This window comes from Ammospiza caudacuta, chromosome 11 (genome assembly GCF_027887145.1).
Source record: "Ammospiza caudacuta isolate bAmmCau1 chromosome 11, bAmmCau1.pri, whole genome shotgun sequence".
Lineage (NCBI taxonomy): Eukaryota > Metazoa > Chordata > Aves > Passeriformes > Passerellidae > Ammospiza > Ammospiza caudacuta.
In genome coordinates, this window is record NC_080603.1 from 1,976,911 (window position 1) to 2,048,999 (window position 72,089).

A 72,089-nucleotide genomic window follows, 5' to 3' on the forward strand; every position below is an offset into this window, starting at 1 on the left:
CTCTTCATTGGCTCTACTTCTGGGGACATGGGCATCTACATGGCGAACCTTCACAGGTAACTTCTCTAACCGAGTAGCGATATCTTTCCACTCTTCCGCAGCCCAAATTGGTTTTCCTCTGTGCTGCCAGTTGGCCTCTTTCCATCTCTTCAGCCATCCCCATAGAGCGCTGGCTGCCATCCAAGAATCGGTATACAAATAGAGCCTTGGCCACTTCTCTCTCTCTGCAATACCTAGGGCCAGTTGAATAGCTTTGATTTCAGCAAATTGACTTGATTCACCCTCTCCTTCAGTAGCCTCTGCAATCCGTCAAGTGGGACTCCATACAGCTGCTTTCCACCTCCGTTTCATCCCTATGACGCGACAAGAACCATCAGTGAATAGAGCATAACGTGTTTCTTCTACTGGCAACTGATTGTATGGAGGAGCTTCCTCAACCCGGGTCACTGGCTCTTGTTCCTCATCCGCGACACTAAAGCTTTCACCTTCAGGCCAATTTGTAATTATTTCCAGAATCCCAGGGCGATTTAACTGCCCAATTCGAGCGCGCTGCGTAATGAGGGCAATCCACTTACTCCATTTAGCACTGGTGGCATGGTGGGTAGAGGGAACCTTTCCTCTGAACATCCATCCCAGCACCGGTAGTCGGGGTGCCAGAAGGAGTTGTGCCTCTGTACCAATTACCTCCGAGGCGGCTTGGACTCCTTCATAGGCGGCCAAGATTTCCTTTTCTGTTGGAGTATAGTTATCTTCAGACCCCCTGTAGCTCCGACTCCAAAATCCCAATGGTCGGCCTCGGGTCTCGCCAGGTACCTTCTGCCAAAGGCTCCAGGACAGACCATGGCTCCCGGCTGCAGAGTAGAGCACGTTCTTCACATCTGGTCACGTCCTGACTGGACCAAGGGCTACAGCATGAGCGATCTCCTGCTTGATCTGGACGAAAGCTTGCTGCTGCTCAGGGCCCCAATGGAAGTTGTTCTTCTTGCAGGTAACCAGATAAAGGGGTCTCACAATCTGACTATACTCAGGGATGTGCATCCTCCAGAAACATATAGCACCTAAGAAAGGTTGTGTTTCCTTCTTATCAGTTGGTGGGGACATAGCAGTGATTTTGTTAATAACATCCGCAGGAATCTGACGCCGTCCATCTTGCCACTTCACCCCCAAGAACTGAATTTCTCGGGCAGGTCCCTTGACTTTGCTCTTCTTAATGGGAAATCTGGCTTCCAGGAGAATATGAATTACCTTCTCTCCTTTCTCGAACACTTCTATTGCCGTGTTCCCCCACACAATGATATCATCAATATATTGTAAATGTTCTGGAGCCTCACCCTCTTCTAGTGCAGCCTGGACCAGTCCATGACAGATGGTAGGACTGTGTTTCCACCCCTGGGGCAGTCGGTTCCAGGTATACTGCACTCCCCTCCATGTAAAAGCAAACTGAGGCCTGCATTCTGCTGCCAGAGGGATGGAGAAAAACGCGTTAGCAATATCGATGGTCACGTGCCACTTTGCTGCCTTGGACTCCAGCTCGTACTGCAGTTCCAGTATGTCCGGTACAGCCGCACTCAGTGGTGGAGTCACTTCATTCAAGGCACGATAGTCCACAGTCAGTCTCCATTCTCCGTCAGATTTTCGCACGGGCCAGATAGGGCTGTTAACGGGTGAGTGGGTTTTACTGACCACCCCTTGGCTCTCCAGCTCTCGGATCATCTTGTGGATGGGGATCACCGCATCTCGATTTGTCCGGTACTGCCTGTTGTGCACTGTTGAGGTGGCAATTGGCACTCGTTGCTCCTCTACTTTCAAGAGTCCTACTGCAGATGGGTTCTCTGATAGTCCAGACAAGGTATTCAATTGTTTAATACCCTCTATCTCCACTGCAGCTATTCCAAAAGCCCACCTGAATCCCTTGGGATCTTTGTAACAGCTATTCCGGAGGAAGTCTATGCCCAAAATTCACGGAGCCTCTGGACCAGTCACAATTGGATGTTCCTGCCACTCCTTCCCAGTCAAGCTCACCTCAGCTTCCAACAAAGTCAACTGTTGTGATCCCCCCGTCACTCCAGCAATGGAAACAGGTTCTGTCCCCACGTGTTCCGATGGCATTAAAGTACACTGTGATCCAGTGTCAATCAATGCTTCATAGTCTTGTGGCTCTGATGTGCCAGGCCACCTGATCCACACCTTCCAGAAAACCCGGTTTTCCCGTGCCTCTTCCTGGCTGGAGGCAGGGCCCCTCTAAGCCAGATTGTCCTTCTTTCCTTGGGCATATGCCTTAGAAGTTCCTTCAAGGGGATCGGACATGTCATCATCATCATCATACTTAACATCTCGGCTACGAGCGACCGGAGCTGCTATCTTTTTGGTGATACTTCCTCTTTTCTTCAAATCACGCACCCGTTGTGCCAAACAGCGGTGGGTTTTCCATCCCATCTCCTCATGTCTTCTCCAGACTCACGCAGAAAAACCCATAACTCAGCCTGTGGGATGTACCTTCTCTCCCCATCAAAGGAGCACCAGCGTTGGACACCAGGGCCTCTAATTTGTACAGCTGAGATTTGAATAAGGTCCTCCTTAATCTCTTCTTGGAGTTTCTTATGATTCTCCTCTATTTTGTCCTCTAGTTTCTGCAGTCGGGTTTCCACTGCTGCAATTCTGGCATGAGTTGGGCCATGCACAGCATCTGCATACGCTCGAAGCTTCTTTGCCATATCGAGCACAGTCTCATATGTATCATCCCACTTCATTATTGCTAGGGCAGAAGCGTATTCAGGTGGCCCAAGTCGCACAAGTTTCCTCCACATTACAGGTGTGCATGGTACCAGGTCCGGATTTCTAGTTGTTGTGTCATCTGAGAAAATGAGCTCTGCCACCGCCATCTCTCTCAGGCGTTGGATCCCCTGTTCTATGGTCTTCCACCATGTCTGCTGTATATAGAGATCATCCGCACACAGGTATCGTTCTGCTACGCTTCTTAGGACCCGTTCCCAGAGGCTGTGAGGGTTAGCCCCCCTCATCATACCTTGATTGATGACAGGATCATGTGACAGGGATCCCAAATGCCTCGCTTCGGTACCATCCAAAATCGTAACCTCCCCTGCAGCATCCCAAAGGCGGACTAACCAACTAATTATAGATTCGTCAGGTTGTCGTCTGTAATCCTTTCTTAGGCCTCTGAGGTCCTTCAGAGAAAAGGAGTCAATATTAGCTCCAGATTCTGTGCCCCTTGATGTGGCCTCTGATTTTGGTGAGGGTACTTCTCCTGCATCATCATCATCATCATCCTCCACCTTTCGATCGGTCTTGCCTTTACACTTTCCACCTCTTGTATTAGCTGCAACAGCCATGGTTTGGGGCCTACTGTCTGATTCAGCTGCTAGCCTGGAGCCTGGGATGTTAGCTGCAGCCTGGGTCACTGGGGTAGTAACTAACTTATCTCCCTGTTCCCTTTCTGCTATCTGCTGCTCCACAGTATCTAGCAGAGTACGGTAAACAAACGCCAAGGCCCAGCTCACTGCAGTAATCCTTTCTTCCTTAGTGTTACCATGGCACTTCTCCCTCAAATACTTTGCCACCTCGACTGGATTCTGAATTTGATCAGATGGAAAGTCCCAGTCTATAGGATCAGAAAATCCCTTTAAAGTCTGGCCCATATCCTCCCATTTCCCACTCCAGTCAAGATTTTTCCTGCTTTGTTTTACTCCTGAGTCAGGAGTCTCTCTAACCCCTCTAGAAATTTCAGCTTTCATTTTATACACACTCCAGACAGTATAGAAAAGGCTTAATAAATTAAATGCCAGAAAGATGGTTTCTTTCAAACTCAGGGGAAATTCAGTATTTTCTAATAGAGATGTCAACAGTTTGGAGGAGAAGAAGGAAGACACAGGCTGAAAAACCCCTTCCCCTTCTTCTCCCCAAACAAACTGAGTACACAGCCATAACAACAATCCATACATTCCTGACCAACACATCATCACACATAAGACCAGTACAATGACTATTCTGGTTAGTGCCCCCCGCTTACAAAAGCTACTTATTAGGGACAACACCAGAGCTATTTTTGAGTAAGGAAATAACCCCAGGGACCATAAGGGTAGCAAAACTTCAAAAACCCCTAGAGACCAGAAATACCGGCAAACTTCCACTCCAAATGACATTATGAATCACCAATATGCCCACAAAATAACCAAAACCAAAATATTATTGTTATAGGGTTTTTTTCCACTGTTTTTTTTTTTTTGGCCTCGATTTCCCGGCCAACGCACCAAAAAATATACTGTCCTGGTTTAGGACAAATTAGGGGAAATCTCCAAAAGGGAGCCCCCCCAAAACAAAACAAACCTCCAACCACCCCTCCCCCAATACCGGGTTCGGGAAGGAATTTCTCAGAGGAGCAAAGTGGAAAACAAAACCTATTTATTTACAAGTAACAAAAGAACACTCCCCAACACAAGAAAAGAAAACCAAAACAGACTGTGTTGAGAGGGCGCCACTCTTCTTTGCAAGCTTCGGGTGTCCTGGAGCTCTCAGGTCAGGTCCGGAGCCGGTCCAGTATCTTCAGGGGAGGGTAAGAAAGAGGGAACAAGAGAAAAGAAAAAAAACAGCGGAAAAAGCAGAAAGCAAGCAAGCAAAGCTGCTAGCCAAGCCAAGCAGCAAAAGCAAAAAGCCAAAGAGGCCTGGTCAAACCCTCCCTCCTCTCTTCCCCGCCCCGCCGCAGCAAGAGGGCCGCCGGGGGGGGGGGGGGGAAGAGAGAAAAGGCACAGCTGCCAGACACAACACACGATATTGGGATAAAGGCTGTCAACCCACGACACTTGTGTTTCGCTGTCTTTTGGAATTCGTGCCGGAGCGGGAGTGCTCTCTGCCCTTCCCCTCCGGCTCTGCAGCGCAGCCTGCTCGGCTCTCTCCACGTGGTCAAGGGATATCTCTCTCTCTCTCTGTGCGGGGGAGGGGGGTTCTCTGCACACGCGGCGCGGGGGGCCCCGGTTTCAGCTTGCCACGTGGCGTGGCTGCTCTCTCTGCCCCGCGGGGAGGCTGCATTCCATGGCAGGGGAGGCTTTGTTTCTGCCTTGGCTTGGCAGGGCGTGCCCTGCTGCTGCTGCCCGGGAATTTTAAAAGCAGTATATACAGCTGCCTTGTGAAGCTTTAGTCTGTTTCCTATCTGTGGTTTTTTTTAGAAATTGGTAGCTGATTTTGGCTTTGTTTTTGGTCAGGTGGTATTTAGTACTTTGCCTTTTACATCTAACATGGGTTTGAAACTCAGCATTGTACAAAAAGGGATGTATTATAATATTGTTAGCATTTTAGACAGTGGTAATGTTAAGTTCTCAAAGGGAAAATTGAAACAGTTTATAAGATGGCTTTTTCTGCACTTTCCACGAGCAACAGCGTCTGCAGTGGGACAGGAAACTCCCAGCTGATGGGAACAAACTTTCTGGCTGACTGCAGAGGCCAGGACAAAGCTGAGTGGTTTCCCTGCTGTCCCCCAGCCCTTGCTGGCCGCAGGGGCTGATGGCATTTGTGCTCCCTCAGGTTCATGTCCCCACACCAACAGCATGTGGGGTGCTCCAGCCTGCAGTGTGCAATGCAAACAGGGGCTGCTGAGCCAGTGCTGCCGTGTCTGTGCCTGCAATGATGGGGCACCTGTGTGAGCTGGGGCAGAGGCCAGGGCTGCAGAGGGAGGATGTTCTTGGCAGCTCCATGAGGATGTTCTGGGACGCTGCCCTGGCCTGTCCAGTGCACTGGGGATGGATCAGCCCCTGCTCTGCTGCTCTTTCCCATCTCCCCCAGGGCCCTTGCAGAGCCCCAGCCATGCTGTTTGCCCCCAGCCTGCCCACGGCCAGCCTGGGGCTGCTCACGGATGTTTTCTGTGCTGAACATTGGCCTGGCCGTGTTCTTGAGAGAGCCTGGGCAAGGAGCCTGGAGCCCCCAGGGCCTGGCCTGAGGCGTCAGCGCTGCCCCAGCAGTGCCCATGGCCTGTCCCTGCTGCAGCCCCGGCACTGCCACCCCCAGGACTGTGCCCGGCCCCGAGAGCACTCAGGCCCTACAGCAACACCAGGGCCACCAGGGCAGCGGAGCAGGGCCACGGCAGCAGCACTGGCAACACCAAGGGCTGCTGCTGCTGGGCACAGCTCCTGTGCCAGCACTGATCTGCCCCAGCTCTGCACACAGACATTGCTGCTGCAGCTCCAGAGAAAGCAACAAAAGGGCATCTCTGCAGAAAACTTTGCTTGGAGATCCTTTAGTTCCTTTAAATCCACCAAGAGCGCAGCCCCTCATTGACACAGTCCATGGCCACAGGCAAGGTAGAGAGAAACAAAATGAAAAATGGCACAGAAAATATAATTTTTTTGTGGACAATATGAAAAAAAGAAAACAAAGTAAAAGAATCCCCAAAATGAAGCCAGTAAGAAGTATTAAAGATGATTTTTATTACAAGTTATTTGTGATTTTTACTACAAATGATTTGTAATAAAAGAGAAGATTAATGTTTTTTAAACCATCCAGTCATCAGTCTCCACACTGCAGCCTTGAGCTCCTGGTTCCTCAGGCTGTAGATGAGGGGGTTCAGGGCTGGAGGCACCACCAAGTACAGAACTGACAGGGCCAGATCCTGGGATGGGGAGGACATGGAGGGGGCTTCAGGTAGGCAAATGTGCCAGTGCTGAGGAACAGGGAAACCACAGCCAGGTGAGGGAGGCAGGTGGAAAAGGCTTTGTGCCGTCCCTACTCAGAGGGGATCCTCAGCACAGCTCTGAAGATCTGCACATAAGAGAAAACAATGAACAGAAAACAACCAAATACCAAAGACACACTGACAGCAACAAGTCCCAGTTCCCTGAGGTAGGATCTGGAGCAGGAGAGCTTGAGGATCTGGGGGATATCACAGAAGAACTGGCCCAGGGCATTGCCGTGGCACAGGGGCAGGGAAAATGTATTGGCTGTGTGTAGCAGAGCATTGAGAAAGGCACTGGCCCAGGCAGCTGCTGCCATGTGGGCACAAGCTCTGCTGCCCAGGAGGGTCCCGTAGTGCAGGGGTTTGCAGATGGACACATAGCGGTCATAGCACATGATGGTCAGGAGATAAAACTCTGATCCAAGAAAGAAGAAAACCAGAAAGAGCTGTGAAGCACATCCTGTGTAGGAGATATTCCTGGTGTCCCAGAGGGAATTGTGCATGGCTTTGGGGACAGTGGTGCAGATGGAGCCCAGGTCACTGAGGGCCAGGTTGAGCAGGAAGAAGAACATGGGCGTGTGCAGGTGGTGGCCGCAGGCTACGGCGCTGATGATGAGGCCGTTGCCCAGGAGGGCAGCCAGGGAGATGCCCAGCAAGAGGCAGAAGTGCAGGAGCTGCAGCTGCCGCGTGTCTGCCAATGCCAGCAGGAGGAAGTGCCTGATGGAGCTGCTGTTGGACATTTGCTGGGGATGCACAGGGGACCTGTTAATGGAGAAAAGGACAGTGACAAGTCAGCAGAGGCTGCTTTGGGCCAAACCTGGGCCATCTCGTACAAACAACCCTGCTGGGACTCACCCACCCTTGTTTGGGAAAACCTTCACCCAGGTCCCTGCCTGAGCTCCAGTTTTGCTAGCTGAGTGTGCCAGGGGCAGCCAGGTCTGTGTGTGGGGGCTCTCAAGGAGCTATCCCTGCCCTACTGCCCTGGGTTTGTGGCCACGTGGCAGAGGGACAAGCCTGGATAGTCAGGATTTGTCAGGGGAATCACTACTAATGGAGATAGGCTTTGTAGCATCTGCAGTCTCAAGACCAAATGATGGCAGGAGTTGGTTTTAGGAATTGTTCCTATCCACAGATCATTCCTGGCTCTCTGAGGTCAGAAATCCCCAGCATTTCTGCTGCACTCAGAGTTTGCCACTGACAGATGTGAGAGGCAAAGGATTCCCTGTGGCTGAGGGAAGGTGAGGGGCTTGATGGGCTTGTTACCAGCTGCTCTGGCTTTGCACCTTTGGCTGCAATCAGAGCACAGTCACACTCCTGGGTCACCCTGGGACAAACCAGACCCTGCCCAGAGCAGAGGGATCCCTGAATGTCTCACCCTCCCTAAAGGTCTCAGCAAGGTCTCAGCACCCCCTTGTGCCAAGGACACTCACGGCTCCCTGGGCAAACCCAGCAGCATTTCCTCAGCTGTGGCAGCTCTGCCCTTCCCCGTGGGACAGTCAGGGAACTTCCAGAGGCTCTGGCACAGATTTGCACCAGGAGGGCAGCTCAGAGCTTGGAAGGGCACAGCAAGGAGATCCCTGGCTGTGCCCATGATGGGATCCAAGGGAGGGGGCTCAGCTCATTCCCCTTTCCCATGGACTGCTTTGCCCACAGCCCCACAGGTGCCAGGCAAGCTTGGACACCCCATTCCCATGGACACCCCTGCCTGGCAGGAATGCCAAGGACAGAGCCTGACTCAGCTGCTGCAAATGCCAGAGCCTCCCTGAGAGCAGCAGATAACAGTGACAATATCAGGGCAGGGCAGAACCAAGAGAAGATGTTGTGGTGCTGTGCCTGAGAGGGCAGGGCAGAGACAGCTGGGCACTGAGGACAGTGTTCCCATGCCCAGCTGTGCCCGGCACCTCCCACACACCCACAGTGCCCTCATCCTGCCCCCAGCACTGCTCTCTTCAGCCCCCTGTCCTTCCCTGAGCATCTCCCTGGGCCTGGACATTCCCTCCTGAGAGGAGCCTTGTCCCTGCCAGTGCTCACAGAGCCCATCCCAGCCTGTGTGCCCTGGCTGGGCCCTACAGAAACCTGCCTGTGTGCAGGGCCCTGGCTGGGGCAGGCTCTGTGTGCAGCTGCCAAGGGCAGCTCAGGAGAGCCCTGCTGGGCCCTGCAGAGGTGATGCTGCTGCTGTCCAGGGCTGAGGAGTGGCTGAGGGCCCTTTGGGAGGCTCCCAGCAGAGAGACTGACCACCCAAAGTTACAGTTCTGGAGTCTCTGTAAATGTTCAACCATTCCTTTGGTGATCCTGTGTGTCCCTTTCAACTCAGAATGTTCTGTGATTCTGGGATTACAATTCCTGTTCTGCTTCTCTTATCCTCCTGTTGTCTAAAACCCAAAGAGGAAAAAAAACCCCACTTGCAACAGTGTTAGAACAGTAAAGTAAAAACCACACATTTATTGGAAGCTTCCAGGTGTCCCAGTGGGGATGAGGCACAGCCGGGGCCTGATTTCAACGCTTTATTAAGGATGATTAATTAGGATATTTAACAGGAAAATCCAATGGGAGGTTCAGTTTCCCTAGTTACACACCCCTGGCAAAACCTGTTGGATTAGGTCCAAGGGCTTGTTTGCCAAAAATTTTTGTTATTACTGCTCACATTCTGGTCAATCCAAAAAATGTTCCTATAGGTCCTCTTCCTGATAATAAGACTACACAGTATATCAGAAATATATTTAGACTGTCTAAACTGTCTATTGTTCTAAAATCTAAGAGAAAGGTTAGGAAACATACTAGAGCTAATTAAGGATTGTGGTTATATAAGCGTATAATAATAGTTTAAGAGTTGTTAAGAGTTTAATAGAGTAAAGATTATAGTTTTATAACTATATAATAGTAATTTACAGAACTATGAATATATTAAAAAAAATATAAAAAGCTAAAATCTTTCTGTCATCACCCCAAATTTCCCATCCTTCTCCAAATAGGAAATTGAAACACTCTCAGGAAAGCTCCTGATCTTTACAGCAATCCCTGGCTTACCTTCTTTGGGAAGTGCTCTCTGGAGCTGTGCCCAGGCTGGTCTGGAGCTGGGAGCAGCCCTGCCCCACCCAGCCCCTCTCAGCAGCTGCCCCTGCCCTGCTCAGGGTGGCTCCTTCCCCCCAGAGCTTCTCCCCAGCACTGAGAGCAGCTCCCCGGGCCGGCTGAGAGCTGTCCCTGGCAGGCAGCAGAGTCCGTGGCCCAGCACAGCGCCCTGGGCTGCAGGACCCTGCTCTGCACGACAGCCCTGGGCACCCCTGGCTGCAGCCCCGGCTGCTCAGCCCTGCAGCAGAGCCTGGCAACAGGAGCTGCCTTGGGCTGTGCCTGGGCTGGGGCAGCAGGGAAAGCCAGCCCTGCCCTAGGGCCACAGCCCTGCCCTGGAGCAGCTCTGAGTCCTCCTGAAAGGTCCTCAAAGCTGTGGGATGTGCCAGCTCCAGGAGATCCCTGCAGGAACTGCAGCTTCTCTTCCCACAAACCTGGGACGATTTCTGCTCTAGTGAGCCCTGAGTGAGCTCTGCTCTGTGCTCCCAGCCCAGGCTGAGTTTAACCCCTCTGTGCCCCTGTGCTGTGCCCGGGGTGGCTGCAGGCAGTGCCCCAGCCCTGCTGGGCTGTGCACAGGAGCTGCTCCTGGCCAGAGCTGTCTCTCTGCAGCGCTGCCCTTGCCAGGAGCTGCCTTTGGGCCAGGAGCCTCTGTGCAGGTTTTTCAAAGGACTTTTTGTTTGGCTTTTGCCTTGAAGTCTGTGACAGGTTTGTGCAATCCTGGCCTCCAATTATCTGCTGTAATTAGTCCCTGGAGAGGCTTTGTCAGTAACAACACTCAGTGGCCTCATTAATCCTTCAAGGTACTCAGATATTTTAAGGTATTTGGTGTTTCCCTTTTGATAAAGACTCTGTGAGATGTTTGTGCAATCATGGCCCCAATTATCTGCTTGAATGAGTCCCTTGAGAGCTTTTCATTAACACTCAGTGGGGCTCATTAATACTTTGAGATATTCAAGTGTTTTAAGGTACTTTAGGATTTAAGAGTACTTTTAGATACTTTAAGGAATTTTCCTTCCCACACTTAGTCTCTAAGAGGTTTTTGTGCCATCCTGGCCTCCAATTCTCTCCTCCAAGAAGTCCCTGAGGAGGCTGTTTTGGGTATCTTTCCCGTTTCTGTTTTACAACAAAGATGAAACTGAAAGAATTTTGTAAGACTTTCTAAAAGCATCCAAACAAACATGGGACAATTAACAATACAACAACAACCACTAAGAGAATTATTAGTCCTGTTTTAGCTAGACATCATCCAACCCTTTAGTCCCTTGGATTGGAAGAGTTTATTGAATCAGTCTTTGTTTTCCACTTGAAGATTCTTGAACCCTTCCTTCAGTACCTGAATGCTCTTGTGGATTGACTCACTGTGGCTGCAGAGGTTCATGCAACACACGCCCTCAGAGTCTACACTGCCATGCCCATGTGCCCAGAGTAAAAACTCTATCACTGTTCTGCAAGGTGGCATGTCTGATGGTCTCTATGTCTGAGAGCACGCCACTCAATGTGAGGGAGGTAGCATTGGTTTGCTTACTTAAGAGGCACCCTAGATGGTCTAATTGTCCTAAAGCTTTAGCTGCAGCCACCCAAGGTAGTTCAAATTGGGGGTTCTACCATCCAATACCTGGATTAAAGCTTTCAAAGCCATCTCTTTGATATCATCCAATACTTCTCTGGAGATACCTGCTTCTTGATCATCTGGTAGGCTGTGTTGTCCTTCTCCAGCTAGGTGGTTGATTGTCAATTCGGCCCTTGCCTCATTATTAGCATAGTCTGCTATTAATTGATTTAGTAAACATTTCCATCCCCCTTCCCACAGAGGTGACAACATTCTGGTCATATTCTGTATTCTGTAGGTGACAACAACATGGTCATAATACATTTTAAATCATAGGGGGTTCAGACGTGCTGTAAACATGGCCCTCATTAGGTCATTAAAACAAGATAAGTCCTTTCTATGTTTTTTAGCTGCCCTACACAGCTCCTTGATTTCCCCATAAACCAGTGGCTGATACCTGGGATGCTGCCCCCTTCTTTCATACAGGGGCAATGAGTATTTTCGAGACTATTTGCCACTCTCCTTCCTTAACAGCTTCTTTCTGGATCCTTTCCTAGGAATCTTCTGGTGTTGATGGGCAAGGTGGCTCTGGGGAATCCAAACTGTCTTCTGGGGAGGAAGAAGAACTTGGAGCAGAAATATTTGGATTAGAAATAGTGTGACAGTTGGGCTTAGTATATGTGACCACAGGGTTATATTGTTGCTGGAGGGTGAGGTAAAGGGCACTGCCATTTTGTCAGGTGTTGGGAAGGAAGGGCCTTGATTTAGGATGGCAGACTTCCAGACTGGCCTTCTGGAGGCATGCCCCAGGGTGAAGGTGGAATGATTGACAGTGGGGCATGACCCGCAGTTGTGGGGGTGGAGTCTGGAGGTTCATTCAGGGCAGAATAGAAGGTTGTGGTAGCAGGAAGTGGAGGAGCCAAGATGGAGGGAGGATGGTTGGGCTCTCAAGTGACATATGGTCTCCTTCCATTTTAACTCTCAGAGGCGTGATACTCGAAGACAGCATGGCCATTGCCATCTTGGACCAGTGTGGAAGGTCTGAAAAAGGCAGGTTTGAGGGGAGGTCCCGAGTTAGGTGTGACCAATGGATTGAGTTTTCAACACACTGCTTGCTGGTGAAGGGTCTCAAGGATGGTGTGGAAGATGGGGAGCATGTGGTGTGCAATGGGGTCCCTTTTGATCAAAAGGTTGTACAATTTAACTCCCAATGAGTCCCAAAACTGGTGTGGATTTGAGTGGTATTGATTTTGTCAGCAGTGGTGTCTGGAAAATTTTTAATGATCCACCCCTGATTGATTTTAATTCATTCTTTGAAGATATTATGTCATGATCAGCGAGAATAAAAGCATCCATATATGCTCCTTTCTACTTTTAACATCTGGCTGCCCATTTTTCTCTTTCTCTGCCTTACGGGGAAAAGCCACTGGAACACCCCAAATCAGTTATTGAACGTGGTTGCATATTGTAAAAACACAGTGGCAAAATGGGAAATAAATGTCTTGCATTTCCCCAAACCCACCTGCAATCCTATGCAGGTGAAACTGTCGTTGTCCCTGCTGATCCTGGGCAAGGTCCCTTGAAGCAACGATGTATCCAATCGGCCAAGCACAATGCAAAATCCTGGGGAGCACTGGCGTATCCATCAGCTAACCCCAGCTGACGTGACTGACACAGGGAGCTCTGAATGTCATGGTCCCTATTCGGGCGCCAAATGCGACAATGAAGGTGGCTGCAACAAAGCTCTCTGGGTCCATGACTTCAGGGCAAGGGTGCCAAAAATTAAAAGGGGCAGGATGAATGGAGTGGCTTGAAAGGAACTTTAATAACAGGGTGAAAAACAATAAACATGGAGAAGTCAAGAACAGTACGAGGGGCAGGATCCAAAAACCCGAGACAAAGGGGAAGCAACAACATGTACACTTAGAAGTAGAACACTCTAGAACAATAATATAGGGGAAACAAGTAACCAATAGGGGAGTAGAACTTGAACAAGTTAGCGTAACAACACGAAAGGCTTATTGAGTAACTGTCAAGTTCACCCTAAGTTAAACAAATGATTCCCAGGGCTTGAAACTCAGGCCAACTTCTTCTGGGGTAAAATCAGACTGACTCTGAGTTACAGCTGGGCTAAGTCCCACGCCACTGCTTTGCGCTGGCCCCTTGAGTCCATGTGGCCTACAGGGCCGCAATGATGTCCTTGGTTCCATGAGACTCCACAATGTCACAATGGTCCCTTGGATCCATGGTGCTCCGCAGTGTCACAATGGCCCCTTCATTTCACAAGGCTCCCAATCTGACATTGGTCTCCATAGGAAGGAAACCATGGAGCCCCCAGTTTCAGGACCTGATGAATGGCTGCCACCAGAGGCCAAGGCAAGCCTGACCTGTCTGTCCTGGCAGGTTTGCTTAGAGCAACCCTTAGATATTTGAAATTATGAATGTGAAGTCCTAATTTCAGACATTTGTGCTTGGAGAAGAGGGATGTTTTTCTTCCATTAAAAAAAAAAAGCAGAGAGCCCTTTCCAGTGTTTGGAAAACAGGTGAGTGCTGCCCCTAAAGAGGCAAAGACCAGCCAGACCTGTCTTTCCTGGCAGCTTTTTTCTGGCAGTAATCCTTGGATACACAGAAATTTGGAGGTGGAATCCTAATTTTGGCAATGGATACCTGGAAAAGATTGACATTTGTTTTCCATACAAAGGAAAGCCCAGACCCCCAGTGTTTAAGAGGCAGATGGGAGTGGCCTTCCACATTCCAAGGTCAGTCACACCTGTCAGGTGACCCCTGGGAGGCCAAGGCAGCCACACTTATAGCATGTTCCCTTGGTTCCACAGGACCCTGCAGTGCCACAGTGGTTCTCTTGATTCCATGATGTCCTCAGGGGTCATAATGGCCCCTTGGTTAGACAAGTCCTTAAGGATCCTAATGGTCTCCATGGTTCCACAAGGCTTCACAGTGTCATAATGGTCTATTGGTTCCATGAACCCCCCTCTGTGTCTCTATGGCCTCTTGGTTCCATTGGGGCCAGTAATGCAACAATGATCCCCTTGTTTCTGCAACTCCCCACAGTGTCACAATGGCCCCTTCCTTCCATGAGACCCTGCAGGGTGACAATGTTCCTTTGGTTCCATGGGGTGCCACAGTGTTACAATGGTCTCCATGATTCCATGGGGCCTTGCAATGTCACAATGGTCTCCATGGATCCAAGGTGCCCTGCAGGATCACCACGGCTCTTTGGCTCCACAAGGCCCTGAAATGCAGCAATGGCCTCTTGGTTCCACAAAGCCCCGCTGCTTCACACTGGTCCCTTGGGACCATGCAGCCCAACAGAGACAGAAAGATGTTCTTGGTTCCACAAGGCCCCACAGTGTCACAGTAGCCCCTGGGATCCATGGTACCCACAGGGTCACAATGTTCCTCTTGGTTCCTTAAGGGCCTAGAGTGTAACAGGTTCCACAAGGGCCTGCAGTGTCACCATGGCCAATTGGTTCCACAATGCTCCGCAGTGTCACAATGGTCTCCATAGGAAGGAAGCAATTGAGCCCCAGTGGTGCAGGGGCAGTCACCAGAGAGGCAGTCACCAGAGGCCAAGTCTAGCCAGACTTGTGTCACCCTGATTTTTTAAGATTTTCTAAGCCTTCTGATGTTGACATTTTTGTAGTGAACTTTCTTATACACTTTCTGTAAATAATTTATTGTTTTGCATTCCTTTATGAAGGAGGAGAGAGTTGAAGGGCTGTTGGTTTGACCAGTGTCATTGGGGAGGTGGCACTGTCACCTTCCAATCCACTGTCACTATTGGAAAACTATAAATGTTGGAGTCAGAAAATAAACTTCCCTTTATTCCTTCACCTTGGGAACAGCAGTGTGTGCTTCTGTTCTTTCTTGTCCTCTAGTGACATCTGGTGACTGCCGGCATGTACTGCAGCCCGGGCTGAGACACAGAGTCGGGATTGCCGGTGAGGTTTTATTGTCACCCCTCTTTGGTGCTTTGCCTGCCATTCTTGGGGTAATGGCAACTGCTGTGGGTTTCAAGGAGGATTCCCTCATTTTAGATCTCTGGAGGGAGGTCCTGGAGTGGAAACAGGTTTCTATTTCCTGGAATGATTTTGCGAGATTGTTCCTGTGGACCCGTGAGCGAGGGCCCTTTTTGGTCCCTGGGAAGGCGTTCTCCAGGGAGGAGTGGTGTCTCATGGGGCTCTGCTTCATGGAGGCCCTCTTTGATGGTTGCACTGTAGACGTGGGATCGCTGCTGGGGCAGTGGAAAAAGTGTGAGGAGCTTTGGCGAGGGTCTGGTTCTTGTACCTCTCGGAGTTCCTAGGGAAGGCCTTCTGTCTCGAACATGGACGAGGGGGAGTTTGAGTTTCTGTGCGATGTGGAGCTCTCTACCCCGCCCTGGGACGGTGTGCTGGGGGACGGGTCCAACTTGGGGGATGGCAATTGTTCCCCTGGGGTGGATTTTGCTCTTGGCCAGCTGTTGCCTAGCCCGGGGGGCTCTCTGCATTCGGCAGGCCATCCTCGCCTCGCCCTGTGCAGGCGGCGGGGCAGAGGGCGTGCTGCCCTCTCTTTGTGCCTTCCCGGTGCTTGAGGATCAGCCTCCGCCTCGGACTGAGTCTGATTCGTTGAGGACACTCTGTCCGAACTGCGGTGTTTCCACGACGCTCCCCATGAGCACGGCAGGGGCAAGTTTGCCCACCTCTGAGTCGGGCTCATTTGTGGGAGGGGTGGCTTTGCCCATCTCTGAGTCTGTGCAGTCTGCCGGGGATGCGCAGTCGGTGGAAGCCGCCGGGTGTGGGGCCATGGACAGTGTTCCGTCCAGTCCCACTTCAGTGGGTGGGCAGCCCAGCCCACTCCTCTCGGCAGGGGGAGTGTCTGCTGTGGTGTCTCACGTCTCAGGTCGGACGCTCACAGGGCCTCTGCCGGGCTCCCTTGTGCTGCCCCGCAGTGACGCGGCTCCACAGGCTGCATCTCTCATGGCACCCCGCCCCACCCCCATACTGGGTGATGGGGGCCCCACACTGGTCTTGTCCCGGTCCACACCGGGTTTGCGGGCCGTGCTGCTGGCACCTGTGCCTGCCAAGGCGCCCCCTGCCGGGGCTGCAGTGCAACAGGGCACTGAGGTATTTACCTTTAGCGCGAATGCTTACATGGCTGGCAGGAGGCCAGTGGCTGCCCGGGGCTGTGGCCCCTCCTCGTCAAATTTGTGGATGCTTCCCACGTGCCAGATGACTCTGTGTCCGAGGAACCCCGGGTATTTCTGGCAAGAAGCCAATACTAAGATCGACAAGATGTGTCAGCCTGCTTCCTTGCGGCATCTGCAGGGTCATGGAGGGGGCTCCTCTGGCTCTGCCAGTGCTGCAGGGGGTGCAGAGGAGAGTGGTGTTGACCTGGCTCTCAGTCAATCATCTATTCTTGTCCCTGTGGGGCGCTTTGTTGGATGGTCCCCAGGCTTTCCCTGTGCTCAAGGGTGTTACTCATAACACCCATCAACCCCTTTTGTATAAACTGGAGAAGGAAGTCCGTGATGCGGTTACTCAGCATGGTTTGGGGTCTGCTGAGGTTATGCAGACTCTCTGGAGGGTTGCTACAGACGTGCTGACGCCTCATGACCTCCGTTGTGTGGCGTGCTCTCTTTTTGACCCTGTGCAATTTGATGGTTTTGAGAACAAGTGGGCTCATTTGGCAGCCCAAGCGGCGGTGCAGAATGCTGCGCTGGTACCACAGGACCCCAGGCATGGGATTGTCGCTGACATGCTGTTGGGCATGGGGCTTTATACCAATGTTCAGGGGCAGGCTGGATTCAATCCCCTTGTGCTTGACCAGTGCCACACGTTGGGCTTTGCAGCAATTGTTCAGACCCTGGAAATGGCTATTCCGAGGCAGCCGTTTGTGACCATTGTCCAGGGGGTTGATTAGATGAGTCTTTCATGGCATTTGCAGCAAGGCTGACGGCATCTGTGGAGAGGCAGGTGCCTGATCCTGTGGCAAGGAGGATTGTGATTGCAAACCTTGTGAAATGTAATTGCAATGATGCTTGTAGGAGGGTCATAGTGGCTCTGCCTGGTTTTCCTACTGTCTCCCAGATGGCGGAGGCCTGTGCGGACATCATCCCCTCGGGTCAGAAGCTGGCTGCCGTGGCTGCCGCTGTGCAGCCAGTCTGGGTGGCACCGCAAGGCAGGCGGGCACAGCAGAGCAGTCTGGCAAGAAGCAGGGGAAGAAAGCACAGAGGGTCAAATTCCCCATGTTTTTGTGTGGTCGGTGTGGTAGGCCGAATCACATGTCCAATGTCTGCAAGGTGACTGTTCATGTTAATGGCCAGGCTTTACTGGGCTTGGGAAACGTGAAGCGGAGTGCGCAGCAGGGACGCACCCAGACACAAGCTTCTCTCCATACCCAGGAGCCGATGGAGGTCTCCTTTGCTGGCATGCAGCCAGCACCCGAGGATCAGCAGGTGTGGATGTCTGCACCACAGCAACAGTCGTAAAATACACAAGGTTCCCCTGGATGCCTTTGGTCCCTTGGGCGGGGGCATGAGTGCTCTCCTGATGGGCAAGTCTAGTGCCACCCTTCAGGGCATCATTGTGCACCTGTAGCTCATTGATGCAGATTTCACAGGGCAGATTTCTGCCATGGTCTCCATACCTACCCCCTCCTGTCACGATCCCGAAAGGGATGCGACTTGCTCAACTTGTGCCTTTTGAGTCCTCTGTTCGCAGGACAGCTGACCAGTTGTGTAGAGCTGGTGGCTTTGGATCCACTGGGCTGCCTCCAGTTCACCGGACTGCTGTCCTGACCAAGGACCGTCCCGAGATGCTGTGTACCCTGTCCGTTCCTGGTGCGATGCCATTGGAGATCCACCTCCATGAGCTTCTTGACAGCAGTGCTGACATCACGGTTCTCTCCCTTGCCGCCTGGCCCCCAGAGTGGCCCTTGGCTCCAGTGGGGATGTCTGTTATGGGCCTGGGAGGGACGGCACAATGCTACGTGAGCCTGCTGCCCATGCTGGTTGCGAACCCAGAGGGACAGATGGCCTGGGTTAGGCCTCATGTTACTTCTGCTCCTGCCAACCTCTGGGGGAGGGATGTTCTGTCTGTCTGGGGGGTGCGCATCGGGACAGATTTTTGATGTGGGCCACTGCAATGAAGAACGCAGAGTGTCCTACGCCTCCTATTCAGCGGCTGGTGGACAAACCTGTCTCGGAGTGGCCCCTCCTTCAAGATAAATTGGTCGCCCTTCAGAATCTGGTGCGGGAGCAGTTGGACCAGGGTCATCTGGAGCCTTCTACCATTCCCTGGAACACTCCTGTCTTCTGCATCAAAAAGAAATCTGAGAAATTGAGGTTGTTGGAAGACCTCCAAAAGATTAATGTCATGATGGAAAGCATAGGAACATGGCAAGTGGGCGTGCCGTCACCTACCATGCTTCCCGCAGACTGGCCAGTCCTCATTGTGGATCTGAAGGATTGTTTCTTTACGATTCCTTTGCATACTGATGACAGATTGAGGTTTGCCTTCTCAGTGCCAGAGATTAACAAGGCTGAGCCTGCACAGAGATATCAATGGAGGACATTGCCCCAGGGCATGCACAATTCTCCTGCCATATGCCAGTGGTCTGTGGCCCATGCCTTGTCTGGAGTTCGCAAGCAGTTTCCTGATGCGCGTCTGTATCATTATATGGACGACATTTTGGTGGCTGCGTCTACCCAGGATGAGGTGCTGAGGATTCAGCCTCGGTTGCTCAATGCTTTGCATGCTCATGGACTGCAGGTGGCTCCAAAAATTGTTCAACAACAACCGCCTTGGAAGAACTTGGGGGTGAAAATTCTGGAATGGATGATCTGTCACCAGGAGGTGCAATTTGTGCATTCTGTGAAGACACTGAATGATGCTCAGAAATTTATAGGTGTCATCACTTGGTAACATCCATACTTGGGACTAACCGATGCACAGCTGTCTCCTCTGTATGATTTGTTGGAAGGAGACTCTGATCTAAAGTCACCTTGCACACTGACCCCTGAGGCGCCTAAGGCGTTGGAGGTGGTTCAGCAAGCTGTTTCGGCTTGCCGAGTTTATTGCATTGATCCCTCCGTTGATGTCACTGTGTTCATCACCACTCCAGATTCGCATCCCACGAGCATCATTGGCCAATGGAGTGACAAATGGTCTGATTCCTTGCACATTTTGGAAGGGGTTTTCCTGCCCCATCAGCCTCAGAAGATGGCAACTGCATTGTTTGAGTGATGCTCGCTTGATAATCAAATGCCGGCAACGGTGTTTGCAATTGGTGAGTGCAGATCTTGCAAAGATCATACTCCCGGTGCAACGGGAGGATTTTGACTGGAGCTTTGCAAACAGTGTGTCCCTGCAGAGTGCTGTGCTCTGGAAAACTTTTCAGGACAGATCATTGATCATCTGCCCAGTCATAGGCTACTGCATATGGCGAAATTCAGACAAATCTCTTTGTGGCCCAAAAATAGCCAGGAACACGTGCAAGGACCCACCGTCTTCACTGACGTTTCAGGGAGAACAGGAAAGGCCATTGTTAACTGGAGGGACGGATCAGAGTGGCAGGTTCTGGAAGGTCATGAGGATGGATCAGCCCAATTTGTTGAACTGAGTCCTGCTGTCATGGCATTTGAGAAATTTTCCCAGGAACCTTTCAACTTGGTCACAGATACTGCCTATGTGGCTGACATCGCACAGTGGTTGGGTCATTTGGTTTTCAAGGAGGTCAGTAATCCTGCCTTGTTTCATTTACTGAAGACCTTGTGCTGTGCCATTTAGGCCTGGGTTCATCCATTTTATGTTCTGCATGTGAGGAGTCACACCAATTTGCCAGGCTTTATAGTGGAAGGTAATGCAAGGGCTGACAAGTTGTCTAACCCAGCGTGGGTATCGCCTCAGCCTGATACACACGCGCTGACCAAGGCATCCCATGGGTTTTTCCACCAGAATGCACATACCTATCAGAAGTAGTTTCAGCTGATGCCAACTGAGGCTCATGACATTGTTGAGTCATGTAATGACTGCCTTTGCTGGCAGAGGTAAACGCTGGAGGCCTTAGGGCCTTGGAGCTTTGGCAGACCAATGTCACCCAGATTGCCGAGTTTGGCCGGCTCAAGTGTGTGCATGTCATGGTGGACACGTTCTCCTCTGCGATGTGGGCTTCGGCTCACACTGGGGAGAAGGCCCGTGATGTCCTCTCCCACTGGAGGCGGGCCTTTGCTGTTCTGGGCATACCTTCTGCTGTGAAAACCGACAATGGTCCTGCTTACGCATTGCAAAAGGTGCGGCAGTTCCTGCAGTTGTGGGGTGTCTCACACAAGTTTGGTATCCCTCATTCTCTGACCGGTCAAGGTGTTGTAGAATGCCCTCATGGTATTCTGAAGCAGGTTCTTCAAAAACAAAAATGGGGAATGCAAGGTGAAACCCCCCACAGTCGGTTGGCAAGAGCTTTGTGCACAATCAGTCATCTCACTGTGCCACAGAACTCAAATAATCCTGTCATTTTGAATCACCATCTCTTGTTGCAGGCTATGGACGAGGCACATCAGCCTTGAACAAAGGTTCCGGTGCAGAATTTAGTCACCAAACAGTGGGAAGGCCCCTATGAGCTTATCCCTTCGGGGAACAGGTATGCTTGTGTATCCACATACACTGGGGTATGCTGGGTACTGTGGGATCTCAGCACCTCAGGATGGAGGTGCAGAGTGGCCGAGAACACCCTTGGGGGGCTCGGGAGTCCTGGAATGTTGCCAGAAGTGTCTGGTAGCTAGACTTTGATCCAACACAGGAAACGACACCTGTATGAGGACTGGGAAGGTTTCACTGAGTGAATTGTGAAGGGATAAGTTAGTTAGAGTGTAAAACACAGGGTTTAAGATTTCTGTACAGGGGGGTCTAAAGAAGTAAGATGGAGGAATTGAGGCGTGTCCTGTTCTTCTTCTTCTTCTTTTTGGCCTCCATCTTCTGTAGTGATGATGGCACTTTGAGATTGGTTATTACTAAAAGTTCACCGGTTAATAAAGGTAGAAGATATTGAAGAAAAATTATAAATATTGTATACGTAACTTCAAGTATAAAGATAAGTGACCGCCCCGGGGGCTCGCAGTGTGCCCATGGCTGGCTTGCTGTGCAGACCTCTGTCGAGCTGAAAGAAAATCTTTTAGATAAACAATTAATAAACACCGAGACCGAGACAAGATCAGAAGTCTCTCCTCGTCCTTTGAAGCGCCGGGCTGTCCAAAGCCACCCTGGGCCTTTCCAGGCCACCTAAACAACTGAGAAAGCAACAGGTACCTTTGAAATGTGTTTGCCCTGACCTGCGACCGCAGAGACAAAATCCAGCTGATGAGCAAGATGGAAACCGTGACCAACATGAAAGGCATCAAGCGCTTGAATCATTGAGTGATGACTCGGATGCAGATGATGAGAGTGATCGCTCTGATGATTCCTCAACAAATGGACGCTAAACATTGTTCACGTTTTCTTTTTCATATTGTTCATTTTCTTGTCTTTTTTTCTTTTTTAAATGGAAAAGGGTGAGATGTCACCCTGGTTTTTTTAAGATTTTCTAAGCCTTCTGATGCTGACATTCTTGTAGTGAACTTTCTCACACAACTTTCTGTAAATAACTCATTGTTTTGCATTCTTTTATGGAGGAGGAGAAAGTCGATGGACTGTTTGTTTGACCAGTGTTATTGGAGAGGTGTCACTGTCACCCTCCAATACGCTGTCACTTTTGGAAAACTATAAATGTTGGAGTCAGAAAATAAACTTCTCCTTTTTTCTTCACCTTGAGAACAATGGTGTGAGCTTGTGTTCTTTCGTGTCCTATAGTGACACTCCTGGGCCAGCGACTCCCTCTGAGTGGGGCCTCTCCCAGCCGGGAACTCTCCTGTTTGCTGCACTCGGGGATCCTGAAAAACGACAGAGCCTGGGCTGATCCCCCCACTCCTCCAGGCTCAGCCCTTTGCCCCCTGGGGAGATGGCAAAGGATCCACAGGGAGCATGTCCTGTCCTCAGGGGAATTTTTCACAGGTGCCTTGCACTGACTTTTTGTGTCTGTGTGCACACAGGAGTGCCTTTGCTGGGGAAATGTGGCAGAAATGCTGCTCCCTGAGGGGTTTGAGTGCCTGAGATAGCTGAGTCAGTCAGGCCTGTAAGGTTAAGTCAAAAGGTCTAAGTTAAGTTAAAGGCTGCTAAGAGTACTTTTGCTAAGTTGTTAAGTTAAAGTTATTAGCTAAGTTAAACATTTTTAAGTGTTATTCCTCTTTTAAATTTTTAAGTCATAGGTTTTAAGTTAGGTCAAATAATGTTAAGTGCTGTTCTTTTCCTAAATTGTGAAGTTGAAGGTATCAGTTAAGTCCTGTTAAGTTTGACCTCTGATAAGCTTTTGGGCCATATTCCTTTTATCCTTGCCCTCACTGTCCTTGTGTTTCACACACACAGGGACAGTTCTTGCCTAATTTCTGGTTTGATTACTTGTATTTGGTTTGGTTTTGTTGTTGCTTTGTTTCCTTGGTGTTCCTGAAGTGTCCAGTCAGGAGCAGAGTGACTCTTGCCAAGGAACTTTGTGCTGCTATCCCTTAATATTAAATCTGGTTTTTACTGTTCCCTTGCTGGGGATTTTTTCAGCTCTCTCAAGCTCTCATTGGTACCAGGGTGAAGGAGCCCTGGCCCAGGCTCTGGCCCTGGGGGACATGGGGACACTGCTGGGGGTCCCTTTCCCCTGTGCCACCCCCAGGGCCCCGGCCCCCCATCCCCGTGTCAGGCTCTGGGGTCGATCTCGTGGAACATCCTCTGGGGGAGGCTGCGGGGCCGGGGGCGAGGGGACCCGGGGGGACAGAGGACCCCGCTGTGCACGAGCAGGGTTGGACTGCTCTGGGGGAAGCTGTGAGGGGGGCTGGGGCAGAGTGACATCCCCAGTGACCTCACACAGCCCCTGTGATGTCACACAGCATCCTGTGATGTCACACGGCCCCTGTGATGTCACAGACCCAACTCTGAGATGTCACGCTGTGATGTCATCCAGCTGCTGTGTTGTGGTGGTGTTCACAGGGGTCCCAGAATGAAGGAAGAGACGAGAATCTTGACTCCATGTTTCAAAAGGCTGATTTACTATTTTATGATATATATTATATTAAAAGAAATTATAAATTAAAACTATACCTAAAGAATAGAAGAAAGTATTTAATCAGAAGGCTAGCAAGGAGTAGAAAAGAATGGAATGACTATAAAATCTTGTGACTGACCAGAGAGTCCGAGACAGTCCTGTGATTGGCCATTAAGTAGAAACAATCACATGAGACCAATCAGAGATGTACCTGTTGCATTCCACAGCAGCAGATAATTATTGTTTACCTTTTGTTTCTGAGGACTCTCAGCTTCTCAGGAGAAAAATCCTGGCAAAGGATTTTTCATACAATATGTCCATGACACTCTGTGATGTCACAGTAGACTCTGTGATATCAAAAAGTCACACTGTGACATCATAGTCTGTTTTATGATGTCATTGCCAGTTCTGTGATGTTAATCAGTCACCCAGTGATGTCACAACCCACTCTCTGATGTCACAGAGCCACCCTCTATGAGTCTGCACTATGGTGTCACACCCTGCTCCATGACATCACAGCCAGCTCTGTGATGCTCTTTGACATCACAGCCTGCTCTATGATGCCATACAGGCATGCCATGATGTCACAGCCTGCTCTGTGATGTCACACAGTCCCCTCTATGTTGCTGTAGCTGCTCAGTGACCTCACTCAACAAACTCTGTGATGTCATAGCCCAATCTGTGATCTCACACATCCCACTCTGTGCTGTCACACAACCCCTTGCTGACATCACAGCTGCTCTGTGCCTCTATGACACAGCCACAGAGGTGCTGCTGTGACACAGCCCCCTCGGGGACATCCCACGTCCCCTGCCAGTGCTGAGCCCCTGTGAGCTCTGTCTGTGCCCTGCTGGTGTCCCTGAGGGGCCCTGGCAGTGCCCCAGCCCTGCTGGGCTGTGCACAGGAGCTGCTCCTGGCCAGAGCTGTCTCTCTGCAGCGCTGCCCTTGCCAGGAGCTGCCTCTGGGCCAGGAGCCCGGCCCAGCTCAGCAGCACAGACACAGCACAGGGACTTTAATGAGCCTCTGGGGATTTGGTGCTCTTTGCATCAGACACAGTCCCTCAGAGAGGGCTCACAAATTTTCTCAAGAACCCAATGTAAGATTGAAACACTGAAGATTCTTGTACTTTGAGTAGATCCCTGTGAGGCACAAGACTGACAAAGTGTCCCCAGGTTCCAGCTAGAGCAGAGAACTGGTGGCAGTGATGACAATTTGGGGCAAGCAGGGGAAAGATGTTTCTGATGCTGAGAAAACCTGTGTCTCTGTCCCTGCAGGCTGTCGGCATCCCCCAGCTGCCCCACCTGGCTGGGCCCTTCCTTTGCTGACAGCTCTGCCTCCTGCCTGCCCGTGCCTGCCCACACAAAGCCTTGGGCTGCTCCAGGCTCCTGCTGGGGGACGTGCTGCACCACAGCCCTGCCCTGGCAGGGGAATTCTTTTCTCCTGCTGTCCAGTCTGGGTCTTCCCAGCTGCCCTTGGAATTATTTCTTTCTTTCTCTGGCTGTCCTCTACTATGTCAAAAAGATCCAACATCTCTGAAACCACCCTTCAATCCCTCCCAGGGCTCTCCTCTGCTGTCTTCACTCTCCACCCCACTGAGCACAGAGCTCCTGTGTCCCTATACAATGGTCAAGTGCCTGAGGCCAGGAGCACCTGGACAAGAGGGACAGTTTTTTTCCATAGGAAGGAAACCTCAGAGCACCAGGGTTTGAAGGCAGATGAGAAGCAGTCATCAGAGGCCAAGGCCAGCTAGATCTGTCTCTCCTTGCAGCTTTTGTCTGAAAGCAACCTTCGATATACGGGGAGTTTTTGGGGTGGAATTCTATTTCATCCATGGGTTCCTGGACTGGAATGACAGTTCTCCATGGGAAGAAAAGGGCAGAGCCCCAGTGTTTCAAAGGCTGATTAGAGGCGGCCCCAAGGAGGCCAAGACCAGCCAGAGCTGTTGTCAGGAATACTTTGACAGACAGAATTTGGAAGGCCAAATCCACTTTTGTCTGTGGGCATCTGGACAAGAAGGACAGTTCCATGGGAATGAAAGTACAGAGCCCCAGAGTTTCAAAGCCAGATGAGAGCTGGATCCTCAGGAAGCCAAGGGAACCTGGATAGTCCTGGCAGCTTTTGTCTGGGAGCTATCCTTGGATATAAGGAATTTCAGAGGCTGATTCTCAATTTTGTCCATGGATGCCTGGACTTGAGAGATGGTTTTTTCCATGAGAAGAAAAGCACAGGCCCCCAGTGTTTTGAAAGCAGATGAGAGGTGATCCCCAGGAGGCCAAGGCCAGCACAGAGTGGATTGTGTGAGGTCACAGATTGGGCTATGACATCACAGAGTTTGTTGTGTGAGGTCATTGAACAGTTATACAATAATAGAGGGGACTGTGTGACATAACAGAGCAGACTGTGACATCATGGTATGGCTGTATGTCATCATAGAGCAGGCTGTGAGGTGAAAGTGTGTGCTGTGCCATTACAGAGTGTCAGTATGACATCACAGAGAGGGTTTTATGACATCATTGAGGTGGTAGTGACATCACACAGCTGTCTATGACATCATAGAGTAGGGTGTGAGGCCATAGAGCAGATCCTACCATCATAGAACGTGGCTCTGTGACATCAGAGAATGGGTTGTGACATCGCTGGCTGGCTGTAAAATCATAGAGCAGGCTGTGAAATTACAGGACAGATTCTGACATCACATGGTGACTCTCTGATATCACAGAGTCTTCTGTGACATCACAGTGCTGCTGCATAACATTCCAGGATGACATCCCAGAGTTGGCTCTGTGACATCACAAGGGTGCTGTGTGATGTTCCAGAGTAGTCTGTGACATCACATGAGACTGTGTGACATCACAGGGGCTGTGTGAGGTCACTGGGGAGGTCACTCTGCCCTGGCCCCCCTCACAGTTCCCCCAGAGCAGTCCAACTCTGCTCGTGCACAGAGGGGTCCCCTGTCCCCCCGGGTCCCCCCGTCCCCGGCCCCGCAGCCTCCCCCAGAGGATGTTCCACGAGATCGACCCCAGAGCCTGACACGGGGACGGGGGGCTGGGGCCCTGGGAGTGGAACAGGGGGACAGGGACCCCCTGGCAGCGTCCCCGTGTCCCCCAGGGCCAGAGCCTGGGCCAGGGCTCCTTCACCCTGGTACCAATGAGAGCTTGAGAGAGCTGAAAAAATCCCCAGCAAGGGATCAGAAAAAAACAGCAAAAATTTAATATTAAGGGATAGTAGCACAAAGTTCCTTGGCAAGAGTCACTCTGCTCCTGACTGGACACTTCAGGAACACCAAGGAAACAAAGCAACAACAAAACCAAACCAAATACAAGTAATCAAACCAGAAATTAGGCAAGAACTGTCCCTGTGTGTGTGAAACACAAGGACAGTGACGGCAAGGATAAAGGGAATATGGCCTGAAAGTTTAACAGAGGTCAAACTTAACAGGACTTCACTTAAACTTAACTCATACCTTCAACTTCACAATTTAGGAAAAGAACAGCACTTAACACTATTTAACCTAACTTATCCCCTATGACTTATCAATTTAATAGAGGAATAACACTTAAAAATGTTTAACTTAGCTAATAACTTAAACTCAACAACTTAGACAAAGAACAGCCTTTAGGAGCATTTAACATAGCTAAGACCTTGTGATTTAACCTCACTTACAGGCCTGATTGACTCAGCTATCCAAGGCACTCAAGCCCCTCAGAGAGCAGCATTTCTGCCACATTTCCCCAGCAAAGGCACTCCTGTGTGCACACAGACACAAAAAGTCAGTGCAAGGCACCTGTGAAAAATTCCCCTGAGGACAGGAAATGCTCCCTGTGGATCCTTTGGCATCTCCCCAGCGGGTGAAGGGTTGAGCCTGGAGGAGTGGGGGCATTGGCCCAGGCTCCGTCGTTGTTCAGGATCCCCGAGTGCAGCAAACGGGAGAGTTCCCGGCTGGGAGAGGCCCCACTCAGAGGGAGTCGCTGGCCCAGGAGAGCTCCAAGGGCTCCTTTTGGAGCGCTGTTTGCAGGGACCCAAGAGAGGGACTTCAGTCCCAGCAATGGTTCATCCTGGCCGCACTTGGCATCAACAGCTTTGGCAGTGTGAGAACAGGGATGTTGTGCCACTGAGGGAACAAAAACAGTTCCCAGGGCTGCTCCTACAGGAACCAGGAGCTGGTTGGGCAGCAGCAGTGCCTGGAGCAGACAGTGTTTGTGATGAGCTGCAGAGGAGCTGAGCCCAGGGGCTGTTGGCCCAGGCCGAGGCCCAAGGAGCATTTCTCAGCTGGCAGGGCGGCCTGAGAATGGAAGGGGGAATGCAGCAGCACAGGGCCCATGGAACCAAGGGACCATTGTGACACTGTGGGGCTTTGTGAGACCAAGGGACCATTGTGACACTGTGGGGCCTCATGGAATCATGGAGGGCACTTTGACATTTCTGGGCCTCATGGAACCAAGGGGACTGTACTGATGCTGTGTGGCTCCATGGAATGTAGAGATTATTGTGACACTGAGAGGCCTTATAGAACTTTGGAGGACATTATGACACTTTGGGGTGTCGCGGAACCAGGGGGCCATTGTGGCACTGCAAGACCTCATGGGCCAAAGGTCCATTGTGACATTGCAATCATGAAATGATGAAGACACCATTAAGACACTTCCACAGCCTCATGGAACCAAGGGGCCATTGTCACACTGAGGGCTCTCATGGTATCATGGAGACCATTGTGACACTATGAGGCCCCAGGGAATAGGCAAAGCATCATAACACTTTGAGGCCTCATGGAACTAGTGAGATCAATGTGACCCTGGGGGTCCCCACAGAACCAAGAGGACCATTGTGATACTGTGGGGCCTTGTGACACCAAGAGGTCCTTTGTGACACTGCAGGGCTGCATGGAGCCAAAGCTCCAGGGTGGCACAAAGAGGCCTCCAGTCATCATTGGTCCATTGTGACACTGTGGAGCCAAAGGAGACGATTGTGACACTGCAAACCCCCAGGGTCCAAAGGTCCATTGTGACATTGCAGTGCTCATGGAATAGAGGAGTGATGTGACATTGTGGGGCCTGGAGAACCATGGAGACCATTGTGACACTGCAAGGCCTCATGGAATTATTGGGACCATTGTGACACTTCATGGCCTTCTAGAACCTAGGGGACCATTGTGACACTGTGGGACCCTATGCAAACAAGTCACCATTGTGGCACTGTGGGGCCTCATGAATCCAAAGCAGCATTGTGGTACTATAGGGCCCCACAAAACCAAGGGACCACAGGACAGGTCTGGCTGGTTTGGCCTCCCAGGGGCCGCCTGACTGGTCCAGCTGACCTTGGCATGTTGAGGGTCTCTTCTCATCTGCTGCTGAAACACTGTGATTCCATGCTTTTCTTGCCATGGAAAAGAACTCTCCTCCTCCTCCAGACACCCATGGCCAGAATTAAGGTTTCACCTCCAAATTTCCTTATTTCCAGAGATTGTTCCCATAGGAATATTGCCAGGACAAGTCTGGCTGGCAATTTTTTTCACAAGGATCACCTCTCATCGGTCCTCGAAACACTGAGGAAGGCTCTGTGCTTTCCTTGCTATGGGAAAGAACTGTCCTGCTTCTCCAAGCACTCATGGCCAAGACTGGGCTTCCACCTCTAAAATTCCCTGTGTTCAAAGAATGGTCCCAGAAAAAATCTGCTCTTACTGACAAGTCTGGCTGGCCTTTACCCAGTGAGGCTCTTGCCTGCCTTCCAAACACTGGGGCTCTGTGCTATGGAATAGAACTGTCCTTGCCCAGGTGCCCATGGACAGAATTAGGATTTCCACCTCCAACATTGTCCATTGTGAAAGACTGGAGGAGATTTTTGGCTGAAAACATTTCATGTGTGGGAGAGGAAGGGGCAGGTCCAGACTTGCCCTGCCCTGGAACCCCAGCCCTGCCCTGCCCTGGAACCCCAATCCCCTCAGAGCCTCTATCCCAGCCCAGCAGTGTCTGCCAGTCCCTGGCACAGCACAGGCAATGCTCCACAGCCATCCCTGCAGCCCCCAGCCCAGCTCCTGAGGGACCAAATGAGCCCAAGGCCCACCTGGGGGAAGGGCCCAGGGAAACCAAGGGGTATTAAAGGCTGACCACAATGCAAGCACACATCTTGACCCTACATCCTCTTGGAATTTCTGTCTGAGCAGTGCTGGAATCCAGGAGTTGGTAGCTGTGTGTGTGCTTCTCTAAATCTTATGTTTTTCTCTCTTTCTGTGTCTTCTTCTTCTTCTGTTTCTGTGCTCCTGCAAATTTTGATTAACATTAAATTGAACAGGCTTAGAGTTTATGAAGTTGAATGGGCCAAGTCAATGCCTTGAGAAGTGTTTATTGTTGATTGAATATCTGTCATAGTCTGACGTGAGAAGAATTTTTAAAAGTAGTACAAAAGTTTTTGTGTAACTGACAACCTGTTAAACCACTAAGATACTGAACACACCACTGTGAAACACATATGTTAAAAAACCTCAGGAACCTCCTCTTTCTTGTCCAGTCAACAAAGAAGCAGTGGGCCCTGGCCCTGGCCTGCATCTGAACCAAACCAAACCAAACCAAACCAAACCAAACCAAATCAAACTAAACCAAACCAAACCAAACCAAACCAAACCAAACTAAACCAAACCAAGCAAGAGCCCCTTCTCCCCTCCCTGGGCTGCGCCTTCCCCATCGGCCTCATTCTAACCATACTAAACCCCAACAACTACCAAACAGGGAAACAGAAGAGGCCACAAAACCCCAACCAGAACAAAGCCAGCCACAGCTATTAAAATCTTACCATCAAGTGTCTACCTCCACCCCAACACAATTAAAACTAAAAACTCCTACAACCTTCAACCCATACAAAATAACCCCACCACTAAAATTAAACATGTAAAAACCAAATAACCAACCATAAAACTAATCCTAACACAACTTCCACCACAGGTTACTGGCGGGTCAGTTGTTAATCCTTTCAATACTTACATCCTCCCTCAAGTAAGGGCAAAAAACAAAATACAAACATTAAAAAAAAAAAGATAAGACCATCAAAGTCAGTAAAGAAGAAATTAAACCCCAAATAAAACAGAAAAAAACCACCTTAATATTAAAACTAAAATCCTCTTACAAACTATAAAGAAAAGACTATTTTTCTTTATTACATATAAAACTATAAAAAATTAAAATATTCAAAATAATATCAAACAAAAAAGTCTTTACTAAAAAAACAAATGTTAAAATAAATGTAATTTCATAAAAAGTTTAAGCAGAAAGAAAATAGCAATCCAGTACCCCCAAGAGAAGATCTCTATTCCTAGAGATAAAAATGATTTTAAAAGTAAATAATAAAAACATTTACCTTTAAATAACTAATCTTTAAAACAAAATCCCATAGGTCTACATGGCCCATCAACAAGCTGTAAAAAAGCTTGGAGCAATAAAAAAAATATATTCATAATAACAAATTCCCCCAGACAGTTGTTATGCATGAGAGAATTAAGAACCACAAAAAAACCTAATTTTTCCCCTTTTAAAAAATCTTCATAACCTTAACAAGAAAAAATTTCTCTCCCTAAGTAAAATTAAAAAAGACTATTCTTGAAATAGTAAACTAATTAGAAATTTTAAGTTTACTTTGTTTCCATTGTCAGTAAAAAGAAAAAGTTGGAAAGAAAAAAAAATGTACTGAAAAGTTTTTTTAATTCTAAATGCCTTTTGTACTTAGACTGCTTTTAATGAAATTTTCTTTATACCCTTTTAAAATTTTAAGCCTACTTTATGTTTCTCATACTCCCATTTCAGAACAAAACAAATACATAAATAATTAACGGACACTAAAACCCATTACACTCCCAGAAGTAATCAATACATTAATTAAGAAATCTCAAGAACAGAAAAATCTTAAATTGACAAACGACAACCACTATGATGTCATAATAAACTTTTTGCCAAGTTTCTCTGCTTTTCTAAAGTACTCAGTAATAGCTGGTTTGTTGTTTTGAGCTCCTGAGAATCTCTTGTTGGTATTTCTCCAATGCCTCAAACTCAGAGTACACAAACAATTGTAATTCCTTTTAAATATCTCCTTGAGAGAGTTGTTCAGCGTTTGGAAGTCAGGGCTTGTCTGTCCTGCTTGGCACAGCCCAGGCAGGGCTTTCCCAGCCACATTCCACACTCCATTTCCCAGCTGGAGCCGCTGGTGCCTCTGAGTTGTGCTGCCCCAGCCCCAGGGACGCTCTCCTTGTCTGCCCATTCCCCCACGGTCTCTGGGCAGGGATGGCCTCAGTGGGGGCTGCTGACATCCTCAGCACCTTGGAGGCTGCTGCTGAATTTCACTGCTCTAGGGGCTTGTTCAGCCTTCAGTTCTTGAGTTTAGGAATTCAGTGTCCCAGGGCTCATTAACATTCAGAACATCTTAACAAGCCAAGCCTCTGGGGATAATTTGATTTCAGTTTCCAAATCTTGTGTGGTTAATAAGAGAGATTTCAGAAGTGCATTCAAACTGAATATATTCTATTTTAAAAACAGTGAGAAAAGATTTCTTAGGTCCCGTTTAGGTTTTTTTCCCTGTTAATAAATTGATATGTGCAATCTTCAATTGACACTGAATCCAAGTACCTCCTCATGCAGTTGGAATAGATATGAAAATCAAGACCCTTCATGGCTGACAATCAATCAGACTCTGTCCCTACCCCCACCCCACCATTTCCCCCATCCCAGCCCTGGCACTCAGAGCAGCCTTGTGTAAATCCGAGCTCCCTCCAGCCCAGGCTGCACCTGCAGCTTTCAGCTCCTTGGCTCCAACTCCCACCTGCTTTCCTTGGAGAAGGAGCTGCCTGAGACACAGAGGGATGTTCATTTCTTGTCAGCCAACAAAGCCAAGGGAAAGCACAGCTCCATCGAATGCAAAAGTCATCCCTCTGCTGGATATTAAATCCACTTTCCACCGCAGACAGCCTCAGAGCAATGGAAAACACCTTCTGTGCCCAGCACAGATCCCAAGGTCTCCCCAAACCCTCCCTGCCCCAGTTCTGCCCAGATTTGCTCTTTGCACACACGAGTCGCACACTGAAGTCAGGAGCTCCCTCCATGCCCAGAGGGAGGAAAAGAGAGAAAGGGGATGAAGTGCTCTCCTGTGCAGAGCCAAGGTCCAAGTGCACTGGGATGTCCCAGCACCATCTGACATGTCCACCATCTCCCAGAGATTTCCGTACAGCAACAGTTTCAGACAAAGACAAAAGAAAAGGTAATTCTGTGAGATATAAACACAATTAAGATGTTGACTAATACGATATTTATTTGAGCTTCAGAAAGATTGGGCAATTCCCTGAAGCTCAAAGCATGAAACCAGTCAGCTGAAGGGCACTTGAATGACCAGAAAGCATTGGGAGGAGTGCTGAGGGTTTTTTGCAGGACAATGGACATATGCAACATATGCACAATCCAGCCTTCATAGAAACTGACTAAGGTCACCATGCCCTTGAAGGACACAAAAGGATAAGAACACGCTCAGCAGCAGATGGTTCAGGATGCAAAGGCAGACAAGAAAACCTGCAGCAAGATGCATGAAGAAGAAAGACAAACTAAAATTAACTGAAATGTCAAAATGCATGCGTAAAAAGGATTTAACCAATCATGTATTAGCTTGAGGTGTGAACAATAGAGAACAGTACAAATATGGCTTGCTTTTTGTAATAAATTGGTTTCACTTGATCATATTGATCATGGTGTGATGTCCCGTTAATGATCCTCTGCACCTAGGGACCAGAAATGTATGCAAGCCTCCACTCCAAGAGACATTATGAATTCAAAAAGCATGGCCATTAACTGCTTTATACCAACACAGAGTAATGGCAACAAAAATGCAGTCAGACCAGGGGTTTTTCCACTCTCTCTCAAGCCCCACGCATTGGGCACCAAATTTTGTCCTGGTTTAAGGCAAATTTGGGAGAAAACCTCCAAAGGGGCCCCTCCAGAAAGCAAACCCACACAGCCCCTCTCCCCAACCGGGTCAGGAAGGATTCCTTGGGGAGAAGTGGAAAGAACCTGTTTATTTAACAGGCAAAGCACCCCCAGCACACAAAATGAACAATACCAGGTGACAACACTCTTTCACCACTCTGAAAAAGATGACAAATTCAGAAAGTCTCTCTTGGGAGTGGTCGCTCTGTTATCAGTCCCTCCGGTGCTGGGGCAGCTGCTGCAGCCACAAGGTGCAAACTCTCGGTGTTTTCCGGGTCCCAGTCTGGAGCAGGTTTGAGTGGTTCCAAAAAAGGGAAACAGTCCAGGGAAAAATTCGAAGTGCTTAACTAAACTAACTAATGAGCAGAAAGAAAAGCAAGAGCAAAGCAAAAAGCCAAGCAAAAAGCAAAAGCAGCACCATGTACTGCCCTGTCTCTGTGTCCTGCCAGCCATGGGGGAGCGGCTGATAACAAAACCAAAACAAAATTTCGCTCTTCAGAGCCAGTCTTGAAGGCACAGAACATAATATCCAGCATAAACAGAACAGACAGCTGGGGATACAAGCGTCCTAATGTCACCCTAGGACAGCACAGTTATTCCAAACTGCCCCCCAGCAGCCCTCTCCTCACCCATGCCATCTGCTGGGGCTGTGCCAGCTTCAGGAGATGCCTCCAGGGCCTGCATTACCTGTGTGAAAAATGTATATTGTATGACTGGCTTTTCACAAATATTAAAATGAATTTTATATGTGTTGTGTCAGAAAGTTATGTTGTACTGATTTTCTTAAGTAGTGTGTTAAATCTAGTTTTAGGTTATAACATAATGTTAAAATAGAAACTATGCTACGTAAGATACTTTTATAATTAGAGTATTAATAATTTGGACAATTTGAATTAGGACAATATGAGATAATAGAAACAAAGAATTACAGACGTCTGGGTAACTTCTAGGCAGCATAAGCCTGAAAAAGGACACACATTAACAGAGGGTTAACCCTTAAAAACAATAGCCTGTTGCATATTCATACTCCTCACACATGATGCATAAATTCTATTCAAATACGGCATTCTGTCTTCTTCCTCTGAATCCTGACGGCGTCTTCATAGCTGAGCAGGCAGGAAGAAGTTCGTTTCTTCTGATAAGAGAGCAATAAATTCTCTTTCTCTGAAAGATTTAGGTGTCCTGTGGCCGCTATCTCGTTGCGAGTCCTTTCTTTAAAAAAAGTATCTCATATAGCATAGTTTTTATTTTAACATTATGTTATACCCTAAAACTAGATTTAACACACTACTTAAGAAAATTAATACAGCATAACTTTCTGACACAACACATATAATATTCATTTTAATATTTGCGAAAAGGCAATCATAAAACACGCATTTTTCCCACGGGAGGACTGGGCTCCCCCAGTTATTCCCTATGCAGGCGGGACCCCCCTTCCCCTCAGAGCTCTCCCGCGCTGAGGGGCCGCTGCCGCTTCCCGCCCTTCGCGCCAGCCCTCAGCGGCCGCCGGGAGCTGGGGCAGCCCCGCCCGCCCTTTTATCGGAGCCATGGAGAAGGAAAACCGCTTTAAATTGTTCATGCCGCCGCGCCTGAGCGCTGGGCAGGTGTCTGCGGGCAGATCCCAGGTGAGCGCTCGGCCGCGGGGCCGCTGAGGGCGGTCCATACCACACCCCCCCCCCGGCCGCTCCCTCGGGCTGTGCTGCTCTGGAGGCCGCGGCTGAGGAGGGGACGAGGGGAAAGTGCAGGGGCCCTTCCCGGGGACACGGGGACAGTGCTGGGCCCGGGGAGTGCCCCGGCAGGGCCCCGAGCTGGAGCACACACACACCTGCTCCTTGCCCCGGGCTGGAGCACACACACACCTGCCCCTTGCCCCCAAAGAGCCCCGGGCTGGAGCACACACACACCTGCCCCTTGCCCCGGCAGAGCTGGAGCACACACACACACCTGCCCCTGCATAGGCCTGGACGGCTCCTGCACTGGACTCATTTCTGTGTGTATGCCTAGAGTGGCACATGCACAGACATCTCCGGTTTGAATTTCAAAGACTTTTGTTGTTGTGTTTTCTCAAAACTGAAGGGAATCATCTTCTGGAGCTTCCGCTCTGTGTTGTAAGTCCGCGTTTGCTGTGGGTAATTCAGCCCAGAGGGTGAGCAGGACTCTATCGCTGACCGGGGTCTGTGTACAAATCACCAATGGGTTGGGGCTGCTGAGGAACTGCCTTGAGCTGTTTTATTTTCCAGCATCAGTCGTATTACATGGTTGTGACAATGGAAGATGCCAGCAGCTCACATCCCAGGCAGCAGACAAAGAACTTAATGTTACAACTTACTTTAAAAGTTTTTTGACCAATCACACAAAGCAAAAGCAGATTGATAGTAGTTCTATCCAACCACTATAAGCACAGGTACCTTTGGTTAAAACAATGCTTGCCTTTTTTGAATACAATACCTGCTTGTAAGCCTTGAAACACAATGCACAGAGCTCCATTATTAAGCTTAGAACTTCCTAATACCTTGCTAGATAAACTTCTCTGTAGCTTAGGGAGTTATTCTAGCCAAGCATTAATACACAGACCATTGTTCTATTTGTCCTTACTTTTCTACTTTTTGCATAATTTTTCTGCTGACCTATCTCATGGCTGCTGCTTGGCTCTGATCACAGTTCTGCTGTCTCTGAGGCCTGCCTTTTGCAGCTTTCCCAAACCCCTCTGATTTTATGGATTCCCACAGGCCCCACTCAGATGCTCGCACTGGCATTGGTGTCTTGGTCTCACCAGATCAGGTGTGCTGTGAAAATGTTCTGTCCCCACACTGAGGTATGAGAATTCAACAAGTTATTTTTTCATGTCGAAGCTCCTTATGAAATATGTTGAGAATCAAACAGGATATTCTGACATCAGATGAGTTAGCTGTTTACAGGATGAACTTATGTGACTTCAAAAACTTGTAAAAGGGTATTTTCATATTGAAACATAATCAGATATGGTTTAGAAGTGCCCTTGGAAATAAAGCAAAAAAGAAATATCAACTACTGAAGTCTTCAGAAAAGTAATTTTTCTCCTTGAGTCCTTTGCCATGCACCAGTGCCCAGACAGGCAGGAGCTGCTGAGTTCCCTGCTTTGAAAGCTCCCCTTTGGCCACAGTCTATAAATCAAACTGCAGGACACCAACAGTTTGATCAACCACTGGGAAGTAAGAAGTGAGTTCCAAAGCCATTACCAATCCCTTGGGCTTTGAAAATTGTAGGCAGCTGTTTAATTAATGACACATTCTATTTTCACATCATCTGTAGGGATTTTTTCTGGCTTTTATAATTCTTCTTTGCAAATCTACTCTTAAGGAACTAATTTTTAAATTTGTGCAGGGTATTAACAGACACTCAGTTGATGAATTTAAGCTGCCATTCGATGTGTCGAGCCGTGGCGAAATCACTGATTCAGGTACGATTGGAATATTTGCCATGCACCTTCTTTAGATTTTTATATATTGTCAAGTTTTAATTTTCATGAGTAGTCTCACAGTTTCATATCTGTAACTGTTAAATACAGTTTCACTGTTACTTTTTTTAGAAATACATTGATCAAAATCTCTTCATGTTTCAGATACAATTTCACAGCAAGTGAAACTTTGCTCTGAAGTAGATGAAGAGGTCAGCTAAGTATCAGCTCTGCACATGTAATTCCTTAGGGTCTTTTGAATTTGTTCCCAAACAGCGCCTAAAGCATTATTCAGTAGATATTTCAGGGCTAAAGGAAGTAGTCAGAAGAGAATAAGGTTTTCTGTCTCCTGTTTAAAGCTGAATCCCTTTAGAGGAGATATTTGTGATTTAGTGAACATGCCTGGAAATTAATCTTTAAAAATTAAGGTGATTGCAATATTGTTGTTGTTTTTTCTTTGTTTGAAGTGTCTGCAAAGTCTATGAGCTTTAATTAGAGTAAGATTTAAACATTTAAGTATCCTTGTGGAACTGCTTCTGAATACTCTGTTGAGGGGCAGAAGGGTTGAAGTCAGAGTATTATTTGGAAAACTGAAGTGGATTATCCCAATTGCCTGGTCTGGCTTTATTTTATCTGTAAAACAATGAATTCAGTGGTTTCCTCAAGCACTGGATTCCTTTCACAGTGTCTTTACCAGCAGATCTCTGCTTTAGCACAACTCAGTACAGCTCATTTTTTTTGCAATAGCTTCTGTACTTTGCAGCTACAAAACACTGTTTGCTAGCACAAAACACATTTCTTGTGCTCTCCCTGCTGATTTTCATATCCCTGACAACTTTTTAGACTTTTTTATCCTAAGCTATTGAAGTACCATCAGGACTGTAACAAAACTGTGATGCAGCCAAAACAAGGATGGTGTTTGGGGCTGTTGTAAGTGAACCAAAGGGCCCTTAGGGCTCTTGTATTGCTCTCCCTGCCTCGACCACTGGCCCAGCACTGCTTGTAGGGCACTTTCAAGGTGTTCTAAGGGCACAAGGGTGCCAAGGGTGGTGCTTTTCCTTCCTGCTCCGTGTGTGAGCAGAGAACTGCTGGGACACTTGGATATTTATAAATCCCTGGGTCCAGATGGGATCCATGCCAGGGTGATGAGGGAGCTGGCAGATGAGCTTGCCAAGCCTCTCTCCATCATTTATCAGGAGTTGTGGCTCACTGTGAGGTTCCAGATGATTGGACACTGGCCAGTGTGACACCCATGTACAAAAAAGGTAGGAAGGAGGATCCTGGTAATTCCAGGCCAGTCAGCCTGGTCTCAGTGCCAGGTGAGATAATGGAGCAGTTCACACTGAGTGCTATCACACAGCACTCCCAGCATGGCCAGGCTATCAGACCCAGCCAGCAGGGCTTTACCAAGGGTGGGTCATGTCTGACCAACCTGTGCTCCTTCTGTGAGCAGGTGACCGCCTGGTGTGTGCAGGAAAGGCTGTGGGTGTTGTGTATCTGGGCTCCAGCAAGGCCTTTGGCACTGTCTCCCACAGCACACTCCTGGAGAAGCTGCAGCCACGGCTGGGACAGGAGCACTCTGTGATGGGCTCAGAACTGGCTGCATGGCCGGGCCAGAGAGTGATGGTGAACGGTGCTGCATCCAGCTGGCAGCCAGGCACCAGTGCTGTCCCTCAGGGCTGTACTGGGACCAGTTCTGTTTAATATTTTTATAGATGACATGGGTGAGGGCATTGAGTCCTTCATGAGTAAATTTGCAGAGGACACTAAGCTGGGAGCTTGTGTTGATCTATTGGAAGGAAGGAGGGCTCTGCAGAGAGACTTAGATCAGTGGAATGGATGGGCAGAGTCCAGCAGCATGAAGTTTAATCAGTCCAAGTGCTGAGTTCCACATTTTGGCCACAGAAGTCCCCTACAACGTTCCAGGCTGGGGACAGTGTGGCTGGGCAGTGCTCACGCAGAAAGGGCCCTGGGGGTGCTGGTGACAGCTGGTTGAACATGAGCCAGCAGTGTGCCCTGGTGGCCAGGAAGGCCAATGGCATCCTGGCCTGGATCAGGAATGGTGTGGCCAGCAGGAGCAGGGAGCTCATTCTGCCCCTGTATGGGCACTGCTGAGGCTGCACCTTGAGTGCTGTGTCCAGTTCTGGGCCCTCAGCTTAGGAAGGACGTTGAGATGCTGGAGCACATCCAGAGGAGGGCAGCAAGGCTGGGGAGGGGTTTGGAACACAAGCTCTGTGAGGAACGTTTGAAGGAGCTGGGGCTGTTTAGCCTGGAGAAGAGGAGGCTCAGGGGTGACCTTATTGCTCTCTACAGCTTCCTGCAGGGAGGTTGGAGCCAGGTGGGGTTGATCTCTTCCACCGGGCAGCACTGACAGAACCAGAGAACACAGTCTCCAGCTACATCAGGGAGGGGATAGGTTGGATATTAGGGAAAAAATGTTCACTAAAAGAATAATGAAGCACTGGAATGCTCTTCCCAGGGAGGTGGTAGAATCTCCATCTCTGTATGTGTTTAAAAAAGCCTGGACATGGCACTTGGTGCTGCAGTTGAGGTGTCAGGGCATAGGTTGGACTCGATGATCTGAGAGGTCTCTTCCAACCTCATTATTCTGTGATTCTGTGATTCTGTGTGTGTCCATGGCAATATCACAGGTACTCCTGGGCAAAGTCTCTGAAGCTGCTTTTACTTAACTCAGCAGTGTCTGTCAGAAGGAGAGGACAGAAATGGGGTGAAGAACCTGCTAGAAGGAATTTTGGCTTCACTGATAATTCTGGCAAAATTTTTATTGATTTTGGTGGACTGCAGTTGTCTGTGTCTTTAAGCCCATCTATTTGGTGATGTCTGAAGGGGTTTTGGGATATTTCATTGTATTTGTATCTCCTATGTGCCCTGTAATGCCTTTTGATACATACACAGAGGATGCACAACGATTTAAACTTGGGCTCCTGATCATATATAAGCTTATATCACCATCTGTGGAAAAAAAATATTACTCTTGTGATGTTTCTAAGAGATAAATACATTATCTACAACAGTATTAATTAGATATTATATACTATTAATTAGATAGTATTTGAGATTAACTTGTGGAACCTGTTTTAATAGAATCCAGAAACAATGAATGAATTGTTCTCAAAACTCTACAAAGAGGCTGAGAAGATCAAGCAGTGGAAACTGACTGTGGAAACGGAACTAAACCAGAAAGAAAGAAAACTCCAAGAGAATAGAAAGATTATTGAAGCACAGAATAAAGCCATTCAAGAACTGCAGGCCAGTATTGTATAGTGTACATTGAATAGATGAAGTTCAGTGCTTCCTGATTCAGTATGACACTATTATTGATACAATTAAATATTAAAGACTGTTGCAGTTTGGTTTGTGCCTTGAGAAAATGATTATTTTGAGAAGTTGCAGGCACCTGTCCTGTGTGAGGGTGTGTATGAAGAATATACCTGTAAATGTCTCAGTTGCTGGTAAATGATTGTTCATTAATTATTACATCTTTCATGCAAAAGATGACTCAGCATGTAATACCAGATAAAACAGACTTCTGTCTACTGATGCCCCAAATGACTTTTTCATGCGGGATTTGAGAAGTTCAAGTGCATTTCTAATATATATTTTCAATAACAGTGTCTTTTTGCATTTGTTCCCTATGAAATCTGTTTGAAAATGAGAAACTCCATTTGAAACTGGAAGATGAGATATGTGAAAATAAAGATCTCTTGAAAGAGTAAGTAATAGAACCAAGGATATATTTTTGTGGTGGAAATAATCAGTTTCCATGTGGGCAGTTTTGTGTAGCTGTTAAATTTTGAAGGTCATTTCCATTGTTGCTCCTTAGGTGCACAAAGCACTGTGCACTCCTGTGCAAGCATGATATTTTCCCCTCCTTCAGAGCTGCTGCTTCAAGGCATCTGTGTAATCTGCTCAAGGAAACCTGCACTCGCTTCACAGAGAAGACCAGCAAATGTAAATGCTTTTTTAGTTTTTATTTATCAGAGTAAATGTACTTTTAGCTTGCTCTAAATTCACAAACAGAAGCAAGAAGAAGAAACTTCTCCTGCTGTTCAGAAAAGTTCTGCAGTTGAGATCTACTGGATGTGGCTCTCAGAATGAGAAATGAATTTTAAGTGGCTCACAAAATTGGAAGTGAAGCCCCAGGTCTAACAGACTTGTGGTTTGTAGTGCTAAATGCAGAGGGCTTTTGAAGGCAGTGAGATTGTTTGCTGCAAGGTTGCCAGCCTGGGAGCTCTTTGGGTGCCCAAACAGTGCTCCAGGTTTGAGGCAGTGCCCACAGCCCCGACTGGCACTGGAGCCACTGCAGGGCAGGGCAGGGCTCCCCAAGGCTGCTCAGCCCATTGAAGCTTTGCAGTCCCAGCCACACTCTGGGAATGTATTCACACATGAGAAGTGACACTTCATGCCTGGTTTCAGGCAGTAGAATCTACTCTGAATTCCCAGCACTCTGAAACAAATTTCCCGAGCTGACATTTCCTGTTTTCAGCCATCACATATTTATGGGGAAAAAAGGTCTGAACCCCAAGGTATAATGAGTAACTGGAATTCTTCTCATGAAACTGAACAAGCCAAGTCAGTTGGATAACTTAACGAAGTTTAAATTCTTGAGGTTTTAAAATATGTTCTTGATTGGAAATCCTACTTTATATGTAGTTTAGAATCGTTATTATAATAATTAGAATTTTACTAACTTGATCCTGGATACTTAAATGTCTGTTTCTTTTTAGCCTTAATTCTAGAAACACTTGTATATAGATGTGTTGTTCTTTTTTGATAGCTGTTTCTGTTACTGTTCTCTTTTTAATTGTTTTCTTAGGAAAAAATAGTATCAATCACAAAAGTGAAAGGAAAGAAGGAAAATATGGACCTGGAGTGTTGTTGCAATTTTTTAATGACAGCTCTGTGGGTATAGGTATCTGCTGATAGGAAGAAATTCAGTGCTAACCCTAGATTACAGTTTATAAATACTAACAGTTCTGATACATTATTATTCAACAGCATTAATACTATTAATACTATGTCACATAAACTGATCCAGAATTACACTTTTCACAGAAAAAAAAAATCTTAGGAAGGAAATTTAAAAGCTGAGCTTGCTCAATGTTTCAATGAAATACACTTTTTCCCTAGATTCTGTAACTTTTGACACCATGTTTCATAATGACTTATTTAATAAGAATGGAGCTGAGAATTCCTTTTTTAATTCATTTTGCTGATTGAGTGTAATGACTTGGGCAGCTGGCATTCTTGTTCAAAAGAAAAACTTTCTCATATGTTCTTGCTTTGATAGATGAACAGGAAAAGGAAGCAACAATACAATTGTATGAGGAACTTCACAGCAACATAGAAGTAAGTGAGCAAGCTTGATGCAAGGAATGTGAGTTATGTGAGCTGAGCTGAGTTCCATGTTTATGTTGGGATACTGTTTGTATCCATCCTGTGTGGGTATCATGTCATGTCTGATGCAGGAAGTTGGGTTTTCAATCCCTTTTCAAGAATTATTTTTGTGTTCTATCAAACACATTAAATGGAGAAGGTGCAGCAGTGTGTGGGATGTAGATCCTGTGATCTGGGTGATGTGTGCTTAGTGCTGGGTCACTGCCACAGCTTCTGGCTTCTCTTTGGGCTCTGTTTCACCTCCCTGCTGGTTCCTTAGAATGGCTGAGGTGGGCAGCAGCCCCTGGAGAAGTTCCAGGGTTTCCAGTATTGAACTTCAAATATAAAATTTTGTTTTTAGAGAATGACAGTGGCATTTGAAGAGCTTCGTGTGCAAGCAGAGAACGACAGATTGGAAATGAGTTTCAAATGTGAGAATTCTGTTTATTGTGTTTATGCAGCTGGCTCAGTTTTGTACTTCATAGCTTGTGTTACACATGCAGTGTCAGGGCAGAGAAATGTGAAGGGCTGGAATGGTGAGCAGCTCACACTGAGACACTGGGACCCTTCTTTTATTCCTGCTGCCTTTGGTCACTGCCTGGCCCCTTCTGTTGCTGTTCCACTGGGCCAAAGCTGGAACTTTATTTCTCAAACAGTCACTCAAAATTGAAGTTTTGTCTGTGAAGTACAGTCTAGAGATCAATACTTACTTCCCATAGTTTGTTTATTTAAATGACAATGCACTAGTGTATAGCTACAGAAACTTTAGCTAAATGCTCTCTCTCTGTATGTATAGTCTGGTATGTTCCTGTTTCATTTTCACATGCTCTTTTCTGTTAGTATTTTGATTATAAAATCAAACATTGCCTCAACAATTACTCTGGGGAAACAAATGGTACAGCTGTACAATTCCAAGCAGTCTTAAAGTGGAAGTTGTATTGAACTTGGAGTATATTTCAGCTAGAATGTTAACTATGGATGTTACTGTATCTCCAAAGTAAAAGAAGAAGCAAAAAAAGTGGACAAGTTTGAGAAAGAATGCAAACTGGAAGTCAGTCAAAAGGAAAAGCAGGTTTGCTCATTTTACTTTCTAAGATGTAGAGCTTTATTTGTGCCTAAAGGGGCAATGCAAGAGCCAAGAAGTGTTTCTGGGCATTAGTAAAAAAGACAAAATAACATCTGAAGCTGCATTTAAGTCAAATTCTGCTAAGTTTAGTGGTGTTTCAGTACCTTTAGTCTCCTGGAATTTATGGTTTGATTTTGAATTGGAGAACTTCTTTGTTTAGATTTATGTGACTTGATCAATATTTGGCTAAGATTATATCTAGCCAAATATTATTTATCTATCTATCTATCTATCTATCTATCTATCTATCTATCTATCTATCTATCTATCTCATCTTATCTATCTATCTAATCTAATCTATCTATCTAATCTAACTTGAATGGCAGCAAAATGGCTGCTAACCATACCTAGAGTACAAATGAAAATCAATATCTGTCCCTTCTCCAGACTTCATGATGATATTTCTTGCACTTTTCTAGATTTCAGCTCTTACCATACAGAGAGATGAAAAAGATGATGTCATAAAAGACATCAAGGCTCAGCTGCAGACGTCACAAAATAAGATTGCTGACTTCATGGAAGCAAAATGTAAGAGTTCTGCCTGCTGTGTTTAAATGTAATTGTTTCTAGAATTGAAATGTAGTTGTTTATGATTGTTTATTTATTAGATGTAATTGTGTATAGAAGCATAGGAAACAGGGCCATGATAGTCTTATTCTGTTGCTGGTTGGCAGCAGAATTCTGGGGCCTTGAAGGCCTTATTTTTGTTTGGAGCAGGAGCTGCTCATGTGGGAGCAGGACTGGCAGGGCAGTTTTTAGGGGGAGTCAAGCAGTGAGAGCTTTTGAAAATTGCAAGGGGAAAATATGTTGCTTCAGTTTTGCAAATGTACAGTCAGGCAGATGTCACTGAGGACACTTTTCAGAACTTGATTTTAAATATTTTTAAGCCATCTATATTCAAATTTTATATATTATTTTATAGTAGATGATATTAGTACCATTGGTCTTTGTTACATTCTTTAAATGTATGTAATATTCCATTTTTAGCAGCATTTTTTTAGTAAATATCCTATTTTTAAAAATATAAACATCTTTTTTTGTTTAGTACATAATGAAAAAATGTTAAAGGAATCCCAGGTCAGTAAAGAACATTTGAGGGCAGAGCTGGAAGAGGCTAAAATTCCATTGCAAAAGGCAGAGGTACCCCTTGCTTATAGTTTTACAGTAGAAATAGATTAGATGAGTATTTGCATAAATAATAATGGATACTTTACACATGAAACAGCTGTAGCTGTTTGTTGCAAAACTGTCGCAGACATTTCTCCACAGAAATCCTTTCTTTCAGATTTCTGTGTCTTCTGGAAGGCAGAGGCCTCAGAAGAGAAGGTAAACAATTGTTATCAGCTGCTGTGGAATGCAATAGGATTCACCTTGATTGGCCCATTTTCTATGTTTATAATTAAGGGCCAATCATCAGTGCAAGCCAGGGGACTGAGTCCCTGGACACAGCTTTGTTGTGGATTCTTTTCTATCTATTCTTAGCTTAGCTAGCGGCTCTGCAAACCTCTCTCTATATTCTATTTAGTATAGTCATAATGTATTATATATAATATATTAATAAATCAAGCCTTCTGATTCAAGAAACAAGATTCACCGTCGTCTCTCTCTCACCAGCCGCACCCACTCAGGTGCGGTAATACAAAACATGTTTAGAAATGATATCATGTCTTGAAGGTGTCTCAAAAGAAGTTGGAAACTGAATTCTAGACTACAGTGAAGACATTAATTCAGGTCACTGGAGAAAAGGAAGAGCAGGAGGAAGAATGTAAAAAACTGAAGGCTTTGCTTGCAGCCCTGACAGAGGAGTTTGAGACTTCTGTTGCCAATTTGAAAAGCTTGCTGCAAGAAGAGCAAAATAGGTAAATGAATGAGTTTAAATTCCAAGAGTGATCTTACAAGTTGCAGTCTATGACAAAATCAAGAACAATTGGAAATGAAGCTGAAATTTGGAGGTTTTTCCCCACAGTGGTCTAAATGCAGAGAGTTTAATGTAATTTTTTTTGTTTGTGATAGTTGATACTGTATAAAAAGTAAATTTTTGCCCCTTCCAATTTTCACAATTCTCTCTTTAAGAAATACAGATTTCTGTAGGTATATATTTGTTTACTTTTATGTCTACTGTTCTGAGGTTGTAAAAGTGAAATTTGATGTGTGTTGCAGGCAGATCTATCACCTGCCTGTTGGAAGGTAAATGTTCTTAAAGTGCTTGTGGTAAGACTTTGTCTTATTGTCCTTGAAGTTTCAAATGCAGTGCTTTGTACTCTACATTTGGGGTTTTTAATCTACCATTTTCTTAGATTAAAGAAATCTGAAGATGATTCAAAGCTGCTTACCTTGGAGCTCCAGAATAAATCTGCTGAACTGGGTAAGGGTTGTAGAAAGGCAGAAAATGAGCTGGGCAGTAATAAAAATGTTTTCTGCTGTTGTCTGGAAATGGACTGTCTCTTGTAGCTGGGAAATGATTTTACAGTGCCTGTGCCTGTCAGGAATGCCTGGATTTATTTTTACTCAGCTGATCCCTTTTCTTTGGGGCTCATTGGTGCTGGCAGCAGCCAAAGGGCAGTGCTGTGCACAGCTCCAATAGTCAGACCATTCATGCATGAATTCCTCTGCAGGTCATTTTGGTTTGCAGCTCAGAGCAGCAGCACTGCAGGTGCCATGAGTGACTTCTGCAGCAGAGATAAAACCCTCCCATGGAGGTTTCTGTGACCCTCCCCATGCTGGAAGTGGAATGATGCTGGCAGGGGTTGTCTTTAAATATCATCAATTTGATATCCTGTGGTTTCTAGGGATGTGCTCCTTAGTCCCCAGAGTAAGAGCTCTGCCTTGTTGTTGAGAACTTGCAAAAAATCCCAGAATTGTGAATGTGCACATAGAAACCATCTGGAAGTTAGTAACAACTAGTTTCCTTTCTCAGCATATCCATCTGATACCTTCAGCAGTTCAGATTTTTTTTCTGGAACAATGCAGGTGCATCAATACTTGGAGAACACTCCAGTCTTACAGTCCATGGTTTATTTGAAGCTATATTAGTGGAAAACATAATAGGCTCTAAATTTTATTTAAGATATATATTTAGTTTCTCTTCAGATATAGATTTGCTAATGTCTGAATCATTTTCTCAAGTCTACATTTAGATTAAGTCATAAATTAGCTTTTCAGTTTAACTTAATCCAACAAGTTTTGAGAACTGGGTATTGCAAAAGGGTAAATGTTTTATACTGCCTGCTAAATATGAAAAATCATTTCTGTTCCATTCATTTTACATTCCATGTGCTGTAGAAGAGATGACTAAAGTGAAATGTGATAAAGAAGTGCAACTTGAAGAGCTGTCAGAAACTCTGGTGAATGTTCATTTTATTAATCTCATGGCATTTGCTCTTCATATGAAATTCCTCTTGCTTTTTAAGTATCTTAAATGCCATAAATAAACTCTTCTCTAGTCAACCTTAACATTTCTACTAAACTTTCTCACACACAATTTCAGTGTTTTCTTTGAAGAACTTCTTTATTGCCTCTGTTTTTCTTGTCTCCTGTGCTTTTGGTTTTTCTTGTCTCCCATGTTTTTGGTTTTCCATCTCAAGGTTTTTGGTTATTTCCTTCTTTGTTCATGCCCATTCAAATGCCACTCCCTCTGGATATAAAGTTTTCCCATTTTTTCTTCCTTCCAGGAAGGAATTAGCTCTGGCCTCTGTGAACCCTGCTGTGCTGTGACACAGGCCCATTTTCTGTCACAGAAGTCTAAGCTATATGAAATACACTCTTAACAGAGGTTTATTTTCATTATGATTTTATATTTACAAGCCTAACAAGAATCCATATCAACTAAAGTTAAGATAGTCTGAAATCATGTGTGCATTTTACTGTGTCTGCTTGTTCTTATAATCTGTGCATTGAATGTTCTGAACTGAGTTTCACTCATTTTCTAAAATGGGTAAATTGGACGACTTTTATTGAAGAAGAATCTTGAGGCTACTGTAGAAAATATGCAGAGAGAGAAAAATGTGGAGAGAGAAATGAAAACGCTCTCCAGATGAGAGAGGTCTGAAGCAGGGCAACAGTAACATGTTTTTAGAAATAGTGAAGTTACACATCATGACTTGGATACAAGTTTATACATAAGAAACAGCACCCAGAGCAGGGTCCCACCCTAATTGTGCAGCCCAGGTAATGAAACTCACAGCAGGGGACAGACATGAACAGCACCGGTGTCACAGTTCACTGTCTCACACCACTTCCAGATCCCAGCAGAGATTGGAAAGATCCAATCTGGATAATCCATGACATGGATGTTGTTGGGTTCTTCTGAAAGCCTTGTGCTCTTAGCTCATGTCTGATAACCTCCAGCAGTTGGAGTTTGCACATGGATACTGAAAACTCTTCCTTTTCATTTTGCAGAAAGAATTCCAGGATTTGAAAGCACAGCTGACATGTACAGCTGAGAAGGAACAAGATTATTTAAAGCAGCTTGTGACTCTGAAAACAGATCTTGAACAAGAGGCATATGACCATTTTGAAAATATAATATTGAATTAGTTTTGGTGTAATATAGAAGTTTCTTTAATCCACAGTGAAATGAACTATGATTGTTTTCTAATGGAAGTTTTGAACCACATATATGCCATTAATTATATACTTACATTTCTAAATTCCACTTTCTCTATTTGTATATATTCTATGGCATATGTAGTTGTTCCATATCTCTCTGACTTATTTAACAAGAAGAGAAAGTTTCTGAATTCATTGCTAATCTTGCTTTGAACTACATCACCTTTACTAACCATTATATTTATATAAAAGTTGACTCTGATTTTCTTTCCTTCTTCTGTCACCTTTTTACATCTCTCTGACTCTGCTGCAAAGCTTATATTTGTAGATAAAGGCCTGGACTTTTTTTCAGCATGGAATAACACTTGATAATGGGTAAGTTTAATTTAAAAGGAGAATTCAAAATGTAACTTCTTATTCTTCTTGGGCATTTGATTTAAATTAGGTTAAAGAATGAACAGCTAACAGTGTATCTCAGTAAGCTTTCACTAGAGAAAGAACAAACAGCACAAGAGAAAAATGCTGTGGCTGCAAAACTCCAGAAGCTGCAAGAACAACAAGAGGCAAGTTTTAAACTTCCAGCTTTCTTGAAAGGACAACATTCAATTTGACAAATTACTCAGTTTCACAAATTAGATGATGAGCTGCAACATGACTTGAGTCTGTAGAGTACCTGAGCTATTTTTTGTATTTGAATTGGAAAGGAAGTGTATTTACACTTGTGAACAAGGCAGGTCAGTGTGCTTTGGATGTCTTTGAATTGTTTAAGAAGTCACTTTGAATTTTATTTCTTTGCTGACACATGGGTCTTTATTTAGGATAGTAAGAAAGAAGAAGAAAATACAAAGCAGTTAGTTGAAAACCTAGAAGAGGCAAATAGCCAGCTAAGGCAAGTAAAAACAAATAATAATAACTGATATTGTTAAAGGAAGTAGACTCAGTTTGTTCTGTTTAAATGCTGCTTTCTGGGATTTTTTGATTAATGTTTTTCTAGATTACATAGCTAAACAGAAACTATTCAGAATTGCTGTTGGCCAAGTAGAATTTTTCTCAGATTAGAAATACCAATTGCTGCAGGAGCAATGTTTGCCATCATTTTGTATTACACAGTAGGAGCTGTCTTGTTTTGCATTAGACATCTCAGGTGTGAAAGAAATTAAAATGGAAACTGAAGGTTATGGATTAAATGTGACGAGGCAAAACTGGATCAGAGTTACTCTCTGTGTCCCCAGTTCAACAGACAGGCAGCTCCCGTGTTTCACAGCTGCATTGCAATAGTCCAGGTCAGGATGTATCTTCCTTGGGTTCCTGGAACATCTTTTCCTACTTAAAAGAAGTATGGACAGTTCACATATTGACTTACTGGGCCTGTTGCTGCATTTTAACAACATTTTCATTGAGCAGCTTATGAAGTTCCCATCAACACCAGCAGCTCTTTTCAGAAAATAAAATCTGGGTTTATTAGAAGTACTGAAAATAAGTTAAAGGCAATAAGGAAATATTTACTAATGCTTGTTAATTTGGCACTTAGAAATCAACTGGAGTCTTTGAAGGAGAAAATGGCAAAGACAGGTGAAGAGATGAAAAGTTCACTGGATGAAAGAGAAGAAAATGTATGTCCTGTGTCATGAAAATATCTCACAGAACCTGCAGGGCGGCATTCAATGTAAAATCTTTGTTGGGGTTTTTTCTGCAAAGCTCTGCCTGGGGGATGTGATCTCTGCCAGAGGTTTCTTCTTTCCCAGCTGCTGCCGGCTGTGCCCTTGTGTGTCCACATGTGAGCCCTGGTATTTCAAAAGACAAGCACAGTCACTGGGATGTTCACTCTGTGCTGGAAGTTTAATATTAAAGATTTGTTTGTTTTCAGGCAAACAGAGAACCTGCTTTTCTGTTTTTTCATATACCCACTCAGTGATGGATGGGCTCTGGATTAGCTTTTTATATGTAGTGTGAGTTTGAGCTTAAGTAGATTCAAACATTTTTACTTTTCTTTCTATTGGTTCAAAGCAACCTGGGGTTTTTAGCAAATTTCAAAATTTCATTGTAAAAGTCAAAGATTTACAATTTAATTTCAGGTTAAGAGAACTGAAAATGAAATTTCAAGAAAGGAAAAGCTATTGAAGATTCTAGAAAATAATTGGGAAAATTCATTTTTTCATGGATGTAGGGAACTTCACACAAGAGCATTTTTTAAATTGTGAAGATCTTGGGGTTTTTTTCTTCTTCTTTCTTAACTCCATAACCACTAAAGAACTGGTTCACTGTTATTAATTAACATCTTGTGGTACTTTATGGCTAAAACTCTGATTATTCTAACATGTCAGCTGGTGTTTCAGTCCCATTGGAACAAACCAGACTGGTGCAAGTGCAGGTTTGAGAACATCTACAGGAATTGCTCACATAGGGAGTCATTTGTAGAACTTACTAATTCATGTCTGAAATATCTCTTTCAGATGAATAATTTAAAGAAACAGATGGAAAATAAAACCAAATGCATTGAAGAGTAGCAGCAGGAGGTGTGTAGAGATTTTAAATGTCACAAATACATAAGCACATTATATTTTGGGTTGCCCTTTCAGCAGGTTTGTGTCTGCTGTGATGTCTTTAGATACACCTATGTAATTTAAAAATTCTCCTTTCTTATCCTAACCCTGAGCAAATTAGAGAGTCATCTTAGGGATCACTTGATTTGTTAAATGAGCCTTCATTTGAAAAGAGCAATTACAAAAATAATATCTTTAATAAACTTCTACTCTTTTTCATTTAGTGCATAGTGTTATTTATGTACGTGTATGAGTATCTCAGTTACCACGAGTAGAAAAGAATTCTGCACTGGCACAAACTGTAGTAACTTCACTGTAAAAATAAATAACTTGTGGTTTTGGTCATGACATCTTCACACCTTCTGTCAGCAGCATCTTAGTTTTAATTCCCATTCTGCACCTCATTTGTTATTCCCTGCTGCTGCTCAGGAGGAGCCTTTCTTAAGGCCATGAAGAAATAGTAATTATCACAGAAATTAGCTGAACATTCATTTGTTTGAAGAATTGTTCTGGAACCTGAGCTGGACAACAGAGAGTTATTTGCTTGATGAAAGCTAGAATTTCTTGATGCAGTTAAACCATGACATAATTCTGTTAACTTATTAAGGTACAAGGCTTGTTTTGTTTAATTTCAACAGAATAAGGTGCTGAAAAAGAAAATTACTGCAGAAAGCAAGAAAAGCAATACTTATGAAGGGAAGGTAGGTTTGAATAACATCATGTAGAAGATGAGGTGAGTGTTTTTAACTCCCAGTCTAAGTAATGATAATACTTGTTAAATACATTCTGAACTGGTTTTTGGATCTGGGATACAGACTTTGCAGGAATGAGCTCATAGTTTTTAGAAGATGCTTCCATTTTTAATCATTGGGCACTGACTATTGGACATTTAAGAGATGGATTCACATTGCAATTAATGATGTTTCCAATCTGTTCCTTTTTTTTTCTTTTGTTGATAGTGGACTGAACAGGGTTCAGCAACCTCATTGTAACAGAAAAGCATTTAAAAGAAATATACATATATATAAAAATATATTACTCTTTTTAGTCTGTTCTTTAAATGTGTTCTGCAGTGGCAATCCCTCTGATGGGAATGTTGTGTCCAGCTTTGGGTACTGCACTTGAAGAAAAGTGGAGTTTTTTGAGGATATTCATATGATAAACTTAAAAGGAAAAACTGTAATCAAAATGCACAGCTGGGAGGAAAATGTACCATAAAACCTGTGAAAATCTGATACAGATTTACAAGAGAGAAAAAACAAACATGTGTTTGTTTTTTCTTGAGGCATTCACAGCATTTAGGGTGACTGCTTAGGGCAGTCTTCCCCATTGTGCTGTTGCCATTGTTCCTTTGAGTATTTTCTAACTCACTTCAGGCCAAAGTTCAACTCTTTATTAAAAAAAAAACACCTGAACTTTTAAATAGGAAACACTTGAATCATATACCTGAAAAGTAACAGTGTTTGTGCTCAAAAATAAGAGGTAAGAAAAAATCATTAACATAGTAATTCCTAAACAAATAAGAGCAGCAATTCTGCATTCTCCAAAGGTGAATAAATTGCAGTTAGAGATGGAAAATATGAACAAGCAACATAAGGAAGAAGTTGACATCTATCTATAAAAAAGACATAGAAACAAGAAAAGTAAATGAAAATAAACTTTGTGAAGAGGTGAGAGGTGTTAATTTTTACTGCAATTTATTTTTTTTTAATTTAAAATGTTTTTATGAAGCTTTATTGGCCAGAGTCCTTGCTCATATTTCAGTCTTATTAACATAAATGGAACTTGTTGTGAATCCCTGTGAGCAAAGCTTTAGTACATTAGGTGCTTAGGTTGAAGTATTTGAATATGTCTTTGAAAATGAGAACTCCATTAAAAATTCTTTCTTTCAAGATACAGTTCAAAGAAATTCCACCCTTGGTATAAGGTCAGCCCAGTTAAATTAGATTATAACTTCTCCCATATTAGTATTTTTCTGCCCACACATTTTTTGATGGCAATGCTAAGAAATGTTAGGGCAGAGTGCTTGAAATGGCATTTTGGTTTGCAGTGAGCTTGCCTGCCATGGCTGTACCTTTGATCTTGCCCATTTTACCAATCTGCAGAAAAGATGAGGGATTGCAAAGGGATCTTGAAAGCAAATAAAGCCCAAGTGGGATTGCAAACTTTGTACCACAGGGAGAAGAAGAAATTAAGATTTAAAAGAAATGTATTGCTATGTTGATGAATGAAATGCAATTTATTACTAACAGGTAGAAAAGATGAGGTTGCTTTGTAATGAAACTGCAATGATACAGAGAGAAACTGATGCCAGATATCTTGTCAGCACAAGATAACTGAGATGGTGGCACTGATGGAAAAGCACAAGGTCAGAGATTTTCCTGCTTGCTGTGGTTTGCAATGGGTGATACCATGTCAATACCATGTTTATAACTTGTGACACCACGTTAATGACCTTTCAAAAGCAGAAACAGGCCTGAGTCTGGGAAAAGGAAGCTGAACACATGCTGGACTTTGCATCATCTAAAATCCAATTCATTTGAAGATTTTGAAAAGATTCCTATGGGCAGATAAATTCCAGTCATCTAAACTTCTGGGATTTTTAGATTTTTGTTTTCAGTTCAGGCTTCCTTTGATACCATGTGAATGCAATATTTTTCAGTATCAGTTTGGCCTCTTTCTCAAAGGTTACCTAGTGACTGTCAGCAGTTTAGCCTGACACATTTTAGTTTACCTTTCTATTCCTCATTTTGCAATATCTTTAGCAGATACATTAATAAAGATGGCACAGCTGGCTCTTAGTGCTGAGCACATATTGCTGCACAGAAATAAAGCACTCTCTGCCAGTCCACAAAATAATACTTGAATTGAGCATTTCCTGTTTACAGTTTCTGCAGAAGCATCAATGAATCTTTTCTTTATGAATCTTAAGAGCCTGGTTTGAAAAAATGATGTTTTAAGACTGGATAACTCTATAATTGTAACATTTAGTCACATGTTTTGAGTTGGTTGTTGGTTTGGTTTTTTTGACACAGAATGAATATGATAAAATGGTTGAAGAAAAAGATGCAGAGTTAAAAGTATATAAAATGAAACAACAAAAGCAGTTCTCATCAGAAAGAGCCCTGGTAAGGAGCACTTTGCAATGGTCAATAATTCAGGGAAGGGGCTGATGTCCTTGTGTAGGGGTTTTATACTGGCTAAGTGCAGGCACACACAAAAAAACATTCACTCATTTTTCTTTGCTATTGTTGAGCAGAGGAGGGGAAAGAAAAATTCAAGGACTGAGTTAAGATAAAGATTAGGAGAAAAACACTTTGAGGGTAAAGCAGATTCAAACTTAAATAGTATCAAAATTTATTATTAATAGAATTAAAAGTGAGTAATAAGAGTTAATGTAAACCTTTAAAACACCTTTTTTTCCAATCCCTCCCTCTTGCCCACCGTCAGCACAGAGAGACAAAAGATGTGATCTTCAGTCAGTTTGTGACTTCTAAAGATCTTTTTTCAATTTGCTTAGAGTTTCTTTTCCTGCTGTGCTCTGGGGTCTTCCCACCAGAGACATTCTCTGGGAACTTTTCCAGTTTGGTTTGAATTTTTACCAGTAGCAGTCCCACCCAACCTGCTGCAACAGATCTTATTCTGGGCACTAAAAACTCCAAATGTTTCTAAAAATAAATTGGAGTAGCAGTGTGTTTGTGTCTGCTCCTCCAGATAGTGTGTCATGTTCTGACTCCCGACTTTGAATAGGAAACTTTTGTTTTAAATATTTAGATTGTGCCCTTTACCCCTGCTCTCCCAAGGGTTTTAAGGTATTACCTTGAACATTTCTGATCAAGTACCTGTTTCTGACAGTGCTTCAGTCTTTTGTAAACAAGCTAAAGCAAAGCTTCAAGTATAGGGCTGAAAAGCACATAGAATTATCTTGTGTATCTAATGAGTGTCCCTGTTAATTACTGCCTCACTTGGGACTGTTTTCCTTTTTCTGGGCTGTGCAGAGTTAACCCTGTCCTTTATTTAACGGATTGTAGGAAAATGAGCTGTCATGTTTGAAAAAGGAACTGTCCTCCCTTAAGGAACAACTGAGAGCAGAAATAGAAGAAAAGGTGGAGTTTTTTATTCCCTGAGCACTGGGGGTGAGAGGTGTGGCCTGGGCTTGTGCTGTGGGAGGAGTTGGGTAAGAAATGAAACTGAACAGAAAAACAGTGACTTTGGAATGCTGGGGTTGTGCTAAATCTGGTCATAGATTTGTGTGAACTTTGTAACAGTCTGCGATTATAGATTATATATAAATAAACAAACAACAAAACAAAACTCTCCTTTATTTTTGGTAATTTTAACTGGCTAAAGCAAAAAAGTTCCCTAAACTGCAGGGTTTTTTTCAGTGACTTTTGAATGCTGGGGTTGTACTAAACCTGGTCACATTTTTCATATTTTTGTGTGAACTTTGTAACAGTCTGTGATTATAGACTGTGCTCTGTCATTACACCAAGAAGATTTTTAACAACTGAAATCAAATAAATACTTCCTTGCTGTCACATAACTCTTTTGTAGGAGAATCTTGTAAAAGAGCACTCTGGCAGTATGATTCCTGACAGTGAAAAGAAACACAAGGTAACTTCAACTTTTTAATTGCTTTTAGAATTTGGGAGTGTTTATATGTGTAGAGTCAATTGAAGTGCCATGAGAATTTATTTGCATTCAACAAAAGACATTGGAATGCTTTTGACTTCAAACTTTTTAAATTATAGAAAATACAAACTTATGTTCCTAGGACTCCTAAACCTTGTTTAGATCTATATAGTGAATCTATTAATGTAAAAAATAGAAAGTCTCCAAATTATATTCCTAAAATTAAAAAAATAAAAGTAAAAAAAAAAATGTGTTCGTCAGAACAGGAAGTCCCTTGGGCAGTCCAACATTGAAGTTTTGTAACTCCTAACAGTGAATTTTTCTTGTTGCATTTTTCTGCCTGTATTTCTTACTTCTCTGTAGATGATTTTTTTTCCCCCCTGGGATAAGAAGGGGTTTTAAAGGGTCACACCATTCCATGGAGATATTAGACAGCAGTTTCTGGAAGGGCTCCCAGTGTGTAATTTTTCTTGCTCAGTTGCTGATTTTTTATGTCTCTAGAATTCTTTTACTTAGTCTTACAAGTGTCCATTTGTAAAGGCACTTTTCCTCTATGGAAGAGAAAAAAGCTGATCTAGCTGTAAAAATGGTCAAAGTATCAAAGTAGTCCTGAGTGCAGAGCTCACCCTTCTTCCCTGTCAGGAGTTCACTTGTGGTTTTCACATTGGAACAATGGAATCCAGCACCATTTTGATGTTATCTGTCTAAAAAAGGACTGCACTGGGCCATTCAATGCTTCTCTGTTTAACTTCTAATGAAAAAACTATTTTAAGTAACACCAATCTTGATGTAGCTATCAATCTTTCTCTGAAAGTTTTTCCTGCAGTTTTGTTTGTTCCCATTTTCTTTGATGTTTGATAGAGTCCAGCGTAGTGGCTACAGTTCAGAATAACCTGAATTTCTGCAGATAAGCATGGAGAACTTAAATACAATGTACAATGAAACTCAGCTCTTCCATAGCTTCCCCTTCATTCTCCTAATTTGGCAACAAAAATAGTAAAAAAAATTATATTTCCACCCCACTTTGTTTGGGTCTTTGCTCCATGTTTGGATGGAAAGATCAGAGTTCCACCATTTCTGTCAGGTGAATTCTTGGAAAATCAGACTGTAAACTGGCTTTAGATTCCATATTTACCCTATAAAATATGATCTAAAAATAGAAACATTTTCTTTCCCAGACATATGTTATAAAGACTCCTCCAAGGGATAAAATGCAGAGTGGAAGAAGCACAAACCTGCCTGCAGAGCAGAGCAGCAGGAAAAAGCAGAAAGTGCTTGTGCAGCTGGACACTGAGTCAGACAGCTCTGAGCACACTGACCTCCTGGTAAGAGCCAGAGAACAAATCATGGGCTGAGCAGCTCTTTGTGCTCATTGTTGGGGCTGAGAATGGAAATAAAGAGTTTGGGCTTCCACATTCCAGCCAATATTTATGTATATTTTTAATTTATTGGTTCTTTCTGGAATTGTAGTTGTATGTACATAATTAACATTCTTTTTATTGAACTGTTATGCCTCATAATGACAACTTTTCTTTTTCATAATTTAATATCCTTAGGCGGAAAGAAAAAGTAATTTTAATATAGTGTGACTAAGTAACTTTTTATTTAACTTTCAACTTTTAATCATATAGAGCATAGTCTCGGAAGAAAAAACATTTAAAAATTTGTACAAAGATTATCCACAAGCTTCACAGTTACATTCCACAGCACCAAAAAAGGTATGCTAGCCTTTCCTAAGATTAAAGCAAGCAGTTAATCAGATTGTTTACAGAAACTAAAGGATGGCTTTATTTTCCTTCCCAGAGCCCAGCTCCATGCAGTGTGAAATCTCCAGGCTCTGCTCTGAAACTCAAAACCATGAGGAGAATGCGCCAGGCGGGCTGGACTGTGCTCTCCAAAACGGACAGGAAAAGGAAAATTAAAGATAATGTAAAGCTCTTTGCTTAAAATGCAGAAATGCCCAGTGCCCTGGCATTGCTTGCACGGTTGTTCTTCTCTCAGAGTTAGGAATTTGTTGCTTTTTTCTGTCATATTCAGTGTGTTTAATAATTCAAAATGTTGGGACAAAAATGAGCCAATTTTAAATTTTGAAATAAATAGAACTACATAGAAAGTTGTTTCAAAGCTGTTTCTGGCATTATAAACTCTGGTTTTAAAAACTTCTGTTCTTTTACATTTGCTCTGTTTTTCTAAACACATAAATACTTAGTGGAAGAAATGTAGCTGTTAAATCAATGTTCTTTTACCTGAAGTCCTCTTGCTTTTTTCTGCATTTTAATGGCTGTTAGACCTGTCTTTTTAGACTGTTTTGTTTTCAGTATGTTAAAATGGTTTTGAAACTTCTAAAATTTCAGTAGAATTACTTGTATTTAAAAAGATTTCACAAGGAGTAAAATATGCACATTATAAGATTGTGAAAACAATGTTAAGATGCCATTAAATTCTTTATCTGAAATATAAAGTGTGGGACTATTTGTTGTTGCTTTAAATATTTGAACACAGACAGAAATCACCCACCAGCCTTCCTAGGGACCAGCAGAAGTGCAAGGATAGATTAGAACATCTATTTCTGTATTAATCCTTGATTAATCTGCGTCAGGCTCTCTGGCTGGTCAGAGTGACCCCGAGAAAAGTTCCAAAGTCTCTTTTCCCAGCCCGGCGCTTGAAGAAGGGGTCAGGGCTCTTCATTTCTCAGTCTCAAGGTTGTTTCATTTATCTTATCTGTAAAAAATTTTCTCCTGCCCTGCCAAGGTCAGCTCAGCAGGACAGTCTGAGGCATTCTGCCTCCCCCAGGGCAGTGTTATGTCTTTATACTACAAACTGCGTGTACAATGTTTACAATTACTTTCCAATACCTATCATCTATGTTAGACAGTGGGCTTCTACTCTAAACCAATCTGTAAGTGCCACCATCACAGCAGAAGAAGAAGGAGAAAGCTGGACACACACAGTTCCCTCCATCTTGCCCCCTGAACCCCCATACCAGAAACCCCAAAATCTACTTTTTCACCCCGTAATAGCTTCACTAATATGCTACCTAAACTGTTGTGGCTTGCTGATCTTCATAGAAGGTTGGTAACTTGCTCCATGGGTCATAATCAAAACCACAGGGGCATTCTGGGCTCTGTGCCAGCGTCTCTGAGCCCCCTGGCAGGGGTCTGGGCTGCTCAGGACAGCCAGAGGGATGTCCTGGGTCCTGACAAATCTTGGTTTCACAACAATGACAAACCCTGCTTCAGAGCCTAGACATAACAAGAAAACTACAGGTACATCTTAATCCCCGAGCCCCCTGCCCATCACTGGGGACTCTGGGGGTTTCTCCCCCTGTGCCAGTGTAGGATTGATGGGGGTAGCACGGTCAGGACGCATGGAGATGAGAGATCTCTGCAGCCAGGTCGTGGAACTTGGGGTTTATTGCACAGGGCCTGGGTGCAGGGCCCTGCTGGGATTTGGGGTTTATTGCACAGGGCCTGGGTGCAGGGCCCTGCTGGGATTTGGGGTTTATTGCAAAGGGCCTGGGTGCAGGGCCCTGCTGGGATTTGGGGTTTATTGCAAAGGGCCTGGGTGCAGGGCCCTGCTGGGATTTGGGGTTTATTGCACAGGGCCTGGGTGCAGGGCACTGCTGGGATTTGGATTTTACTGCAGAGGGCCTGGGTGCAGGGCCCTGCTGGGATTTGGGGTTTATTGCAAAGGGCCTGGGTGCAGGGCCCTGCTGGGATTTGGGGTTTATTGCACAGGGCCTGGGTGCAGGGCCCTGCTGGGATTTGGGGTTTATTGCACAGGGCCTGGGTGCAGGGCACTGCTGGGATTTGGATTTTACTGCAGAGGGCCTGGGTGCAGGGCCCTGCTTGGAGCTGCAGCCACAGCTCGGAGCAGGCCTAAGAGAAGAGAGGGGGAGAGAGGATGAGAGGGTAAGAGAGTAAAAGCATAAGAGAGTAAAAGGGGTAAGAGCATCAAAGACAAGAGGTAAGAGCAAGAGTAAGAGAGGTAAGAGCTAAGACAGCGAAGTTCCCGTTACAATACAATAAATCTTCTTCTATGTTGAATATTCTGATTCTCACTAACCAATCTAGTACAATATAGAAATCCTACAGCATTTCCATACTGCCTGTAAGAATCACTGCATTACCATACAGGGCTACATTTTAAACCCTAAAAACTCCTCTGTGGACCCCTTCTGTAGGGGCTGCTCTGACCCTGGGACCTGCCTGCAAGCAGAGGGAATTGTTCCATCAAAAGGGGATTACTTTCAGTGGCCTCACCGTTATTTTCCCGTTGTTCAGTAACTGAGGGATCTCAAAGCTTGCTTTCATTTCAATCTCGCTTATAGTTTCCATATTCTCAAAATCTTTTGCCAGACAATCATATTTGTAAGGCTTTCCTGTTTCATCTTCCCCAACACCCCAGAGCCGGCGCTGCTGCGGCCGTGGGGCAGAGGGGCTGCGAATGGGAGATCCGGGCTTGGAGCGGGAGGAAGGGGAGGGAGAGGAGAAGCGGAGGAGCAGGAACAGGAGCAGCACGGAGGGAGCAGCCCGAGGAGGAGCAGCAGCCGGGAAGGAGCATTGCGGGGTTCCACGGCGAGCCCGCAGCTCGGCTGGGCCTGGCAGCATCGCATTGCCCCGCGTCCCGCAGGTGAGCGCCGAGGGGAAGCGGCAGCTGCGGGAGGGGTTTTGGGGAGGAAGAGGAGGATTCTGCTGGGGTTTGGACCTTGCCGATTCCGGAGTTGGGAAAAGTGCGTATTGTAGGGCTCTATGCAGATATTTACTGTGGGAATCCATAAAATCAGAGGGGTTTGGGAAAGCTGCAAAAGGCAGGCCTCGGAGACAGCAGAACTGTGAGTAGAGCACAGCCATGAGATAGGTCAGCAGAAAAATTGTTTAAACTGTAGAAAAAGCAAGGGCAAATAGAACAATGGCCTGTGTATTAACGCTTGTCTGAATAGCTCTCTAAGCTGCAGAAAGTTTATTTAGCAAGATATTAGGAAAGTTGAAGCTTAAGAATGGAGCTCTGTGCGTTGTGTTTTAAGGCTTACAAGCAGGTATTGTATTCGAAATAAGCAAGCATTGTTTTAAGCAAAGGTACGTGTGCTTATGGTGTGTGAAAAACGGCAATCACTTGTTTTTAAAATTTTAAAAGTTTAATAGTAATAAAATAGTTCTACAAATAGTAATACAATTAGAGTAATAATAATTCGAACAATTTGAACTAGGACAATACGAGACAACAAATATAAAGAGTTACGGACGTCTGGGTACCTTTTTCTGGGCAGCACGAGCCCGAAAAAGGATCCCCGCTAACGAAGATTAACCCTTAAAAACAATAACTCATTGCATATTCATACACCTCATAGATGATGCATAAATTCCATTCAAACATTCAAACACAGGATTCTGTGGTTCTGGTCAGTGTCAGCTTCTTTCTCTGAATCCTAACAGTGCCTTCGAGGCGGGAAGAAATTCGTTTCTTCTGATAAGAGAGCAATAAATTCTTTTTCTCTTAAAGGTTTAGGTGTCCTGTGGCTGCTATCTTGCTGCAAGTCCTTTCTTTAAAAAAGTATCCTACATAGTATCATTTCTATGTTAACAATTTTTATTACCTAAAACTATATTTAACACGGTACTTAAGAGAATTAATACAGCATTACTTTCTAACACAACACATATAATATTCATTTTAATATTTGCAAAAAGCCAATCATAAAATACAGGCATTTTCACATTTACCATATGTATTTTGATGTATTGATGAGTAGTGCTGTATTAACAGTTTAATAATAAATGTAGTCTTGTAATTAAAAGGTAACTTTTGCAGTTAGAAGAACTATGTTAGTGGGGTTTTTTTAAAGAAAGGAATGAGGCACTCGCATCAGATAGCAGCCACAGGACACCTGAATCTTTCAGAGAAAAGAATTTATTGCTGTCTTATCAGAAGAAATTAACTTCTTCCCACCTCAAAGGGGCTGTTAGGATTACAGGGAAGAGGTTGATGATGGCCAGACAGAATCCTGTGTTTGAATGGAATTTATGCATCATGTATGAGGTGTATGAATATGCAATGGGTTGTTGTTTTTAAGGGTTAATCCTTTGCTAACGGGTGTCCTTTTTCGGGCTTGTGCTGCCCAGAAAAAGGTACCCAGACGTCCATAACTCTTTATATTTGTTGTCTCGTATTGTCCTAATTCAAATTGTCCAAATTATTATTACTCTAATTGTGTTACTATTTGTAGAACTATTTTATTACTATTAAACTTTTAAAATTTTAAAAACAAGTGATTGGCATTTTTCTCAGGAGTTGAGTCCCAAATATATTTTGGTCGCTGAGAGAGGTATTTTTAATTCATTTGATGAGAGTATATTTTTGGATCTCTCAGGAATGCAAAGGGGAGCAGGCGAAGCGTTGAGTGCCTGGAGTGGAGGTATGCTGGGGAAAGGGGACCCTGGAACACCTGATATAAAATTTCAATGGTCAATCCAAATTTTACTTCTATACCTTTTATTTTAAAGCAAGCAAGCAGCGCTGGGTGGCCGGGGAGTCACTGCTCCATTCACAACACACACAGTTCAGTAAAGTATATATACTGTTTTTAAGCCTACAAAGCAGTTTCTAATGTGCTTGGTTAGTCCAAATGAGCAAATATCAATAAGCTGGGAGCAGTAATTTCATAATATTTCTAGGTGGTCATTGATTGGTATCCTTGTAGTTGTCTGGAGGGAGGCCTTGCACTGGTGTCTGCTACATGATTTTGTCAAGTGCATCAAGCTTTTTATTATACAGAAGCTTTTAATTGCTTTGTTGCAATATCTCTTAGCTTTACCCCAACTTCCTCTAATTTATTCTAAGCATCAGTCATCTTGCTACCTCATCTCTTTTGCTCTACTGTACTTCTTTGATTTTGATGCTTTTTTTGGCTGTTTGGTCAGAAAGTTTCAAAAGCTTTCTTTGTGTCTATTTTGGACACAGCAGATAGAAGCATTTGCTGATTCCATTGCCAATTGGCATGAATCACAAAAACAATTTCCACAGAATCAGGGGAGGGTGAGCCCTGGGACCCCCCAAAACCCCCTCAGCATGCCTGAGCAGGACCTGGGAGATGGGGGGATGCCCAGGACCCACAGGCCCCCCAGCAGCTCTGAGAAGAGGGACCCCCATAACCCCAAAGTGAGGACACTGGAAACAGGGAACTCCTGGGAGAGGTTTTTGGACTTCTTGATTTTTGGAGGTATTTCTGGCCACCAGACACCCGGTGACTTCTATAGATGGACTTGGCCAGTGGGACCATCAAAGGCAATGCACTCACATCTTGTTTTTTCCCCAAACCAGGATTTCCCATTCCCAAACCTCATCTGGATGGAGAAGGCTGTGAAGAAGAGGAAGATGCCCCAGGGCACTGAGGCAGGTGAGGAGGAAGTCAGTGCCCCTTTCTCCCTCTCTCCTGCTCCATCTCCCAGCCCAGCACGGCCCCGGCTGCAGCACAGCCCCACTGCTGATGCTGTCCAGCCAGGGATGCACTGGGGGGATCTCCTTCCCCTTCCCTCTGGCACACAGGCAAATCCCATCCTCTCCTTGTCCTTCCTCCCCCAGGGAAGGAGCTGAGGATGGAGAGCAGGGCAGACAAATCCCCATGGCAGAACCTCGTGGCAGAGGCCATTTTGAGCAGCTCTAGGGCACAGGAATCCAACGGGGAGGAAAAGCCATGGAGATCCCTCAGGAGGAGGGGCTGCAAACCCAGGCCAGGGTGCTCCGAGGAGGAAAGACTCAGCCTGTGCCAGGAAGGCAGCCAGATCTGGCCAGATCTCTGAAGTGGTGGTCCATGAGCAGATTGACAATGGCAAGAAGCCCCACCAGTGCTTGGAATGTGGGAAGAGTTTTGGCAGGAGCAACCACCTGCTCATCCACCAGAGGACCCACACTGGGGAACGGGCCTATGAGTGTGGGCAATGTGGGAAGAGCTTCAAGTTCAGCTCCCACCTCATTGTCCACCAGAGGATCCACACCAATGAACGGCCTTATAAATGTGGAGAATGTGGGAAGGGCTTCAGGAGGAGCTCCAGCCTGAAACTCCACCAGATCATCCACACTGGGATACGACTCTTTGTATGTGGGGAATGTGGAAAGGGCTTCCGTGACAGATCCCGCCTGAGCATCCACTAGACAATGCACACTGGGGAATGCCCCTACACATGCTCAGAGTGTGGGAAGAGCTTCATTGAGAACTCCAGCCTGATTCTGCACCAGAGGATCCACACTGGGGAGAGGCCCTACAAGTGCAGGGAATGTGGGAAAAGCTTTAGGCAGAGCTGCCATCTGAATGCCCACCAGAGGATCCACACTGGGGAGAGGCCCTACAAGTGCGGGGAATGTGGGAAAAGCTTCAGTCAGAGCACTAGGCTGATTCTGCACCAGAGGATCCACACTGGGGAGAGGCCCTACAAGGGTGAGGAAGGTGGGAAAAGCTTCAGGCAGAACTCCAGCCTGATTGCCCACCAGAGAATCCTCACTGGGGAGACACCCTATGAGTGTTCTGAGTGTGGGGAGAGGTTTCAGAGCTGATACCGTCTCCTCAAGCATCAGCAGATTCACACAGAATAGAGGCCCTTCTGCTGCCCTGACTGCAGGAAGGGCTTTAAGAAAAACTCTACCCTCGTCACCCACCAGCAGATCCACACTGGGGAGAGGCCCTGAACGTGTTCCAAGTGTGAGAAGAGCTTCTCCCAGAGCTCTACCGTGACTCAACACCAAGGGAGGCAACAGTAAGGGATGCCCTACAGCTGCCCTGTGTGCAGGAAGAGTGTTGCCTTGATTTTTTAAGATTTTTTGAGTCTTCTGATGTCTACATTCTTGTAGCAAACTTTCTCAAACACTTTCTGTAAATAACTTCTTGTTTTGCGTTCTTTCATAGAAGAAGAAAAATTTGATGGACTGTTAGTTTGTCCAGTGTCATTGGAGAGGTGGCACTTTCACCCTCCAATCCATGGTCACTTTTAGAAAACTATAAATGTTGGAGTCAGAAAATAAACTTCCCTTTTCTTTCCCTTGAGAGCAGCAGTGTGTGCGCTCGTGTTGTTTTGTGTCCTACAGTGACAGGAAGAGCTTTGAGCGCTGCTTCAACTCCATCCCCCATTGGGGACCTCCCCATGGATGGTCCACAGTGACCCTCACTGTGCAGAGACTTGGTCATCCATGGTCCTGGTGATCCATGTTGGGAAGACACCTGGCTGGTGGTCTCCACATCTTCCTGGCTCTCCTTGGGCACTTGAACACGGCCAGAGAAAAATCCATTGGGATGCAAACAGACATCAGAATTTCACAGGGGACAGCATAGTTTTTTACTTTTGACACCAAAAAAGTCTCACCTTTTGCATCCTATCATTCTTCGGGTGGCATCCAGGAACTCCAAATGGTGTTGGAGGTCTTTTCCAACCTGAATCATTCCATGATTCTAATTCTCTCTGGCCCACCGGCATCTTCCACAGCCAAATGGTGATGGACTGGGGCAAAAAACCAGGATTTTGGAGACAATGGAGTAGAAACTCCTCTTAAAAAAGGTCGTTCCTACTCACCCAAGCACATGGATACTCAGCAGCAGGGACACATAAATGCTTTTATTTTGGCCTTTATTTTCTTTCATTTTTCATTATCCTTCACCCAACATTGGGGTAAATATAAAGTCATTTAACTAACACACGGATGGTGACATTGTGGGACATGGGTGGGGACATGGTGGGGATGGGGACAAGGACCTGGGTGGGGATATGGTGGGGATGGAGACAAGGACATGGCTGTGGATGGCGATATTGGGCATGGGGGGTGTCACAGATAGAGATGGTGACATGGGGCTCTATGGCCATGGAGGAGGACATGGGGGACATGGCCATGGATGGCGACACAAGTGACCTAGAGACAAGTCCATGGGTTGACATGTCCATGCCATGGGGTGTCCCATGGCCAAGGACAACACATCCCCACCACCACCATGATACTGTCCCTTTCATGCTACCATTTATTCCCTGCTCCTCCCCACTGTCATCCCACTGTGAACCCAGCCAGGGACAGGGGTGGCAGTTGGGGACACTCCTGTCCCCACTCCAGCACATGCCTGGGGCCAGAGAAGCAGAGAAGGGGATCAAGGACGACGGGGACCGTTCCTTGCTGTTCTCCAGACTGAACCTCAAAGGACTGAACACCTGGGGTGACACCAACACAGTCACACCGAGGGGACACAGCTGTCACCACCATGGTGACAGGGACACCTCATAGGGTGGCCCTACCTCAGGCTTGGGCCAGAAGTCAGGGTTGTGGTGGGTCCCGTAGATGCTCATCAGGCAGATGACCCCTGGTGGGATGGGAATGGCCACTTTGGGGACAGCAGATGAGGGTGGGTGGTGACACTGGGGACACCCTGGCCATGCCATACCCTTGGGGATGACACGGCCATCACACAGGGGGATGTCCTTGGTGCAGCGCCGGGACACAGCAGTGACAGGAGGGTGCAGCCGCAGGCTCTCCTTGATGCACATGGTGGTGAAGGGCAGCTGGGACGGGTCCTCCCTGGGGACAAGTGGGGGTGGCACGTGTCCCCGAGCCACATGACCAGGGTGGCCCTGGGGACGTCTCACCATTCAATGTCTGCAGTGTCCTGGCCAGCCAGGAGCTCCTGGACCTCCTGGCAGCATCGCTCCTGGTGCTCAGGATGGCCGGCCAGGTTGTAGAAGAGCCATGCCAGGCCACTGGCCATGGTGTCATGGCCTGTGGGGACACTGGGTGAGTGAGGGGACACTGAAGGGCCTCTTCCCCAATGGCACCTGGGAGCTCGTGCTCACCCTCAAACATGAAGGTGTCAGCCTCAGCCGCGATGTCCTCGTCCGACAGGGTGCGGCCATTCTCGTCCTGCAGGGGCAAGGTGAGCCACAGGCCACTGGGGTCACCAGTCTGTGGCCACCTGGGGCCAAATCCCATCCATGGCCACCACCCTATGGCACCACAATCCCACTGGCCACCAGCTCTATGGTCAATACTGCCCATGGCCACCACTGTTCCCCTGTGGCCACCAGTCTATGCCCAAGCCCCCCATGGCCACCAGCATCCTACTGACCTCTATGGCCAATCCTTCCATGGCCACCACCACTCTCTTGACCACTTCCATGTTCCATGGCCACCCCCCCAGCCCCACCTTGGTGAGCAGCAGGATGTACTTGCTGGGCCGTCTGCACCAGGGACAATGGGGGGACACTGTGGCCACCAGCATGGATGATAGCAGGACCATTGGGGCCACCAGAATGGCCAACAGGGACAGTGATTGGAAAGGATGGCCAGTGGGGACCGTGGCAGAGCCAGCACAGCCACCAGGATGGCCAGCAGGTGTGGAGAGTATTATTAATAATTGGTTAGCTGAGAAAGGCCATGCTGACATAATGCCGCTGGTTAAGCTGAGAGAGGGAAGTCAGCAGTCAGTAAGCTGAAAGGAGAAGTCAGCAGTCGGTGACCAATGACAGGCAAGGATAGAATGCCCTTGCTGCAACATGAGGATAGGGAAGAGAGATTCTTCCTGAGAATATGTAGAAAGTATCAAAAGTATAACCATAAGAATGCAGAAGTAGGCGTAGTTGCTGATATGTAACTAACCAATCCTGAGCTCAACTTCTGCAGTATGTATGAAGCTTATTATGAACTGTATTTAACCTGCTGTACTGATCAATAAAATTGGGCCTGTGATGATCTAATTGATGTCCTGATCTCCTTCCGTCGACAAGCAGGGACAGTGGTAGGGTCACCAGGGCCACCAGGATGGCCAGCAGGGACAATGGTAGGGTCACCAGGGCCACCAGGATGGTGTCATGATCCGCTCGTACAAGCAGGGGTCATGATGGTTCGTTAACTGATCTCAGAGTGCAGAAGCAACACGGAAGGGGATTTTAGTATCAATCAAAACAAATGCACCTTTTATTGAGTGCCCACAGCAGATGTGATAGGAGGATTAGAAAGGAGAATAAAGGACAGAGAGAAAGAGAGGGAGAGAGAAAGAGGGGAGGAATAGCTGCCAGTGGAGAGATGAAACCCTCATGGTCCAGCCAATAGATCCGTCTTGTCACGTCAGGGAGAATCTCAAAGTGTTGGTTCTATTATAGTCCTCCACCAAGGGGGGGAACAGGTAAGTCCATTGAAACCACCGAGAGGGAACAGGTAAGTTTACGGACAGTCCATGTTCTCAGCAGTGAGTGAGACCAATTGGTCCAGGGAACACACCTGCAGGCAACACTTGGCAAACATCTGGCTTCAGTCCGGCCAGCCCCTGTGTTAGAGTTATCGGGGTCTCAGTCTCAGCCCTTGGGAGGGGGCTTCAGTCTCCGTCCATCACAGTGGTCGTGAGGCAGATGAGGGAAACTTCACACTGTCTCTTACAGATGATCATTGGGGACAGGTGACACTCACTCCTGGCAGTGGCTCTCGTGGCTGAAGATGCACTTCTGGAGCGTGTCCAGGGCGAGGAGGCTCAGGGGCTGCAGCACCTCCAACTCCACTGGCCCCCACCAGCTGCCACTGCTGCTGCCGCCCACTTATGGGGAAGGACTGGGTTGGGGAGGGAACAGGGAGGGGATCAGGGACAGGGGATAAATTTGGGGGTGGGACAGGGGTGGGAGAGGGGGAGGAGTTGAAGAGAGGGTGTGGAACAGGGATGTGGTGATGAACGAGGGATGGGGTTGGGGTTTGGGTGCAGCTTTGAGCTTGGGATATGGGACAGTAAAGAATTTGGGTACAGGACGGGGCTCGGGGTGCAGGACGGAACTCAGGATGCAGCAGTGGGTGCAGGACAGAATTTTGGGTGCAGGACTGTCCTACAGTGATGTTATGATGGTTGTATCCCCATCCATGTGTTCTGTTTATGCTGGATATTATGTTCTGTGCCTTCAAGACTGGCTCTGAAGTTTTGTTTTGGTTTTGTTATCAGCCGCTCCCCCATGGCTGGCAGGGCACAGAGACAGGGCAGTACATGGTGCTGCTTTTGCTTTTTGCTTGGCTTTTTGCTTTGCTCTTGCTTTTGTTTCTGCTCATTAGTTAGTTTAGCTAAGCACTTCGAAATTTTCCCTGGACTGTTTTCCTTTCCCTTTTTTGGAACCACTCGAACCTGCTCCAGACTGGGACCTGGGAAACACCAAGAGTTTGCACCTTGTGGCTGCAGCAGCTGCCCCAGCACCGGAGGGACTGATAACAGAGCGACTACTCCCAAGAGAGACTTTCTGAATTTGTCATCTTTTTCAGAGTGGTGAAAGAGTGTTGTCACCTGGTATTGTTCATTTTGTGTGCTGGGGGTGCTCTGCCTGTTAAATGAATAGGTTCTTTCCACTTCACTCCAGGGAATCCTTCCCGACCCGGTTGGGGAGAGGGGCTGTGTGGGTTTGCTTTCTGGAGGGGCCCCTTTGGAGGTTTTCTCCCAAATTTGCCCTAAACCAGGACAAAATTTGGTGCCCAACGTGTGGGGCTTGAGAGAGAGTGGAAAAACCCCTGGTCTGACTGCATTTTTGTTGCCATTACTCTGTGTTGGTATAAAGCAGTTAATGGCCATGCTTTTTGAATTCATAATGTCTCTTGGGGTGGAGGCTTGCATACATTTCTGGTCCCTAGGTGCGGAGGATCATTAACGGGACATCACACCATGATCAATATGATCAAGTGAAGCCAATTTATTACAAAAAGCAAGCCATATTTATACTGTTCTCTATTGTTCACACCTCAAGCTAATACGTGATTGGTTAAATCCTTTTTGCACATGCATTTTGACATTTCAGTTAATTTTAGTTTGTCTTTCTTCTTCATGCATCTTGCTGTGGTTTTCTTGTCTGCCTTTGCATCCTGAACCTGAGTGTGTTGTTCTTCTTTTGTGTCTTTCAAGGGCACGGTGACCTTACTAAGTTTCTATGAAGGCTGGATTGTGCATATGTTGCATATATCCATTGTCCTGCAAAAAACCCTCAGCACTCCTCCCAATGCTTTCTGGTCATTCAAGTGCCCTTCAGCTGACTGGTTTCATGCTTTGAGCTTCAGGGAATTGCCCAATCTTTCTGAAGCTCAAATAAATATCGTATTAGTCAACATCTTAATTGTGTTTGTATCTCACAGAATTACCTTTTCTTTTGTCTTTGTCTGAAACTGTTGCTGTACGGAAATCTCTGGGGGATGGTGGACATGTCAGATGGTGCTGGGACATCCCAGTGCACTTGGACCTTGGCTCTGCACAGGAGAGCACTTCATCCCCTTTCTCTCTTTTCCTCCCTCTGGGCATGGAGGGAGCTCCTGACTTCAGTGTGTGACTTGTGTGTGCAAAGAGCAAATCTGGGCAGAACTGGGGCAGGGAGGGTTTGGGGAGACCTTGGGATCTGTGCTGGGCACAGAAGGTGTTTTCCATTGCTCTGAGGCTGTCTGCGGTGGAAAGTGGATTTAATATCCAGCAGAGGGATGACTTTTGCATTCGATGGAGCTGTGCTTTCCCTTGGCTTTGTTGGCTGACAAGAAATGAACATCCCTCTGTGTCTCGGGCAGCTCCTTCTCCAAGGAAAGCAGGTGGGAGTTGGAGCCAAGGAGCTGAAAGCTGCAGGTGCAGCCTGGGCTGGAGGGAGCTCGGATTTACACAAGGCTGCTCTGAGTGCCCGGCCTTGGATTGGGGGAAATGGTGGGGTGGGGGTAGGGACAGAGTCTGATTGATTGTCAGCCGTGAAGGGTCTTGATTTTCATATCTATTCCAACTGCATGAGGAGGTACTTGGATTCAGTGTCAATTGAAGATTGCACATACCAATTTATTAACAGGGAAAAAAACCTAAACGGGACCTAAGAAATCTTTTCTCACTGTTTTTTAAAATAGAATATATTCAGTTTGAATGCACTTCTGAAATCTGCTCAATTAACCACACAATATTTAAAAACTGAAATCAAATTATCCCCAGAGGCTTGGCTTGTTAAAGTGTTCTAAATGTTAATGAGCCCTGGGACACTGAATTCCTGCACTGAAGAGCTGAAGGCTGAACAAGCCTCTGGAGTTGTAAAATTCAGCAGCAGCCTCCAAGGTGCTGAGGATGTCAGCAGCCCCCACTGAGGCCATCCCTGCCCAGAGACCGTGGGGGAATGGGCAGACAAGGAGAGCGTCCCTGGGGCTGGGGCAGCACAACTCAGAGGCACCAGCGGCTTCAGCTGGGAAATGGAGTGTGGAATGTGGCTGGGAGCTCAAAAGAACAAAACAGCCTTTACTGGGAACTTCAGAAAAATCAGAGAAACTTTGGCAAAAGGGTTAGTATGACATTCAATCAACAAAAACCAATTCTCAAAGCACTGACTTGGCCCATTCACCTTCGCAAACTCTTAGCATGATCAATTTTAAGTTACTCAAATTTTACAAGAAGCGTGAATTAAAAAGAGAGAAAGACAAAAATGATACAGAGAAGCACACAAACAGCTACCAACTCCTGGATTCCAGCAGTGTTCAGATAGAAATTCCAAGAGGAGGTAGGGTCTAGATGTGTGCTTGCCTTGTGGTCAGCCTTTAATACCCCTTGGTCTCCCTGGGCCCTTCCCCCAGGTGGGACTTGGGCTCATTTGGTCCCTCAGGAGCTGGGCTGGGGCTGCAGAGGTGGCTGTGGAGCATTGCCTGTGCTGTGCCAGGGACTGGCAGCCACTGCTGGGCTGGGATAGAGGCTCTGGGGGGATTGGGGTTCCAGGGCAGGGCAGGGCTGGGGTTCCAGGGCAGGGCAAGTTTGGACCTGCCCCTTCCTCCCCCACACACAAAATGTTTCTAGCCAACAATCTCCTCCAGTCTGTCACTACAGGGAATGCTGGAAGTGAAATCCCAATTGTGGCCATGGGCACCTGGCTGAGAAGGACAGTTCTTTTCCATAGGAAGGAAAGAACAGAGCCTCAGTGTTTGGAAGGCAGGTGAGAGTCTCACTAGGCAAGGCCAGCCAGACTTGTCAGGAATGGCAGATTTTTGTCTGGGAGCAGTCTTTGGATTTAGGGAATTCTGGAGGTGGAACCCAATCTCAGCCATGCATGCCTGGAGAAGTAGGACAGTTCTTTCTCATAGGGAGGAAAGCACAGAGCCTTCCCCAGTGTTTTGGGGACAGACCGGAGGTGACTCTCCTGAAACCACTGCCTGCCACACTTGTCCTGGCAATATTCCAGGGAATATTGGGAAAAATTTGGAGTTGAAATCCCAGTTCTGGCCATGGGTATTTAGAAGAGATTGACAGTTCTTTTCCTAGCAAGGAAAGCACAGAGCCGCAGTGCTCCAGGAGCTGATGAGAGGCAGCGCTTGACATTCCAACATCAGCCAGACCTGTCCGGTGGCCCCTGGGAGGCCAAGCCAGCCAGGCCTGTTCCATGTTCCCTCAGTTCCATGGGAGCCAATGGTCCCTTGCTTCCATGTGTCCCTGAGGTGCCATAATGCCCCCTTGGTGACACGAGGCCCTGAAGGGTCCCAATGGTCTCCGTGGTTCCATCAGGCCCCACAGAGCCATAATGGTGTCTGGGTTCCATGAAGCCCCGCTGTGTCACCAAGGCCCCTTGGTTCCATGGGCTCCAGTGGTGCCACAATGATCCCCTTGATTCCATGAGGTTCCCTAGTGTCACCACGGTGTCCTTGGACCCTCTGGGACTCTCAGTGTGTTCCCAGTCACCCCCAGTATGGTTACAGACCCTCCCAGTATATCCCAGTTGCCCTCAGCACACTCACAGTCATTCCCAGTCACATCCACTTGGCCCAGTAAGGTTCCACTTTCCACCAGTATGATCCCAGTCACTCCCAGTGAAGGGAGGGGACCGGGACAGACTGGGACAGGCTGGGATGGACTGGGACACCGGGATACACCAGGATAAACTGGGATACACTGGGACACACTGGGATGAAGCTGGGAGCAACTGGGAGCAGCTAGGACAAGCTGGAAGCAACTGGGATCATCATGGCATCAGAGTAGGATCATACTGGGAGGGACTGGGTCTGTGCTAGAGCCAACTGGGATCATACTGGGAGGAAATGGAACCATGCTGGGATAAATAGGATCAT

At 46.1% G+C, this 72,089-nt stretch overlaps 2 pseudogenes; one reads left to right on the plus strand and one right to left on the minus strand.

The window, feature by feature from the left end:
- Nucleotides 1-5,352: 5,352 nt before the first annotated feature.
- On the minus strand, nucleotides 5,353-7,419 carry LOC131562644 (olfactory receptor 14J1-like; annotated as a pseudogene).
- Nucleotides 7,420-34,908: 27,489 nt separating this feature from the next.
- On the plus strand, nucleotides 34,909-57,457 carry LOC131562397 (synaptonemal complex protein 1-like; annotated as a pseudogene).
- The last annotated feature ends 14,632 nt before the right edge of the window (nucleotides 57,458-72,089 follow it).